This window comes from Budorcas taxicolor, chromosome 15, assembly GCF_023091745.1.
Source record: "Budorcas taxicolor isolate Tak-1 chromosome 15, Takin1.1, whole genome shotgun sequence".
Lineage (NCBI taxonomy): Eukaryota > Metazoa > Chordata > Mammalia > Artiodactyla > Bovidae > Budorcas > Budorcas taxicolor.
The window spans coordinates 80920467-80991899 of record NC_068924.1 but is presented as its reverse complement, the minus strand read 5'-3'; the positions used below and the strand labels follow the sequence as shown (position 1 = coordinate 80991899).

Genomic DNA, 71433 nt, shown 5'->3' with positions numbered 1-71433 from the left:
GACCAGACGTGAAACAACAGACTGGCTCACATTTGAGAAAGGAGCACGGCAAGGCTGTTCACTGTCACCCTGCTAATTTAACTCACATGCAGAGTGCATCATGAGAATGCCAGGCTGGATGAAGCACCAGCTAGAATCAAGATTGCGGGAAGAAATATTAACCACCTTAGATGTGCAAATGATACCACTCTAATGGCAGAAAATGAAGAGGAACTAAAGACCTTCTTTTTTAATTTTTAAAATTTGTTTATTTTTTAATTGAAGGATAATTGCTTTATAGAATTTCGTTGTTTTCTATCAAACATTAATATGAATCAGGTCTTGATGAGGGTGAAAGAAGGGAGTGAAAAAGTTTGCTTAAAGCTCAACATTCAGAAAACTAAGATCACGGCATCTGGTCCCATCACTTCATGGCAAATAGATGGGGAAACAGTGGAAACGGTGGCAGATTTTATTTTCTGGGACTCCAAAACCACTGCAGAAAGTGACCACAGCCATGAAATTAAAAGACACTTGCTCCTTGGAAGGAAAGCTATGAAAAACACAGACAGCACGTTAAAAAGGAAAGACAAAGGTTTTTCACTTGTGCCAACAAAGGTCCATCTAGTGAAAGCTATGGTTTTTCCAATAGTCATGTATGGATGTGAGAGTTGGACTATAAAGAAAGCTGAATGCTGAAGAATTGATGCTTATGAACTGTGGTGCTGGAGAAGAATCTAGAGAGTCTCTTGGACTGCAAGGAGATCCAACCAGTCCATCCTAAAGGAAATCAACCCTGAATATTCATTAGAAGCTGAAGTTCCAATCCTTTGGCCACCTGATGTGAAGACCTGACTCATTTGAAAAGACCCTGATGCTGGGAAAGATTGAGGGCTGGAGGAGAAGGGGATGACAGAGGATGAGATGGTTGGATGGCATCACCGACTCAATGGACATGAGTCTGAGCAAACTCTCAGAGATGGTGAAGGACAGGGAAGCCTGGTGTGCTGTAGTCCATGGGGTTGCAAAGATTCGGACACGACTGAGCAAATGAGCAACAACAGCTCGCCAAGAATAAGTTTAGGATGAAAATTAGCTGTTATGAAATGCTACGAAGAAGGACTTTTAAAAACAGAGAGAAAGATTGCGCTTAGAGATGCCGATGAAACACCGCCACATATGGCTGGTCAAGGTCAAACTGTTGCTTGAAATGAGTATTTTGGGTGTGACCCAAGAGAAGAGCAATAGTGATGCCGAAAGTCTTACTGTAAAGTATTTATTGTGCTTTCCATTTCCAACATGTCTCCATTTCGGTTCACGGACACGCCCACCTGCTCTTTCTTGTGGGATGAACACACGTCCCTCATTAGCTTCGAGGGTGACGCCTGCAGCCTGGTTGCCTCCTGCCCTCCCCAGGACAGTGAGGAGATGGCTAGACACGCTTCCCATGGGCGCCTCCCCTTGCAGAGCCGAGGTGGAGGCTGGCCCACCAGTGCGGTCTTTCTTAGGATTGCGAGATTCCCTCAGCAGTAACCATCCGGAAAGTTTGAAAGATGAGGGTTCTTACTCACAGGTCCTGGAGGGTACTCAGCATGTCTAGTTGAAAGGGAAAGAGAGCCTGGACCTGGGGTTCTGCTTGCACTGGGATCCCTGACGGGGGACCCAGGCTTTTCTTCAGACACACCCTTTAATGATGAATTCATAGCAGAAGAGCAGGAATCGAAGCGGCCACATGGTCAGTTGTTTAAGCCAACCACAGGTGAGGACTGGCCCCATCTGCAATGTGTTTAGTCGAGATCTCCGTCTTTGAAGAGGATGCCTCTGTTATCAAAAGCTTAATGCGCTTGCATCACAATAAAATGAAATAAACCTGCCAGCTGCTCACTGTGCTGTATAAAATATAGAACTAGGCTATGCAGAGAGGAGGACCGTAGCTAAGTGGGTGAAACCAAACCAAGAGAAGAGTATCTCGTGACAGATGAAAACTGTCGTGCTCTGCCACTTCAGTCGTGTCCGACTCTTTGCCACCCCACGGACTGCAGCCCACCAGGCTCCTCTGTCCATGGGATTCTCCAGGCAAGAACACTGGAGTGGGGTGCCATGCCCTCCTCCAGGGGATCTTCCCGACCCAGCGATCAATACAGGTGGATTCTTTACCTCTGAGCCACCAGGGAAGCCCCACAATGAAAATTATATGAAACTCAAATTTCAGTGTCGATTTTAAAAGGTCTTACTGAAACACAGACATTCTCATTCATTTACGTATTATCATGGCGGAAAGAAAAGAGTCTCTCACACTAGCCTGATGCTGGAAAAGATCGAAGGCAAAAGGAGAAGAGGGTGGCAGAGGGTGAGATGGCTGGATGGCATCACTGACTCAATGGACATGAGTTTGAGCAAACTCCAGGAGTTGGTAATGGACAGGGAGGCCTGGCACGCTGCAGTCCATGGGGTCGCAAAGAGTCAGGCACGACTGAGTGACTGAACTGAACTGAACTGATCACTTAGAGTGAAAGGTGTCAAACTCTTGATCTCCAAAGAAGAAGATTTAGCGTCAGGACCAGGGACCAGGCTTGAACACTCAAGAGCTTTTGTATAGCAGAGTTGTACTAAAGTATAAAAGGGACAAAGAAAGCTTCTGACACAGACATCAGAAGGGGGAGAATGCCCCCCTAGCTAGTGTTAGCAAGGGAGTTATATACTTTTTAATTAGTTATTACAATAAATGAAAAGAATGTCTCAAGTTTGTGAAAATTTTACCAGATCCACTCCCACAATTTGCATTTTAGGACAACAGGATTAGAACTTAAGGACAGAAAGATCCTACCAGACCCACCCCCATCATATACATTCTAAAATATCAGGGTTTTCAGGAAGGAGAGGCTGTCCTCAAGCAGGATACACTGTTGTTGTGTGATCCCTAGTCCAGACTTTAAACGGAGCTGTTTGTTGTATAATCATCAGTTTCAGACTTAAAGAAAAAACCATTTTATGTGACTAAGGAACCTAGAAGGAAAAAAGATGTTTGTCCTTTCCTCCTCCTTGAGAATCCCAGACCCCTGTCTCCTTGGGGACCCCCGGGCTACTTATCAACCTGCCTGGGAATTGACAATCTCAGTAGTTCTAGAAGGTCTTGTAGGTCTTCATAGAACTGTTCAACTTCAGCTTCTTCAGCAAAGCTATAGCTTTTCCCGTGGTCATGTATGGATGTGAGAGTTGGACTATAAAGAAAGCTGAGAGCCAAAGAACTGATGCTTTTGAACTGTGGTGTTAGAGAAGACTCTTGAGAGTCCATTGGACTGCATGGAGATCCAACCAGTCCATCCTAAAGGAAATCAGTCCTGAATGTTCATTGGAAGGTCTGATGCTGAAGCTGAAACTGTAATACTCTGTCCACCTGATGCAAAGAACTGACTCATTGGAAAAGACCCTGATGCTGGGAAAGACTGAAGGCAGGAAGAGAAGGGGACGACAGAGGATAAGATGATTGGATGGCATCACCAACTCAATGGACGTGAATTTGGGTAAACTCCGGGAGTTGGTGATGGACAGGGAGGCCTGGTGTACTGCAGTCCATGGGGTCCCAAAGAGTCGGACACGACTGAGCGGCTGAACTGAACCTGGAAGCTCTTAAGATCTTGTGTAGCTCAGCCAATGACCTTGAAGGATCTGGGTTTTACTAGATATCTTGGCTCACTCCTCAGTGTTCACCTCTAGTCAATCAAGCAAATAACCAGAATTACATAAGTCCTATTTATCAACATGTACAGAAGCAGAACAAAAGGAGTTCAGAGGACACATTATCTCAAGTGGATCTGCTTGATGAGATTAACAAATACCAAGTGGTAGATGACTCATAATAATGGGTGACCTTGACTCCAAACCTCAGATGCTTGCAGCCTGAACACTCTCTCAGTCTTGCTGGAAGCCACCTCAATCTTTCAGTTTCTAGTAAACATATAACATGTATTCCAATGCAATTATCAGCCAATACATGTTATTAATTTATTATTTGGCTTAAGCATCTGGGGCAGTTCCTTTCAGCAAATATTTGACAACCTCTCACATGGCAGGCATTTTGCATGGTGCAACAGGAGATACAATGGTGAACAAGAAAGGTTTTGAGCCTATTTGCAGGGAGGAATACAGATGCAGACACGGAGGACAGACTTGTGGGCACGGTGCGGGGAGGAGAGGCCGGGGTGAACTGAGAGAGGAGCACGGAAGCACGCACATGTGTGCACAGCTAGCTAACGTGAAGGTGCTGCATGACAGAGGCTCAAATCTGGCGCCCTGTGAAGACCTAGAGGGGTGGACGGGGCGAGGCGGGAGGGAGTTCCAAGCGGCAGGGGACACACACATCCTGGTGGCCGAGTCACACTGCTGTGTGCCGGGAACCAGCACAACAGTGTAAAGCGGTTATCCCCCAATTAAAAATAAAATTAGAAAAAGAAAGATATAACCTTGCCTTTGAGGAACTCACAGTCTGGCAGAGAGGTACACATTAAATAAACACTGTTAAATAATTCTGCAGATAACTAATGGTAATTCTCATAAGTGCTGCAAAGGGAAGCACCGACCACCCAGACAGTCGATAACAGGGGAACATAACCAAGTCTTGGGAGGCAGAGAGAGCGACCCTGGGGAAGCACAGTCCCCCTTCACCACAGGGGACGTGTCCCAAGCCCCCAGTGGAGGAGCGAGACTGAGAAGAGTCTCAAACTCCGTATCTACTCTTCTCCTCTATATGCACATTGTTAGAAGAAAGTTGGGCTTCCTGGGGGCTCAGATGGTAAAGAATCCGCCTGCAAGGCAGGAGACCTGGGTTCTGTCCCTGGGTCGGGAAGATCCCCTGGAGGAGGGAACGGCTACCCACTCCAGTTTCTTGCCTGGAGAATCCCATGGACAGAGGAGCCTGGGGGACCACAGTCCATGGGGTCGCATAGAGTCGGACACGACTGAGCAACTAAGCACAGCACGTAGAATACAGTTAAATGTATAGGTTGCTGCTGCTGCTGCTGCTAAGTTGCCTCAGTCGTGTCCAACTCTGTGAGACCCCATAGACGGCAGCTCACCAGGCTCCCCCGTCCCTGGGATTCTCCAGGCAAGAGTACTGGAGTGGGGTGCCATTGCCTTCTCCGAATGTATAGGTTAGGCACAATAAAAGATTAAGAACAGAAATAATAAAATAGAACAATTATTACAACATACTAAAGTAAGAAGCATGTGAATGTGGTCTCTCCGTCTCTGTTTCAGAATGTCCTGCACAAACATTATGCCTTTGCCATTTTAGCAAAGCGCTCTGCGTGCCGTGTGACCTTCGTTTTGGCAGGTTGAAATGTGCCAGCCAGACTAGCACGAGTTTCTCTTCCTTCTCCACCACTTCACGGGTAGAAGATCCGTTCTTGCTGTCAGTCTTAGCAACTTCAGCATACGATTTTTTTTTCTTTCCTTATGAAGCCAGGAGCTTTTATCTGTTCACTTAAAGGAAGCACTTACCGCTTCCCTTTGGCATGCGGGAATGGCCAGCATCACTACCCTGGTGCTTTGGGGCCACCATTAAATAAACCAAGCTCCTCGAACAGGAGCATCAGGATACCATACAGTCAGCCTGGGCCCCCTGCCAGCTGCTGACTGATGGGCAAGATACACCTGACGAAGGGGTGGTCCAGGTGCAGGCTGGACAGAGCTATCGTGAGAGCTCATCATGCTACGAAGAAGGGCACACAATTTTAAACTAATGAGTTATTTCTGGAACTTTCCATTTAACATTTTTATACTATGGGATCACAGGTAACTGAAAATACTGGTAGCTCAGACAGCAAAGAATCCACCTGCAATGCAGGAGACCCTAGTTAGATCCCTGGGTTTGGAAGATCCCCTGGAGAAGGGAATGGCTACTCAATCCAGTGTTATTGCCTGGAAAATTCCATGAACAGAGGGGCCTGGCGGGCTACAGTCCGTGGGCTCACAAAGAGTCAGACACCACTGAACCCACAGCGGGGTCAAATACTGCGGTAGTTAAGCTGAAGGCTGGGCTTCCCAGGTGGCTCAGTGGTAAAGAATCTGCCTGCCAAAGCAGAAGAGGCAGGAGACGCCGGTTTGATCCCTGGGTCGGGAAGATCCCCTGGAGCAGGACATGGCCCCCACTCCAGTATTCTTGCCTGGAGAATCTCACAGACAGCGGAGTCTGGCGGGCTGCAGTCCATGCGGTCCCAAAGCGTGGGACGCGGCTGAGCAGCCAGGCACTCACGCAGGAGCAGGCCAGTGGAGAGAACAGGAAGCATCGCCACGCGAAAGCAAGCATTCTAAGGAGCAAACGCACGCGTGCGAATCCGCCCTGAGGCAGGAAGAAACGTGGCCCAACAGAAAACGCGGAGAGAGTGAGGCCGCGACCTGATTACGGAGAGCGAGCGAACGCGGGCGAGTCGGGCCAAGGCCAGAAGGCACAGCTCTTTAGAGGCCACGTGTCAAGCACGGCGCTTTCACAGACGCAGAGAACAGACTGGCGCTGCCGCGGGGGCGGGGAGGGGCAGAGAAGGAGCGGGAGTCTGGTTTAGTAGAAGCCACTATTACGTGTGGAATAGATCAGCAGGTCCTGCGGTGCAGCACAGGGAACTATATTAGATGTCCTGGATAAACCATAATAGAAAAGGACATTAAACATGTTTGCATGCATATAAACTGAGTCACGTTGCTGTTCCCCAGAAATTAATCCAACATGGTAAATAACTGTATTTCAATAAAAACAGATTCAAAATGGGAAAATAAAACATGGAGTTTCATTCAGAGAGCAACAGAAGCCTTCAAGGTTTTAACTAGGACACAAATAATCAGAAATATGGTTTTGAAAAGTTATGGGTTTAGGTGTGAAACTGAATACTCCAAGCCCAAAGAGTCACAGACATATTTTCGATTGTAAGGGGATTTAAAGAACTTTTTCAAACTAGATCAGCACAATGATAAAATATCTCTTCAGCAAGGAAAATTCAAAACTGACATTTTATAGATTAAAAGTCTTTGGGGAGTGTATGTCAAACTATGTTCCTTGAGAATTCCTTTCCTTTAAGTGGTGTCTATATATTAGCCAAGTTTGAGAATTGCTGCTCTAGCAGTTGGATGGAGAATGAATTGGAAGGGTGTACAAGTGGCTGTGAAATGAAAAAACGCTTGCTCCTTGGAAGAAAAGCTATGACCAACCTAGACAGCATATTAAAAAGCAGAGACATTACTTTGCCAACAAAGGTCCATCTAGTCAAAGCTATGGTTGTTCCAGTGGTCATGTATGGATGTGAGTTGGAGTATAAAGAAAACTGAGTGCCAAAGAATTGACGCTTTTGAACTGTGGTGTTAGAGAAGACTCTTGAGAGTCCCTCACACTGCAAGGAAAACAATCCGGTCTACTCTAAAGGAAATCAGTCCTGAATATTGATTGGAAGGACTGATGGTGAAGCTGAAGCTCCAATACTTTGGCCAGCTGATGTGAAGAACTGACTCATTGGAAACGACCCTGATGCTGGGAAAGATTGAAGGCAGGAGGAGAAGGGGACGACAGAGGATGAGATGGTTGGATGGCATCACCAACTCGATGGACATGGGTTTGGGTGGACTCCAGGAGTTGGTGATGGACAGGGAGGCCTGGCGTGCTGCAGTCCATGGGGTCCCAAAGAGTCGGATACGACTGAGCGACTGAACTGAACAAGTGGCGAAGACAAAAATGTGGAAGTTATGGTGAGGGTGCAGAAACTATGGTAATTTAGGACAGAGTCATGGCAGTAAAGGCTGAAAGATGCAGGCTCCTAAAGGCACAGTGTTTGACACTGATAAGATCAGTGATTGAGGAAGCCAGAGGTTGTCAGGCTTGACAACGAGATTTCAGGTATATACAACTGAGTCGATCGTTATTAGTGAGAAAACAAGTTAACAATTATGCACCGTCTTTTATGTACTAGGTACTGTTCTAATCACCCTTATGGTAACCGATCAGGTTTTTACAAATCTTAGGAGACAAGAGCTATCATCATCTACAGTTTACTGACAAGGAAACGGAGACTCAGAGAGGTTAAGGCACGTACCTAAGATCACACAGCTGCTAAATGGCAAAGATGGTGAGATGGAAACGCAAGTCACTCACATGTGTCCACCTCTCTGCGACCCCACGCACCGTGGCCCACCAGGTTCCTCTATTCATGGAGTTCTCCAGGCCAGAACACTGGAGTGGGCTGCCATTCCCTTCTCCAGGGGATCTTCCCAACCAGGGATCTTCCCAGGTCTCCCGCGCTGTGGGCAAATCCTTTACTGTCTGAGCCGCCGGGGCAGCACAGCAGAGACGGCAGTAGAAAGGAGGAGCAAGTCGGCAGGAGCAGAAAAAGACTTCAACTCTGGATATTCTAATTTTGAGATTCCTATGAGTTATGCAAGCAGAAATGTGGAGAAAACATTTGGCTATAAGTTGGGGCTCAGAAGGGAATCTAAGACAGGAATAAAACTTTGGGAAATATTTGAATATTTAAAGGATTCAACCTGGATGTGAGAACACTAGAATTTGTACCATGAGGAAAATGATAGTTTAATACAAAGCCCTGAGAACATAGAGCATTTAAAGTTTAAATATACATAGTGAGTACAGAGAAGGAGCAGTCAAAAAAAAAAAAAAAATAAGGAGGACAATCAGGGTGGAGGTTGGTGCTATTGCTAAAGAAGTATGTGAGAAATGTGTCTCAAATTGGAGCATCAATTATATTCACAGCTTTTAGAGTTCAGGTAGAAAAGATGGCCAACAGAATGGGAGAAGTTATTTGCAAATCACATATCTGATAAGGGACTTGTATCTAGAATATACAAGGAACTCTGCAACAAAATCCTAAAAAGATAAATGATCCCATTTAAATATGGGCACAGGATCTTTTGGGAGTGGTGAAAATGTTCTATAATTGATTGTGGTGATGGCTGTACTATCTGAATACACGGAAGACCTCTGAACCAAAAACAGTTCAAATTACCTTATATGGCTGAACTGTATAGGATGTAAATTATATCTCCCCCCACCCCCCAAAAAAATCTGTTTTTTAAAAACGTGGTCAAGTTAGGAGAAAACTGAAAGCTTTAGGGGATCCTAAATTAGCCACGATTAGATGACAGTACTTAACCATCAAAGACAAGATTGGAGCGATCACTGTAATTAGTAGCAGAACCAGAGTGACGATGAGAGCATTTTGCCTGATAGACATCATTTAATGAATAATGGAGTAGCTAGAAATGAAGTGGATGGTCAGCTCACAAAAGTATTGCTTGAACTATGTAACTGGAAAAAATTCTAAGCATGGTAGCGGTTATATACTGTGGCATAGCTAACTACTCCAAACCCGAGAGGATTAACAATCGTTTTCTTAAAGGCATGGGTCAGCAATCTGCTCTGGGTTTAGCCAAATAGTTATTCATGTTATTCTATTCATTTGGTGGCTCAGCTGATGTGAAATGATCTGAAATCACCTCTCTCCAAGTCAGGAGTTGGCAGACAGACAGCTAGACTGTCTCAGTTCCTCACTATACGGTCCTTCCAGTAGGCCAGCTTTATCCACACATAGTAGGTCTTCAGATTCACACAACAGAACTCAGTGCAAAAGCAATTTTTCACCCTTCCTCTTTCATCACATTTTCTAACTTCCTGTGGACCTAAGTAATTCACATTAGCAAGCTCAAATTCAAGCCTAGAATCAAGCAGATCTCCTGTGTGGAGACATAAACTTTGCAAACATTCATGTCCAGGTATCACTTAAGGCCTTGAGATTTCGGGACTTTCCTGGCAGTTCAGTGGCTAACACTTTGCCTTCCAGCGCAGAGGGTGTGGATTCAATTCCTGCTCTGAGAAGTAAGCTCCCACATGCCTTGAGGCCAGAAGGCCAAACACAAAATAGAAGCACTTTTGTAACAAGTTCAATAAAGACTTTAGAATTGGTTGGTGTTCACTCAGTCATGTCCGGCTCTTTGCAACTCCGTGGACCACAGCACCCCGGGCTCCTCTGTCCTCCACTGTCTCCCGGAGTCTGCCCAAATTCATGCCCATTGAGTTGATGATGCCCTCAAGCCAGCTCATCCTCTCTCATATCCCCATCTCCCCCCGCCCTCAGTCTTCCCCAGCATCAGGGTCTTTTCCAATGAGTCAGCTCTTCGCATCAGTTCAATTCGATTCAGTTCAGGTGCTTAGTCGTGTCTGACTCTTTGCGACCCCATGGACTGCAGCACGCCAGGCTTTCCTGTCCATCACCACCTCCCGGAGCTTGCTCAAACTCATGTCCATCGTGTCGATGATGCCATCCAACCATCTCCTCCTCTGTTGTTCCCTTCTCCTCCTGCCCTCAATCTTTCCTGGCATCAGGGTCTTTTCCAATGAGTCAGTTCTTCATATCAGATGGCCAGAGTATTAGAGTTTCAGCTTCAACATCAGTCCTTCCAAAGAATATTCAGGACTGATTTCCTTTAGGATGGACTGGTTGGATCTCCTTGCAGTCCAAGGGACTCTCAAGACTCTTCTCCAACACCACAGTTCAAAAGCATCGATTTTTCGGCGCTCAGCTTTCTGTTTGTTTTTTGTTTTGTTTTTTAATTTAAATTTATTTATTTTTTTATAGTCCAACTCTTACATCCATACATGACTACTGGAGAAACCATAGCTTTGACTAGATGGACATTTGTCGGCAAAGTAATGTCTCTGCTTTTTAATATGCTGTCTAGGTTGGTCATAGCTTTTCTTCCAAGGAGCAAGTGTCTTTTAATGTCATGGCTGCAGTCACCATCTGCATTAATTTTGGAGCCCAAAATATAAAGTCATCCACTGTTTCCACTGTTTCCCCATCAATTTGCCATAAAGTGATGGGACTGGATGCCACGATCTTCGTTTTCTGAATGTTGAGCTTGAAGCCAACTTTTTCACTCTCCTCTTTCACTTTCATCAAGAGGCTTTTTAGTTCCTCTTCACTTTCTGCCATAAGGGTGGTGTCATCTGCATATCTGAGGTTATTGGTATTTCTCCCGGCAATCTTGATTCCAGCTTGTGCTCCATCCAGCCCAGCGTTTCTCATGACGTACTCTGCATAGAAGTTAAATAAGCAGGGTGACAGTATACAGCCTTGATGTACTCCTTTCCCAATTTGGAACCAGTCTGTTTTCCATGTCCAATTCTAACTGTTGCTTCTCGACCTGCATGCAGATTTCTCAGGAGGTGGGTCATGTGGTCTGGTATTCCCATCTCTTTCAGAATTTTCCAGTTTTTTGTGACCCACACAGTCAAAGGCTCTGGCATAGTCAATAAACCAGAAGTAGATGTTTTTCTGGAACTCTTTTGCTTTCTTGATGATCCCATGGATGTTGGCAATTTGATCTCTGGTTCCTCTGCCTTTTCTAAATCCAGCTTGAACATCAGGAAGTTCACAGTTCACGTACTGTTGAAGCCTGGCTTGGGGAATTTTGAGCTTTACTTTGCAAGCGTGTGAGACGAGTGCAACTGTGCACTCCTCTCATCAGGTGGCCAAAGTATTGGAGTTTCAGCTTCAGCATCAGTCCTTCCAATGAATATTCAGGGTTGATTTCATTTAGCATTGACTGGTTTGATCTCCTTGTTGTACAAGAGACTCTCAAGAGTCTTCTCCAACACCACACTTCAAAAGTATCAATTCTTTGACCTTCAGCCTTCTTTATGGTCCAACTCTTACATCTGTACATGACTACTGGAAAAACTATAGCTTTGACTTCCTGTGGACCCAAGTAATTCATATGACCAAGCTCAAATTCAAGTCTAGAATTAAGCGGGTCTCTGGTATGAAGATATAAATTTTACAAACATTCATATCCAGGTGTTGCTTAAAGCGTTGAGATTTAGGGACTTCCCTTCCAATGCAGAGGGTGTGTAGATTTTATTCCTATTCGGGGAGGTGAGAGCCCCCATACATACCTGTGACCAAAACGCCAAAACATAAAACAGAAGCAATATTGTAACAAGTTCAATAAAGACTTTAAAAATGGTCCACATCAAAAAAAAAAAAAAGCCTTGAGATTTAATGAGATCACTAAAGGAAAAAGAAGAATTCTGGGAACTGAACCCTAGAATATTACAGCTTTTAGAAAATCAGGCACCTTGGGGTACACCAGTGGGAGAAAACCAAAGAGGATCAATCAGAAAATTAGGGGGCAAACTCCTTAAAAGGATGGTGCTCCAGACTGTTAGCATAAGTATCTAAGGAGAAAAAGAGCCGTCAGTTGTCAGGTGAGGTAAAGGAGAATTCTAGAGCCATGCTGAACACAGCAGTGTGGAAGTGACATGTGGCCTTGTGACGTGCGCCCCCCCGCCACACCCCAGGTCCAGAGAAGGGGTAGCGGCGTCAGGTCTGAACAGAGTAGTTTTAAGACAGAAATGAGAAACTAGTTGGCGGGTGCGGGGCATTGTCCCTGATAGAGTAACTGGGAAGGCATGACGCATCTCTTGGAGAACTGCAAGTAATGCAGACAAAATGGAACAGGCGGTGGGATATGACCAGTCAGTGACTCTGTCCATCGAAAATGGACAGCTGAGGCAAACCCAGGGACGAGCAGCACATGAGCATTAGCAGAGGGAGAAAACGGAGGAAAGGATGCCATGGTTAAGTCCGTAGCTGAGCTGATAGACTCTATTCCTCCCAACTTTATTGGCAAAAGTTGCATATATACATTTAGGTGACCAACAAGATGATTTGATTACACATGTATTATTAAATGATCACCATAATCAAGTAATGACAAATCCATCATCTCCTATGATTACCGTTTGTTTGTATGTGAGGGGGAGAACACGTAAGATCTGCTCTTGGCAAAATTTCAAGCTTACAATGTAATAGTAGCTATAGGCACTAATTAGATCCCAGAGTATATTCATCTTACAGCTGAAAGCTTGCACCCTTTGCCCAGCATTTCCCTGTTTCCCCCAAGCCACAGCCCCTGGCAACTCCCATTCTACCATCCGCTTCCGTGAGTGTGACTATTTTTAGATGCCACACATAACTGATACCATACAGTGTCTGTTTTTCTCTAACTTATTTCACTTCATAGTGCCCTCAGGACCCATTCATTTTGTTACAAATGGCAGAATTTCCCTCTCTCATGGCTGAAAAATATCCCTGTGTGCGTGTGTGTGTGCATGCGCATGTGTGCGTATGTGTCTGTGTGCATGTGTGTGTGCGTGTGTGTGTGTGCGTGTGTGCGTGTGTGTGCGTGTGTGCATGTGTGTGTGTGTGTGTGTGCGTGTACCACAGTTTCTTTATTCATTCATCAGTTGACAGACACTTAGGTTGATGCCATGATCCTGGCTATCGTCCACAATGCTGCAAAGAACATGGGGATACAGATATCACTTTGAGGTACTGTGATCATGCTTGTTTCACAAACGAAGAATTGCTAATAGGTAAAGTTCAGGGGTTTGGCGGACCGGTTCCTGTTTCACTTAAGACCTTCTTGCTCTCTTTCTTCCTTTGCTCCTGTTTTTCGGGAAATATATGACCACTGGCCCCTAGAACAGATGTGCTGATCTGGACAGTGTAAAGGCCACACTCGGTCCCAGCATCAGCAAGGCATCTCGTGATGAGAAGAGCAGCGTAGCCCCAGCACGTGGCCTGCAGCCGTTTCCCGCTTCCCTTCTTCCCCAGCACGTGGCCTGCAGCCGTTTCCCGCTTCCCTTCTTCCCCAGCACGTGGCCTGCAGCCGTTTCCCGCTTCCCTTCTTCCCCAGCACGTGGCCTGCAGCCGTTTCCCGCTTCCCTTCTTCTGTAAATCCCGGATGACACCTGGGGGGTTGGGAGTTGGTTCTTTCGGACAGTAGTCCACCATCTCCCCAGGTTGCAAACTTCCTTAAAATAAAGCTACTTTTCCTTTACCGAACACTTGTCTCTCAGTAAGGTTTCTTGAGCAACAAGCAACAGAGCCTGAGTTCTGTCACAATACTGATTTCATTTCCTGTGGCTGTGCACCCCAAACTGAGATTGCTGGACCAGATAATAGTTCTATCTTTGATTTCTTAAGAAAAAGCCTATCATACAGAGTGAAGTAAGCCAGAAAGAAAAACACCAATACAGTACACTAACACATATATATGGAATTTAGAAAGATGGTAACGATAACCCTGTATGCGAGACAGCAAAAGAGACACAGATGCATAGAACAGTCTTTTGGACTCTGTGGGAGAGGGAGAGGGTGAAATGATTTGGGAGAATGGCCTTGAAACATGTATAATGTCATATGAAACGAATCACCAGTCCAGGTTTGATGCAGGATACTGGATGCTTGGGGCTGGTGCACTGGCATGACCCAGAGGGATGGTATGGGGAGGAAGGTGGGAGGGGGGTTCAGGATGGGGAACACGTGTACACCCGTGGCAGATTCATGTTGATGTATGGCAAAACCAATACAATATTGTGAAGTAATTAACCTCCAATTAAAATAAATAAATTTAAATTAAAAACAAAACAAAAAAAATACCATGCTGTTTTTCATAACAAAAAGCTATGACAAACCTAGACAGCGTTTAGGTTTAAAAATCAGAGACATTACATTGCTGACAAAGCTATGGTTTTTCCAGGAGTCATGTACAGATGTGAGAATTGGACCATAAAGAAGGCTAAGTGCCAAAAAACTGATGCTTTCGAACTGTGGTGTTGGAGAAGACTCTTGAGAGTCCCTTGGATGGCAAAGGAGATCAAACTAGCCAATCCTAAAGGAAATCAACACTGAATATTCATTGAAAGGACTATTGCTGAAGTTGAAGCTATAGTACTTTGGCCACCTGATGCAAAGAGCTGACTTATTGGAAAAGACTGATGCTGAGAAAGATTGAAGGCAAAAGGAGACAGTGGCAGCAGAGGATGAGATGATTAGATAGCATCACTGACTCAATGGACATGAATTTGAGCAAATTCCTGGAGACTGTGGAGGACAGAGGAGCCTGGCGTGCTATACTCCATGGGGTCACAGAGTCAGACACAGCACAGCGACTGAACGACAGCAACGGCAGCCTTATCAGATGGAAAGCATCTAGTGAGCACTTTTCTCCCATTCTCTAAGGCTGCCTCCTCATTTTGCCGATGATTTCCTTTGCTGTGCAAAAGCTTTTCAGTTTGACATAGTCCTGCTCGTTTATTTTCCTTTCTACTATTTATGCTCTTGGTGTCACATCCAAACAAATCATTGCCAAGACTGACGTCAAGGCGCTTCTTCCTGCCTGTGTTTCGCATACATCCCGTCAAGGCGCTTCTTCCTGCCTGTGTTTCGCATGCATCCGTCAGGGCTGTTTACCGGTTCGTCTGGTGGTGTCATGTTTGCCTGCTTCTTTGGAAACTCGAGTCCTTTTCCTTTGGTTTGCTTTCTCAATACAGCCCTCCTCGAGGACTCCACTGGGGTTTTACAACATCCTACCTGAAAACTTTAGATTTCAGGTAGGAACTTTTGTCCATGAATGACTGCTAAAATTACCATTTCTGTGGGGGTATATATCAGAGACTTTGTATTCCACCACCTTGCTGACCCTGAGCAAACATTTTAAAGCCAGAGGATTCGTTAATAGTTTTTGGAAGAACTAGGATGGACATTTCTTACACACAGCGTGTAGCATCCTTCCTGGTACATTCAAAATCCACAGCTGATGTATATCTCCATGTGTTCCTCCTGGGCCAGAAAACTCTCAGGGGAAACTCTTGGGGAAAAAGAAAAATCTCAGGTCAAAAACCACTATGCCTAAAATTTTTTAACAACTGAAAAAAAGAACTATGCCAAAGACCTTCCCATATGCCAAGCTCCCCCGTCCTGCCTGTTCCAACTTCAGAATCACAACTTCTGCTTCCATTTTTATATGTTGTAAGCCCTGCCCCCATCACATTTAATCTCTCAGGAGACATAATTTGCTTATACATACAGAGTGAAATGGGAAAGAGGGAACATCACTGAAAACAGTCATTCACATAATTTATTCTCATTGGACTGAAAGGAATTTGAACCCTAATGGTTTAAGATGGGAAACAAAGAAACATTATTTCCTCATTCTCCCTAGCCATACCTTTCAAGTCTTCCTGGTTTATTACGTTATTTGGGCAAATGCACTTGACCACACCTCCTGACATTACTCAATATTTGCTTGAGTGAAAGAGATTGAGCCAAACAGAAGGAGGAGCTCCCAGTGCCCTCCGTCCATCACCCATAAAGAGCCAGCCCAGCCTCACCACTCCTGAGCACGGCTGGAGAGATGAGACCATCACGCCAGCTCGCCCTAATGGGGCTGCTAGTCTTCTCTCTTATTCCCAGTCAGCTATGCCAGATGCACGGTGAGTGTGCTTTGAGCTAAAGTTGCTCTCAACTTTGAGCATTTTGAGCTATGGCAGTCTCCTGGAGGCTACTGTGTAGTTACCTGAGAAAAGGCCCGGTTCCAATGCTGGATGCCGCTGGGCTCTATGAGCGACCTAAAGGGTGACAGGAGGTTGGGGGGCGGGGGGGACAGTTCTACGATGCATGTTATTCTAAGAGGGCTCAGAGATCCAGTCTTAACTTGTTTTGCTCTTCTTCCTAGGCTAGGATCCTTTCTACCACAACAGCCCTGTCAAGGAACTGTCTTTTCTCTTTCATTTTTAAGAACAGAAAATTCATGACCTCAGACAAGTTTTCAGATCATGGAAAGATATCTTGTGACTTTGAGATACAATCTATTTTTAAGAAGTTCAACCCAAAGGTTTGGGGTTAACTCCTTGTAACTACAAAGAAAAAAGTAATGTTAATAATGTCTTTCAAATAATGAAGATTGCTCTCTTGTCCTGACCGAGTTTAGATCTTCTAAGCTGTACATCTTCCTCTTTTCAACTCTTCCCCACGGGACATGGGTAAAAACCCATCATCTCTCCTTTGGGTAGAGGCTCCAGAGACTGCGTGGTTCTATTAAAAAATACTAAGTGACTAAAGGAAAAGCTGGCCTCAGGTCTAGTGTGACCCCTTAGTAACTGAATGAACCAGTGCTTTTTTAACGTTTATTTGTTTGTTTATTTGGCTGTGCTGGGTCTTAGTGGTGGCATGTGGGATCTAGTTCCCTGGCCAGGAATCAAACCTGGATGGCCTGCTTTGGAAGCACAGAATTTTAACCACTGCACTGACAGGGAAGTCCCATGAATCATTTTAGCTTCATTCATAAATGAAGAATAACCAAAGAAGGTTGTTGAAGCAGGTGATTTCTTAAAGTATTATATAGCTCACAAGTTCATAATTTCTCTGTTGGAATTCTTTACCATGGAATTGAGCTTCAGACCAGGCCAGAGGTGATGCTACCGTGTGGCACCAGCTGCAGCTATATCTCCCTGGTCTCTCTAGCCTACAAGAAGAAATCCATCCCACGGCAGAAAGATGAAAGCTCAGAGTCTGCCAGCTCTTAATTCTTTCTCCTGGCCTGTCTTTTCCTCAGTTGTGGCATAAGAAGAGGGTTTCTCCATCAGGCTTTTGAGGTTTCATTCACAGTACAAAATAATTAACTTTGCTTTTAGTAGTTAAGGAAGTTGACCTGAGTTGTTCCTTTACCAGGAACTAAAGAAGTCTATTTCAGTGCCAAAAAATCTGCTGAGCCGAATCTCAGCGGTGACTCACAACTGTCCAAGTATGCCCGTAACAAACCATGACCTTCTTCAACCACTCCGTTCAGATCTTCCTAACTCTCTCTATTAAAGGCAGGTGGGCAAGAAAAATAACATTTCCTGGACTCGCTAAGGACAGTGACAGAAATTCGAGCTGAGCCAGAAGTAACAGCGCATACAGCATCTTCTGGCTTATTTGGTGGTTTCTTGTCCATTCTCTTTGGCTGTTTCTTGACTTCTTGAAGTCAGGAAAGTTACATAACTCACCCCCAGTTACAAGTTAAGGAGTGAAGACCCCAAGAAAGATCTTCCTGAGCCCAAGGTTCGCGTTCGTTTCACTCTTCCCCAAGCCCATGAGATAATCTGGAGATGGGAAGGATTTTCTTAGGTGATGGTCAAAGTACACTGAGAAATATTTTCAGTGATGGTTAACTCTTCTCCTCCAGGTTTCTTGGGAGCTCTGGATTCTCTTTTTAATTCCACAGTATAGAAGGACTCCCTCCATCCTTGCCCCTGGGACTTGGACACATTGTAGGCTAAAACTGGAAGGTTTTTCAAAGGGTCCTCCCTGCTGAATAATGCCTTGATCTTGATGCCTGGCCAGTTGGGCAATCAGGCAATGCAGCTCTGGAGTCAATCACTAATGACAGGGAGAACTTTTGCCTTCTTTCTCTTCTCTCTCCTTCTTGTCAGCATTAACCCAGGTGAATAAGAAGAAGATGGAGGAGAAGACGACTGAATCCAGAAAGCAGACTGGGTTGCAGGCGGGGACTTGGAAGGTGTGCATCGGTAAGGCTGATCCAGTTGTTTAAGCGTTAACATGCTGGTTGGCAAAGAAGCAATACATGGCAGAGTGGGGCTCCAGACCTCCCTGTCTCATTCCAGCAACATCGCCAGTGGCCACCAAGTGGGTCTGTGTCTATGCCATACCTGCTACTAAATATTTTAGCATCATTCCTGCTCTTAGCCCTAATATTCTATGTGTGTGCTTCTTATTTCCTCTCTCCCTTCCACAGGGGTAAATGAAACCAACTTCTGGCGTATAGAACCTCTAATAAACACGATGCTAAATGCAAAGTACACCGAACAGTTCCAAGATGCCAACGTCCTGTTGACCTTCAGACTTGTTGGGATTAAGAGTCAAAGGCTAGAACAGCAGCTGAGTGGACAAATCAAAGAAGACATAAATAGCAGAGGTGAGCGCCTATATTCCCCAGAACATTTAGGGAAAGGCTTACCCATCTATAAAGACGATCTCCAGTGAGTCCTAAAAATTGTGTGTCCAGGTCATCCCTGGTACATCCATCTTAGCTGTAGAAAACTTGAGATGAACAGAAGTAGAAATAAAATATTGTGCACGTGAAGCTTATATAATGTTATAAACCAATGTCACCTAATTTTCAAAAAATATCTAGTCCAAGTATGTAGTGGGGTTTTCTCAAAATACAGTTCACATAAAATTTTTTTAATTGAGGTGACAAAAATTACCTCAAATCCTCAACCCCCTGCCGCTTACTGTAGAGTAAAGCTTTCCTTCTTTGGGCCCTGAAAATAGGAAAAGCAAAAGAAATCATACATGCTCATCCACTAAGATGTATGTCATTAAGTTGAGTGCAGGACCAGACAAGAGCGTGGGCCACAACCAAGGAAGCTGACAGCAGAGAGGTGCCCACGGGGTTGTGGAGATACAGACTGGCATTGAGGCCCGAGTCCACACTGAAGCTCTCATTTCAACACTGAGTATAAGGGGAAGGCACAGCCACCCCTCCCTACCCAACGATACTACTGTGAGGATAGGAGGAGCCTGAGAATTTGGATATTTTAAATACAAGTCGATTATCCCTATCCTGGTGAGATGGCGCCCTCAAGGAGGAAGATCCCAAGGCTTTATTATTTATCTATCTCTATTCTTCGTTCGAGGATTTCTTGATCCCTAAAAGAGCCTGCAACTTCATGGGAAAGACTAAGATCTAGGTTGCATTTATACAGCTCTGCTAGGAAAGGCTCTGGGGGGATAAAGAAGAGGACAATAAAACATTAGTAAAGAGGAGAACAGGACAAAACAGCGACAGCAATATAAATCGCAAGGAAGGCAGGCAGCAAAAAAATCACGCGCGTGCACCTCGTTTAACTTGCATGCTTTCCTTTTCAGAGATGGAGTTAACCTCGGGACAGCTTGCCTTGGATATTCTGGCTTTGAGAGCATGTGAAAATCAGGATAGAGAGTTTATACGTGGTGCTCATCTGGTTAGCAAACTTGGAGTCAAATTCCAAGCAGAAATTCAGAACATGGGTGAGAATCACACGCTCAGAGGCCCTGGATGCCGTTGTCTCTCCTCCACTGGTTGAGAGCTGCATGCAGCTTCCGGCTGCTCGCCCCTTCTCTTCTTCCCTCCACTCATCCCACTGCACCTTTGGAGACCACTGTCCCTTCTTTCTTTCAGATGTGTCTGGAGTTTTCTTTTCCAATATGTTCAATTAAGCATTGACCCTACGTCAAGCTTACCTTGCACTGGATGATAAATACACACTCCCACATGCAAACACACAGGTCACAGGTCTCTGCAGAAGCTTGGCTTTTGAACAAATTACACCAGAAATAGCTGATCAAGATGAGACATCGTGTCATAAGTACCAAAGCGTACGCTTAATGATTCTGGTACAAGAACAAAGATGGCAAAGGCGCCGAAACACAGGCTGAGCGTCGCGGCTGCTAGTGAGACGCACTCCTGGGTTTCAGTTCTCGCTCTGTAACCATGGGAACATCAAGATGGTGTTTCTTTAATTTTTATTGGAGTGTGGTGGATGCATAATATTGGTTTGGCTTTAGGTGTACCGCAAAGTGAATTGGCTCTATATTAACAGCCATCTGCTCACTCTTCTTTTAGACTCTTTTCCTATGCAGGCCATTACAGAGTGCTGAGCGGGCTTTCCTGTGCTATACAGCAGGTCCGTATTCGTCATCTATCCTGCATACAGCAGTGTGGATATGGGCTGGTAGCTCATACGGGAAAGAACCAGCCTGCAGTGCAGGAGACATGGCTTAATCTCGGAGAAGGAAATGGCAACCCACTCCGGTATTCTTGCCTAGAAACTCCCAAGGACAGAGGAGCCTGGAGGGCTCCAGTCCAAGGGGCCGTGAAGACTCAGACAGGACTGAGCAACTGGCCACACACCGTGTGCCAGGCCTGGGTGCAGTCTCGCTGCTGCTGCCCCAGTATGCTTGCCTGGAGAATCCCACAGACAGAGGCCACAGTCCCTGGGGTCGCCAGGAGTGGGGCGTGGCTGTCCGTATGTCGGCCCCAGCCTCCATTTATCCCTCCCCACCTTTTATCCCTCGGCGTAGCCATAAGCTTGTTTTCTACACCTGTGACTCCACTTCTGCTCTGTAACTAAGTTCGTCTGTACCTTTTCCTCGGATCCCACACATAAGTGATCTGATACGCTGCTTGTCTCTCTGTGTTGACTCAACTCAGCGTGAGAATCCCTAGGCCCACGCACGTTGCTGCAAATGGCATTGCTCTGTTCCTTTCGGTGGCTTAGTAATATTCTGTTGTGTATGTGCACCACACCTTCTTTCTGCATGCCTCTGTCAGCTTGCTTCTACGTCCTGGCTATTGTAAATAGGGCTGCAATGGACGCTGGGGTGCACAGATCTTTTTGAATTAGTGTTTTCTCAGGGTACATGCCCAGGAGTGGGATTGCTGGGAGAACAGTACTTTTCTCTCTTTAATGCCAAATTTCCTGAGGCATAAAGTAAAAGGAGAGGAGCTGAATTTGGTGGCCCTTGAAACTGAAAGTATTAGCTGTTCACTCATGTCTGACACTGCAACCCCATGGAGGAGCCCGCCAGGCTCCTCTGTCCATGGGATTCTCCAGGCAAGAAGACTGGAGTGGGAAACTGTTCCCTTCTCCAGGGGACCTTCCTGACCCAGGGATCTCACCCAGGTCTCCCGCATTGCAGGCAGATTCCGTACTGTCTGAGCCACCAGGGAAGCCTTTGGTGGACCTTAAAAGCGTTTAAATGCCTCAAGCTTGCTGTTTCTCTGAGCAATCTCTCGCCTCGCTTATTCGCCTCTCTTTAAATGTAAAGAAGTGGAGACAGAGTAAGTAGAAAGAAGCTTAAAATGTACTGTTCCAGGACCATCTGCGTGAATAAGCTGTTCCTTCCCTCCCTGACAGAGGCGCACGGCGGCATCCCACTGACTAACTATTACCAGCTCAGTCTGGCCCTGTTGGCCTTGTGTCTGTTCAACGGGCGCTACTCAATCACCAGTGTGACTTATTACTTCACTCCTGAAAATAAGAACTATTATTTTGAGGACCAGTTCTCAGTAGGTAAGTCATTAAACCCAGTTCCCTTGGTTTCAAGGACATGGGCACCAGGAAGCCTTGTCTTTTATATTTTTCTACCAATAAGCACTTGAGTTTTTTCTTTCCTCGCTACCTTAGTCTTCTCAGAAGAGGATTTTTTCGAAGAATGGATATTGGATGGTTTCTAAGCCTCTCTGTAGATGTGCAGTACAGTAAAAGGGCCCAGTTCCTTCTCCCCCTTTTCTCTGAGTAGCCAATGGATGTTAGCGCTCAACTTTAATTTTCCCACTTGTAAAATGAGGATAGATCATAAGGATTATCAGATAAGATATCTTAGGAAGCATAAATGTTAGAGAAAGGGAATGCAGTGGAATTCACCTATCTCAACCTGGCATCTTTCTCTAACCCATTGGAATCATTTGGATGCCTGGGCTTACTTGAACAGTACACTCTCCCCAGTGGTAAGAAGCAATATTTTGATCAATAAGGTGTGTAACCATCATGGAAAAGGACCAGAAATTTCCCACGGGATCAGCTTACACATCCAAAAAGGAGTCCCTTTTAGACAGATCCACAAACTCATTTTTCTCCAAGAAGCTCTAAGAAAGTCACCATCCAGTGTCTCAGAGTAATAAGGAGAATGTGAATTTCTTATGTTTCTCTCTATGAGAAGGAAGGCAGCAGACCTCAAGAAAACAGAAGGAACCAAGAAATGAGCCAGAAAAACAGGTCTTATCCTGACTCTTCTCACCTCTTGCCATATCCTCCCCATTAAGGGTGTTTATTGAATAAACAGTTCTCCTAAGTGCTATTTGCAAATCAGTCTAATGAAAAACTTGGAAAGGTAGAGACATTTTTGTTTGGTGTATCATCCTCGGTTTTCTCAATTTCTTTGCCAACGTGGCTGAAAGATGAAAAAGATGAGAACACCCACGACCTAAAAGGAGACTGTGTTTGCACCGACAAACCGACTGTGTTTCTATGACCAAGATGCGAGTTCCTGCGTGCAAGGCTCGCGGCTACCCACATAAGGAAGGAATCTTGACATACTTGAGAGGCCAGGGCGAGAGGCTGGCTACTGCATCTGGCAATTCCTCTCTTGCATCGTTAACTAGCGTGACCAAGCACCCCGTTCTGCCTGGAGGCCTCCTACTGTTCGTTTCGAAAGCCCCACGTACCAGGAAACCACTCAGTCCAGGGTGAACCCAGGAGGGTTAGTCACTCGGTCACCAGTGTTTTGCTTCCTGACAGATACCGGAGCGATGGCTGTTCTTGCTCTGACGTGTGTGCGGAGGGATACACAAAAGAAGATGGACGCGAACACAAAGCGTAAAATCAGTGGTTACATAGCATCACTGGCAAAGAAGATCCAGGCCGAGGGAAAGCAGGGCCTCCTTGGAAACATATTTAGCACGGGAGAGGCTATGCAGGTAAGTCAGAAGGCGAACCAGGAGACAGAGAACGGGGTTGTGGCAGAAGGCAGCATCTTCCTCCTTCCCTCTCGGTCTCCTGAGGACTCACTATCCGCCTGACTTTGTCACTATCCTCCTGACTTTTTGTTTTAATCACGATCCCCCCCCCGCCTGAAGTGCACCCCTCTATCCGCCTTTGTTGTAATCACGATCCCCCCTCCGCCTGAAGTGCACCCCCCTACCCGCCTGACTTTAATCACGATACCCCCCCCAACTGAAGTGCACCCCCCTATCCGCCTGACTTTGTTTTAATCACGATTCCCCCCCCCCGCCTGAAGTGCACCCCCCTACCCGGCTTTGTTTTAATCACGATTCCCCCCCCCCCCCGCCTGAAGTGCACCCCCCTACCCGGCTTTGTTTTAATCACGATTCCCCCCCCCCCCCGCCTGAAGTGCACCCCCCTACCCGCCTGACTTTAATCACGATTCCCCCGCCGCCTGAAGTGCACCCCTCTATCCGCCTTTGTTGTAATCACGATCCCACCCGCCTGAAGTGCACCCCCCTACCCGCCTGACTTTAATCACGATACCCCCCCCAACTGAAGTGCACCCCCCTATCCGCCTGACTTTGTTTTAATCACGATTCCCCCCCCGCCTGAAGTGCACCCCTCTACCCGCCTGACTTTAATCACGATTCCCCCTCCGCCTGAAGTGCACCCCCCTATCCGCCTGACTTTGTTTTAATCACGATTCCCCCCCCCGCCTGAAGTGCACCCCTCTACCCGCCTGACTTTAATCACGATCCCCCCCGCCTGAAGTGCACCCCCCTACCCGCCTGACTTTAATCACGATCCCCCCCACCTGAAGTGCACCCCCCTATCCGCCTGACTTTGTTTTAATCACGATTCCCCCCCCGCCTGAAGTGCACCCCTCTACCCGCCTGACTTTAATCACGATCCCCCCCGCCTGAAGTGCACCCCCCTATCTGCCTGACTTTGTTTTAATCACGATTCCCCCCCCCGCCTGAAGTGCACCCCTCTACCCGCCTGACTTTAATCACGATCCCCCCCGCCTGAAGTGCACCCCCCTATCCGCCTGACTTTGTTTTAATCACGATTCGCCCCCCCTGAAGTGCACCCCCCTACCCGCCTGACTTTAATCACGATCCCCCCCGCCTGAAGTGCACCCCCCTACCCGCCTGACTTTAATCATGATCCCCCCCCGCCTGAAGTGCACCCTCTCCTAACCCCACACCCAGTGTCTCTGCGCGGCTTTCCTGCCTGCGTTCAATGCCAGTGCCTACTGCAGTCGACTTTGTTGCTCTTTAACACGTCATTTCCAGCTTTACCACATACCATTCATTGGTCAGTGTTTTGTCTAACCTCCCAAATCACGTTACTGTTATGGAAATAAGAAGTAGCAGAGGCAGTAACAGCAGCTGATAAGTATTGACATAAAGTCACTAATGCACAACCACCCAAGGGAGAAAGAATTATTACCTCCATTTCCTAGACTAAGAGCCTGAATCACAGAGTACCAGTCAATCGCCTCACAGAGCAAAGCCCAAGGGTGATGGAGAGGCGGTGGGACCAAAATAGTTGGTGTCAGAACTCACCCTCAATGCTTGCACTGTCCTGTGTGTGTTCTTTGAAGACCAAGAATGTATTCCTGAGTTTAGCCACTGATCAGCTCAACGCTAAGGGGTAGATACAAGAAGAGATGAGGAAAAGCACACAGGGCAAAAAGGGATTTCACCAAGTCTTTGGTATGAATTGGGGTCTGCCAGGCTGACCCGGGACAAGAGGATTTTCATAGGGAGAGAAGAAGCAAGGACGAAAGCACAGAGGTGCATCCCGTCATTCAGGAAGATCAGAGTGTTCAGCCCAGCGGCACCGGGCTCCTGCAGAAAACGACAAGGTGATGATGATGTAAATAAGGGTCCAGTCTTAAAGGCTGTCCGTGTTGTTGCTCTTCTTTATTATACTTGCTATGCTAGAGATTAACATAAAGCAGTGGCTTCCTGTTCTGGGTGCACATCTGAGTTACCTAGAGGAGAGGAGCTTTTAGAAAGCACTAATGCTCACATCCCACACCAGTCAGTAGTACACAAGTTCAGGTGTGGAGCGTGCTCACATCCCGCACCAGTCAGTAGTACACAAGTTCAGGTGTGGCGCGAGGGCTCGGTCTTGGTCAGCCTACAGGTGGTGTTCATCCATGGCAGGATCGAGAGCTGCTTACCCCCCACACTGTTTATAAAAGAAGATAGAATGTGATGAGATTTTTTAGGATGACCTGTTTAATTTTTATTTATTTTTTGGCCATGCCCCAAAGTATGTGGGATCTTAATTCCCAGACCAGGGATTAAACCTGTGCCCCGTGCATTCAGAGCATGGGGTTTCAACCACTCCACCCCACGGAGTGTTAGCCCCTGGACCACCAGAGAAGTCCCTAACGAGTTTTCTTTTTGTGCCGTTTTTAATAACTCACCAAAAAAAAAAAAAAACCCTGACTGACCACTTGGTTACCTTTAAGAGTCTTCAAGAAAAGATGGAAAGGGGAACTGTCCTTCCTCGAGAAACTACAGACCAGTATCTTCAAGCTCAGTCCACCTTAGTCCATGTCTTATTCTTGTCGTTGTTTAGCCATTGAATCCTGTCCAACTCTTTCCACCCCATGGACTGTAGCCCCCAGGCTCCTCCGTCCATGGGATTTCCCAGGAAATTAATTAATACCCTCTTAAATTTCCCTACCCTGTCATGCTGCCCCTTGGGTCCAGTTTACACCTGCTGCCGGGAGAGTTTCTGTTCAAGAACCTCTTAGGCTTCCCACTGTCCAGCAACCACCCCAGGACCTTCAGGGTCTGCCGGCCCGGCTCCGACGCTCTTCTCCAGGCTGGCTGCCGCGTGTCCTCTCTACACCCGTCCTCCGAAGCCAAGAGGCATCCTCTGGGGGTCTTACTGAAACTCAGACACTCTCACCACAACAGGCCGGCCCTGGCCGTGCCTACGTTGCCCCCTTCGGCCGCACGCTCACCTCCGCCTTCCCTGCCGAGCCGCCGTCGCGGCTCCGGGCCCTGCTCGCCTGCCGCCTTCCCTGCCGAGCCTTCCGCCGCCTCGCTGATGCCTAAGAGCTCTTCCCTTCAGGAAGACCGCGCTGCCGGACGCCTCTCTGGCTTGCGCTGCGCTAGCCGCTCAGTCGCGTCTGACTCTGCAACCCCACGGGCTGTAGCCCGCCAGGCTCCTCTGTCCACGGGATTCTCCAGGCCAGAACACCGGAGTGGGCCGCCGTGCCCTCCTCCAGGGGCTCTTCCCAACCCAGCGATCAAACCCAGGTCTCCCGCACTGCGGGCAGCTTCTTTCCCAGCTGAGCCCCCAGGGAGACCCTTCTCTTAGGGCAGAGGTCCCCGACCTTTTTGGCACCAGGGGCCAGTTTCATGGAAGACAATGCCATTTTTCTGCGGAAGTGGGGGCGGGACGGTTCAGACAGTCACGCAGGCGGAGGTTCAGGAGGTAAGGTGGGCGCTGGGGAGGGGTAAGGGAAGCTTCCCCGATCTGCTTGCTGCTCACCCCTTGCGGTGCGGCCCCCAGGGTGGGGCTGGGGGTTGGAGACACCGGTCTTAGGGCCTTCATCTTAGGGATTCCTTTCCAAGAATCTGTTAAGCGCTATTTGGGACTATCTCGTACGGTTTCAGTGTCAGCAATAAAGAGTGAATACGGTAGAGAAAGACTGTGCTCATTGATGCTATGAAAGCTTGAGTGATTAGACAATCCCCACCTCCCCACCCAAACTAGCTTATAAGCTTCTTGAAAGGTACCTTAGCAGTCTAAGGTGGTTCCCATGTAGTCAATGTACAAACGAGATTTGCCAAATTAGATTCAAGCTTTCCCACAATGTGAAGTCTCTCCCATTCATTCTCATTCTCTCCCCATCTTTCTCTCTCTCTCTCTCTCACACACACACACACTAGGCTCTGTTTGTCTCATCGAACTATTACAAAAATGAAAGAAATTGCCGAGAAACTCTGCGCGCAGTATTTGACAACATTTCTCAGGGAGTACTTTACCTGCCGATTGCTGCAGCCCAGATCTTACCTGCCTTGATGGGAAAGACCTATCTGGATGTCATCAGCCCTTCTTGTGGCCACAATCCAGGTATAGCACTAATGAACAGGTTTGCCTTTCAGCATAACACCCAAAGTGTGTAAGGCTGAGATGTCCCTGGGAACCAGAAGGAACCAGTTAAACCTGTCTGGGAACAGTATAACAGTTCCCAGACAAAGCGCAGCCCTCCATGCCATCAGGGACCAGACCTGCCAGAGGACTTGTCCTTATTAGGGTGGTAGACGCTGTTCCTGGGTCAAACACTGACAACAAGGCAGCGCTGATGAACGGGTGAACGTGCTTGCTGAGGCGTATCCCGCAGAAACGTGCTTGCTGAGGCGTATCCCGCTCTTTGGGACCCCCTGGACTGTAGCCCACCAGGCTCCTCTGTTCATGTAATTTCCCAGGCAAGAATGCTGGAGTGAGTTGCCATTTCCTGCTCCAGGGGATCTTCCCCGCCCAGGGATTAAACTAGCATCTCTTGTGTCTCCTGCATTGGCAGGCAGATTCTTTGCCATGAAGCCAGCTGGAAAGTGACTAAAGGGTGTCAGTCTCTCAAGGGGTGCTTTCTGACTGCTGGATACAGAGAGATTTTCTGAGCATCATTCCCAACCTAAAAAGTGTAACGTCCCCGGCTTTTCACTGGGCTCGATGCATGAGCACCCAGAGACGTGACGTCAATGGGAAAGAATGTGGCAGTGTTATAAGGAAATCACAGCTTGAACCATTAATCAAACCACTGATTTTGCAACAAGGTATAAAGAAGGGAGACTTTTCCTTCAGTCTTGGTCATTTCTGATTCAGCCACGTATGGGTTTAGGGAACTTGGACAAAACCCTAAGCTTAAAAGTTTTCTACTGTAAGAGATGCCAATGACAACGTATGTAACAGGCACTAGTAAGGACTGAAGAAGATAATTCATGCCAAATAGTTAGCACACAGCGCCTGGCACGTAATGCTCTCTATAAATGTTAACAAATAAAGAGGCAGGGGTTGGAAAAACTAGGGGAAGGATGCTAGGAGACAGACTTACTGTCATAAAATAAATGCTTCATGGCAATATAGTGTGCAGCATCCAAAATACAGTCAGCGCTATTGTAGCAACTTTGTATGGTGACAGATGGTTACTAGAGTCCCAGTGCTGATCGATTCCTCATGTATATAAATGTCGAGGCATGTTTTACCTGTGAAACTAACACAACGTTGTGTGTCAGTACTTCAGTAAAAAATTAAAAGGCCCGGGGGTTCCCCTGGTGGCTCAGTTGTACGGGATCCGCCTGCCAGTGCAGGAGACGCGGGTTCAGTCCCCGGCCCGGGACGACCCCACGTGCTGAGCGCCCACGCACCGCGACTTCGGAGCCTGTGCTCTGGAGCCTGGGAGCCGCGACCCCTGGGGCCCACGTGCCCTGAAGCCTGTGCTCTGGAGCCTGGGAGCCGAGACCCCCGGGGCCCACATGCCCTGGAGCGTGTGCCAGAACCAGAGAAGCCACAGCAAGGAGCAGGGAGCGTTGCCACCTCGCAGCTAGAGGCAGCCACCCCGCTCACCGTGTCTAGAGGAAGGCCCACAGTAGCAAAGACCCAGCACAGCCAAAAACAAACACATTAATAAATGACTTATTTTTTAAAATCACAAAAAGGGAAAAAATCAGCAAGTACTCAAAAAAAGAAAAGAAAAGGAGTGGGGCATTATTGTATGCTGCACCAATGCAAAAAAAAAAAAAGATCAGGAGCCTCTGTGAGAAACGGGAAACGGGGCAACTGATTTGCCGCAACAGCTGGAAGCTGAGGCAAACACAAGCCTTCACAAGCCGGTGAGTATCTGGTTTTAATTTGTGCTTTAGTTGTCTGACAGATACCCACTCACTCCCCACCCCCCGATTGCTGATCCGGGCTCCTGGTATAAACCCTCTTCCGCATTAACGGGGAAAGAGTCGTTGCATAGGGTTGGAGAGGTGTGCAGACTCTGACATCGTTTTTATTCTTCTGAATAATAATTCTCCTCTACTTTCCTGTCTCTGCCAGTCAAATTCAACGTCTCCACAGAAAAGCCTGATACGGCGACGCCCACAACTGCACCCTTGAACATCTTAGTCAAATATTCTGTGCGAATCAACAAGACAAGTCACACCGAAGTCACCGTGAGAAAGGGTTCTGTCTTCCTCGATGTGATGAAGGCTGCTCAGGAGAAAAATGAGACTCTATTTCGGTACGTCTACACAGTCCATGGAATTCTGCAGGCCAGAACACTGGAGTGAGGAGCCTTTCCCTTCTCTGGGGGATCTTCCCAACCCAGGGATCGAACCCAGGTCTCCTGCATTGCAGGCATGTTCTTTACCACCTGAGCTATGAGGGAAGCCCAATAGATAGCCTAAGGTTAAGGAAGTTAATGTGATTATGACTCAGCAGGAATACATCCGCACCAGTGTACAGTGTAAAAACACTTCTCAGTTAGTAGCTTCGCTGCTCATCCTCATAGCACAGCACATGGATTTTTAAAAGGAAAGGGAAATATTTCCTCTTCCAGCACATAGCAGATATTAATAGACAGACAAATAAGTACCAGGGATCTCTCTTCTGTCAGCAGAACTCCTCCAATTAACAGAATCTGAGTCACACATTTTGTGTCTAGAATAGTGCGTTTTAATTGGTTTTTAATCACTGACCCCTTTGAAAGTCAGTTGAGTGGAATTCTCATCCCAGAAAATGAACAAATGCATAAAATGTGTCATTTGTTGTTTTTTAATTTTATATTGGAGTATAGTTGATTAATAATCATGTGTTAGTTACAGGTATACAGCAAAGTGATTCAGATACCCATAAAAGTATCTATTTTTTTGCAAATTCTTTTCCCATCTAGGCTACTACAGACTGCTGAGCAGAGCTCCCTATGCTGTGAGCAGGTCCCTGCTGGCTGTCTGTTTCACACACAGCAGCATGTACATGTCGATCCCAAACTCTCAGTCTACGCCGCCCCACCTCCCCCAGCCACCCTTTCCCTGGTAACCATGAGTTCATTCTCTAAATCTGTGAGTGCAAGACTTGCCGTTTAAATCTGAGGTTTCACAGAGACTGGGGAGCTTCTCCAGGCTGCCTCCACCTTATAGGCGATTCAGGGACTCCTCAGGTAAGGCTCCCTGGCCTGGAGAGGTTAAACATTAAAAAGCAGATATTGGCTTCACCTCTGAAAAATACGGCTTAAATGGATCCTTAAGCCTGACTGGCATTTATTGTGTCTAATAACATGCTCTAAGATGCAACAGAGAAAATCATATAGAAGAAAATATGTATCTGTGTGTATATGTCCTTATAAAGCCTGTTTTCAAGTGTTCCCAGGAAGATAGAAAAATCTGACTAAAGACTATGAAACAAATGTCAATTATGTCACTTCTTAATAAGTAAACATGAGCTGTTAAGTTATCCTTTCCTTTTCCTGAGTACCTCTGGGACAACTGGTTAACACTTTCTTGCACTGTTTAGCATCTTCAAACCGTTACTGTCGTGGGTAGAAGATCAGGAACCGTTGATGGCAAAGTGTCTACTATGGCAGGAGAGAGGGGCAGAAACCATGGGCAGCGTTTCTATAATCTGCATGGACTGTAGACTGCCTGCCTCAGAATGACCTAGAATGTTGATAAAACATGCAGATTCCTGGTTCTGGCCCAGATCTCCAGAATCAAGTATCTGGGAAGAAGGCCAGGAGGTCTGTGTAATATCTCCCAGTGATTCTTAGGTGCATAAAAGAAGTGCCCATGGGAGAGTTGCCTTGGAACATCCTGAATCCATGTACCAACTCGCTATTCCCCACAGCTTCACAGTGGAGGAGACCTCGTGGGGCCCCTTCGTCACCTCTGTTCAGGGCATAAGCGCCAGTAGTAAAGACAGAACCTACTGGAAACTTCTGAGCAATGGCCAGCCACTGACCCAAGGTAAGGCGGAGGACGAGAAACAGCCCTGCAGAGTGAGGCGCCTAGAGCGGTCGCGTGTGAGTGTGTGCGCTTCGGGGACACGCCAAGGGTATGAGAGTGTGCTGTCTCGCAGTCGGGCCTGACTCTCTGGGACCCCATGGACTGCAGTCCGCCAGGCTCCTCTGTCCGTGGGATCTCCCAGGCAAGAACACGTGGTGGAGGGGGGTGCCGTTTCCTTTTCCAAGGGTCTGGGAGAGCCAGATCCATTATTTGATGATTTGGTGATCAAATCATTGGACCCACGTCTCCTTCTTCTTTTTCAGGAGCTGGGAGTCATGTTGTCCAAAATGGAGACAATTTGGAGGTTCGTTGGAGCAAATACTAATAAATTCAAACCCTCCTCGGCTGGGTCTGAGCCTTTTGTGGGACAATTCTATGTGGACATTGAGCTTACATGTTCCTTTTCATTTCTATCTCAATCCTCACAGCACATCAATAACCTCTACTTCTCTCTTTGAGTGTCCAATAAAAGACCAACAGCTACACAGAAAGAGCACGCTCTAATCATTTAATACCAAAGGGAATTACTACTAGAGGGAAGACTACCTCAGGAAGAACCGAAGTGAGAAAGATTAGACCCACCTGTCTAAGAAGTTGAGTTCTGCTCACAGTTGCCCTGCTAACTCTCTGGGTGACCTTGGGCAACTGGGGGAGAGGGAGAGAAGGTTCTAACTCAAATGGTACAGCAGCAACCAGTGAGATTGAGGAGGCGTCTCATAGGGAGACTGAGGTCTCTGAGACCCGGGGGCAAGGGAGGAAATGAAGAGACACGTTGGCCTCATACAGGCAGCGGGTGGGTAGAGAGAAAAATACTGCCCTAGGCGAAGTAAAATGGGAGGCCTATCCATGAAAGTCAGCGCACAAGGTTTGAGGAACCGTTTCATCCCTATCGCCAGCTGCCTCCCCTAGGTCCCACTTCTCTAATTTCACCATGAAAATCTTATTTCTTCTCCTATTTCACCATGAAAATCACTCTCATAGGCACATCACCAAATCCACATGCAGAAAAAGAAATGACTCCAATGCTCAGTTCAGCAGAACTCACATAAAAAAAAAAAAAGTTGAATCATGTCTAAGCCTGAACTGGGTTACACCGTATACTGAGTACCTGAGCTGTGGGCACATCCAGGTACGAACCAGAGACGCCTTTAAGATGCCAAAAATGCTTCAGATGAAGCACAGAGCAACCCACTTAAAGTCGCCTGCACAGGACGCCCCTGGCGGTCCGAGGCTGAGACGTCACCTCCCAGCGCAGCGGTGCAGACTCGATCTCTGGGTGGGGACCTAAACAGAAGCAGCATTATAACAGATTTAATAAAGACCTCACAAATGGTCCACACACACACACACACACACACACACACACACACACACACACACACACACACAAATCTTTAAAAAATGTGATAATAGCGTCCAAAAGGAAGAGGCCTCCAGGCCGGATCAGTGAAGTTAGTTCAGCAACGTCTCCCTCATTTTCTCCTGCTGTTTTCAAGACTCTCTTCTTCCCTCCCCGCAGCAGCCACCCTGCTTTATGGTCAGGGGCTGAACGCTCCTCCTGCTCACTGCTGCGGGCACTGATCGTCGACTCTCAGGTTCAACTCTGCCCTGGTCTTCAGGAACCGGGAGTGAAACAGTTCTCAGCTGGACAACAATGGATTCCATCCTCTGGGGTCTGCGTGACATCCTGAAAACTCAGTTAGAGGCAGGGGGACTTCCACGGTTCTGTGATGGGGTGCCCACTGTCAGATATCTTTATAGATTCTACAGTCGATGTGAAGTTGGGGAATAATGGCTTAAGACTGTTGTTAACGGGCTCAGTCATGTCTGACTCTCTCCGACCCCACGGGATGCAGCATGCCAGGCTTCCCTGTCCTTCAATCCCTCCCTGAGCTTACTCAAACTCATCTCTGTTGAACCATCTCATCCTCTGTGGTGCCCTTCTCCTCCTGCCTTCAATCTTTCCCCAGGATCACAGTCTTTTCTGATGAGTCAGTTCTTCCCATCAGGTGGCCAAAGTACTGGAGCTTCAGCTTCAGCATCAGTCCTTCCAATGAATATTCAGGACTGATCTCCCAGGACTGATTGGTTTAATCTCCTTGCAGTCCAAGGGACTTTCAAGAGTCTTCTCCAACATCATAGTTCAAAAGCATCAATTCTTTGGTGCTCAGCTTTCTTCACAGTCCAACTCTCACATCCATACATGACTACTGGAAAAATCATAGCTTTGACTAGATGGACCTTTGTTGGCAAAGTAATGTCTCTGCTGTTAATATGCTGTCTAGGTTGGTCATAGCTTCTCTTCCAAGAAGCATCTTTTAATTTCATGGCTGCAATCACCATCTGCAGTGATTTTGGAGCCCCCCAAAATAAAGTCTGACACTGTTTCCACTGTTTCCCCATCTATTTCCCATGAAGTGATGGGACCAGATACCATGATGTTAGTTTTCTAGATGTTCAGTTTTAAGCCAACTTTTTCACTCTCCTCTTTCACTTTCATCAAGAGGCTTTTTACTTCCTCTTTACTTTCTGCCATAAGGGTGGTGACATCTGCATATCTGGGTTATTGACATTTCTCCCAGCAATCTTGATTCCAGCCTGTACTTCTTCCAGCCCAGGGTTTCTATGATGTACTCTGCATAGAAGTTAAATAAGCAGGGTGACAATATACAGCCTTGACGTACTCCTTTTCCTATTTGGAACCAGTCTGTTGTTCCATGTCCAGTTCTAACTGTTGCTTCCTGACCTGCATACAGGTTTCTCGAAAGGCAGGTCAGGTGGTCTAGTATTCCCATCTCTTGAATAATTCTCCAGTTTGTTGTAATCCACACAGTCAAATGCTTTGGTATAGTCAATAAAGCAAAAATAGATGTTTTTCTGGAACTCTTTTGCTTTTTCGATGATCCAAGAGATGTTGGCAATTTGAACTCTGGTTCCTCTGCCTTTTCTAAAACCAGCTTGAACATCAGGAAGTTCACGGTTCACGTACTGCTGAAGCCTGGCTTAGAGAATTTTGAGCATTACTTTGCTAGCTTGTGAGATGAGTGCAATTGTTTGGTAGTTTGAGCATTCTTTGGCATTGCCTTTCTTTGGGATTGGAATGAAAACTGACCTTTTCCAGTCCTGTGGCCACTGCTGAGTTTTCCAAATTTGCTAGCATATTGAATGCAGCATTTTCATAGCATCATCTTTCAGGATTTGAAATAGTTCAACTGGAATTCCATCACCTCCTCTAGCTTTGTTCGCAGTGATGCTTTAAGGCCCACTTGACTTCCCATTCCAGGATGTCTGGCTCTAGGTGAGTGATCACACCATCGTGATTATCTGGGTCATGAAGCTCTTTTTTGTACAGTTCTTCCATGTATTCTTGCCCCCTCTTCTTAATATCTTCTGCTTCTGTTAGGTCCCTACCATTTCTGTCCTTTAACGAGCCCATCTTTGCATGAAATGTTCCCTTGGTATCTCTAATTTTCTTGAAGAGATCTCTAGTCTTTCCCATTCTGTTGTTTTTTATTTCTTTGCATTGATCACTGAGGTAGGCTTTCTTATCTCTCCTTGCTGTTCTTTGGAACTCTGCATTCAAATGCTTATATCTTTCCTTTTCTCGTTTGCCTTTCAGTTCTCTTCCTTCCTCAGCTATTTGTAAGGCCTCCTCAGACATTCATTTTGCTTTTTTGCATTTCTTTTTCTTGGGGATGGTCTTGATCTCTGCCTCCTGTACAATGTCACGAACCTCCATCCATAGTTCATCAGGCACTCTGTCTATCAGATCTAGTCCGTTAAATCTATTTCTCACTTCCACTGTATAATCATAAGGGATTTGATTTAGGTCATACCTGAATGGTCTAGTGGTCTTCCCTACGTTCTTCAATTTAAGTCTGAATTTGGCAATAAGGAGTTCATGATCTGAGCCACAGTCAGCTCCTGGCCTTGTTTGTGCTGACTGTGTAGAGTTTCTCCATGTTTGGCTGCAAAGGATATAATCAATCTGATTTCAGTGTTGACCATCTTGTGATGTCCATGTGTAGAGTCTTCTCTTGTGTTGTTGGAAGAGGGGGGTTGCTATGACCAGTGTATTCTCTTGGCAAAACTCTCTTAGCCTTTGCCCTGCTTCATTTTGTACTCCATGGCCAAGTTTGCCTGTTACCCAATTTCTTTAGACTGATTTTCCCAAAAGTGGTATAAGAAATTAATCTCCTCAGTGTATCAACATGAAATCAAATACTATGCCATCACAGCATGAAAGTCATTTTCTTTGCAATTCTCCTTTAATTCTGAGTCGGCAAAATATCAAATCTCACTTTATGCACCAGGCTTTCCAACACTTCCCTTTAGCACAGCTAGTGTCAATTTCTGGCAGAGAAAAATGAGTTTCTCCCAGTCAGCGGTCTCTAAGTAGAAGGTAGTAACACTGCTGTCTGGTAGAAATGGCCTCAATCTCAGAAACAGACAAGAAGGTCAACGGAATAATATTCCTTTAGCATTTCACTAATATTGGTGATAGAAACAAGGTCCGATGCTATAAAGAGCAATATTGCATAGGAACCTGGAATGTCAGGTCCGTGAATCAAGGCAAATTGGAAGTGGTCAAACAGGAGATGGCAAGAGAGAACATCAACATTCTAAGAATCAGTGAACTAAGATGGACTGGAATGGGTGAATTTAACTCAGATGACCATTATATCTACTACTGCAGGCAGGAATCCCTCAGAAGAAATGGAGTAGCCATCATGGTCAACAAAAGAGTCCGAAATGCAGTACTTGGATGCAATCTCAGAATTGACAGAATGATCTCTGTTCATTTCCAAGGCAAACCGTTCAATATCACAGTAATCCAAGCCTATGCCCCAACCAGTAATGCTGAAGAAAATGAAGTTGAACGGTTCTGTGAAGACCTACAAGACCTTTTAGAACTAACACCCCCCCCCCCAAAAAAAATGTCCTTTTCATTATAGGGGACTGGAATGCAAAAGTAGGAAGTCAAGAAACACCTGGAGTAACAGGCAAATTTGGCCTTGGAATGCGGAATGAAGCAGGGTAAAGACTGACAGAGTTTTGCCAAGAACATGCACTGGTCATAGCAAACACCCTCTTCCAACAACACAAGAGAAGACTCTACACATGGACATCACCAGATGGTCAACACCGAAATCAGATTGATTATATTCTTTGCAGCCAAAGATGGAGAAGCTCTATACAGTCAGAAAAAACAAGACCAGGAGCTGACTGTGGCTCAGACCATGAACTCCTTATTGCCAAATTCAGACTCAAATTGAAGAAAGTAGGGAAAACCACTAGACCATTCAGGTATGACCTAAATCAAATCCCTTATGATTATACAGTGGAAGTGAGAAATAGATTTCAGGGCCTAGATCTGATTGACAGAGTGCCCGATGAACTATGGAATGAGGTTCATGACATTGTACAGGAGACAGGGATCAAGACCATCCCCATGGAAAAGAAATACAAGAAAGCAAAATGGCTGTCTGAGGAGGCCTTACAAATAGCTGTGAAAAGAAGAGAAGCGAAAAGCAAAAGAGAAAAGGAAAGATACAAGCATCTGAATGCAGAGTTCCAAAGAATAGCAAGAAGAGACAAGAAAGCCTTCCTCAGTGATCAATGCAAAGAAATAGAGGAAAAGAACAGAATGGGAAAGACCAGAGATCTCTTCAAGAAAATTAGAGATACCAAGGGAACATTTCATGCAAAGATGGGCTCGTTAAAGGACAGAAATGGTATGGACCTAACAGAAGCAGAAGATATTAAGAAAAGGGGGCAAGAATACACGGAAGAACTGTACAAAAAAGATCTTCACGACCCAGATAATCATGATGATGTGATCACTCATCTAGAGCCAGACATCTTGGAATGTGAAGTCAAGTGGGCCTTAGGAAGCATCACTACGAACAAAGCTAGAGGAGGTGACGGAATTCCAGTTGAACTGTTTCAAATCCTGAAAGATGATGGTGTGAAAGTGCTGCACTCAATATGCTAGCAAATTTGGAAAACTCAGCAGTGGCCACAGGACTGGAAAAGGTCAGTTTTCGTTCCAATCCCAAAGAAAGGCAATGCCAAAGAATGCTCAAACTACCACACAATTGCACTCATCTCCCATGCTAGTAAAGTAATGCTCAAAATTCTCTCAGCCAGGCTTCAGCAGTACGTGAACCGTGAACCCTCTGATGTTCAAGCTGGTTTTAGAAAAGGCAGAGGAACCAGAAATCAAATTGCCAACATCCACTGGATCATCGAAAAAGCAAGAGAGTTCCAGAAAAACATCTATTTCTGCTTTATTGACTATGCCAAAGCCTTTGACTGTTGGATCGCAATAAACTATGGAAAATTCTGAGAGAGATGGGAATACCAGACCACCTGACCTACCTCTTGAGAAACCTGTATGCAGGTCAGGAAGCAACAGTTAGAACTGGACATGGAACAACAGACTGGTTCCAAATAGGAAAAGGAGTACATCAAGGCTGTATATTGTCACCCTGCTTATTTAACTTCTATGCAGAGTACATCATGAGAAACGCTGGACTGGAAGAAACACAAGCTGGAATCAAGATTGCCGGGAGAAATACCAATCACCTCAGATATGCAGATGACACCACCCTTATGGCAGAAAGTAGAGAGGAACTAAAAAGCCTCTTGATGAAAGTAAAAGAGGAGAGTGAAAAAGTTGGCTTAAAGCTCAACATTCAGAAAACGAAGATCATGGCATCTGGTCCCATCACTTCATGGGAAATAGATGGGGGAAACAGTGGAAACAGTGTCAGACTCTTTTTTGGGGGGCTCCAAAGTCACTGCAGATGGTGATTGCAGCCATGAAATTAAAAGACGCTTACTCCTTGGAAGAAAAGTTATGACCAACCTAGATAGCATATTGAAAAGCAGAGACATTACTTTGCTGACTAAGGTCCATCTAGTCAAGGCTATGGTTTTTCCAGTGGTCATGTAAGGATGTGAGAGTTGGACTGTGAAGAAGGCTGAGCGCCAAAGAACTGATGCTTTTGAACTGTGGTGTTGGAGAAGACTCTTGAGGGTCCCTTGGACTGCAAGGCAATCCAACCAGTCCATTGTGAAGGAGATCAGCCCTGGGATTTCTTTGGAAGGAATGATGCTAAAGCTGAAGCTCCAGTACTTTGGCCACATCATGCAAAGAGTTGAGTCATTGGAAAAGACTCTGATGCTGGGAGGGATTGGGGGCTGGAGGAGAAAGGGGACGACCAAGGATGAGATGGCTGGATGGCATCACGGACTCGACGGACGTGAGTCTGAGTGAACTCCAAGAGTTGGTGATGGACAGGGAGGCCTGGCGTGCTGCAATTCATGGGGTCGCAAAGAGTCGGACATGACTGAGCGACTGAACTGAACTGAACTGAATATTGGTACGTTAAACCTAGTTCTGACCACACTTGCATTCTGAGAAGCTCTTATAGTTTGGGATTATATCAGAACCTAGATTGAGTCTGAAGGCAGAAACTTATGCCTGCAAATAAGTAATTAACACAAATAAACCTTTCAGATATCCAGAGAGATACCAAAAACTGAGGCACAGGAAAAAACAAACAAATAAAGAAGTCCAGTCAAGAGTTAGCCAAAGACTGTCAAAACATGCTCCTTAAGAAACTATAGACTCTTTGGTTCCTGTTCCCGAAGTATTTGCAAATGGAAACAATTGTGTCAACATGAAGCAACCCTGGCTGTAGGAGGTAATGTACAAGAAAGTGGATGTTTAAAGAGAAGATACATCAAGGGTGCATGGGTTGTCTCAGGCTGCTTACTGCCTGAGATAACCCATGCTCTGGAACCCACCTTGGGTTCCACAGGCTCTGGAACCCAAGGTCAGCATCTTGCTGGTTCCCAACCCTGTATGAGATTCTCACTGCTGCTGTAACAAATTACCACAACTGTACTGACTTAAGACAGTCTTATTCTCACAATTCTGGAGGTCAGAAGTTTGAACTGGGTCAGAAGCTGAAATCTACGTGTCAAAAAAGGGCTATGTTCTTCCAGAGCTTCTAGGGGGCATCACTTCCCCTGCATGTTCCAGCTTCCACAGGAACCCTGCATTCCTAGGCTCTCAGCCCCACCATCTTCAAAGCCAACAGTCGTGTCATGCTGGCCTCTGCACCCTCCATCAGTCTCCTCCGATTCTAGCTCTCTTGCCTCCCTCTTCCACTTACAAGGGCCCCTGTGATGACACTGAGCCCGTCAAGATGGCCCACAAAAAAAATCAGGAAGCTCAAGCAAAAAATACAAAGAAAATATAAATGATTACTAACCAGGGTTCTTGCTCTCTTTAATCAAAAGAAGTTGATCAGAGGCCAGAAAAGAAATTCAGACAAGGCTTTATTGGACTCCTGCAACAGCAGGGGCAGCAGGAGCAAATAACAGAGTCCCCGCGAGCTGGCTCCCCCAGCAGAGGCGAGCTGGTTCCTTACGGGGGGTGAAGGTAGTGGTGCGTGCCCACGGGTCAGGCAGGATTGGCAGCGCAGGTGTTTAGCCCACCTCTTTGTGGAGGGCACAGACGGGCCTACACAGCACCCTGCGTTTGCTCCCAGCTCTTTAGAAGTGCGAGCTGAGCTTTTTGATCTTTATGTACCTTTTGTCCAGAATTTGTCCCCGTTGCGCATGCACACAGCTATTTTCAGCCCTTTATTGCTTCTTTGTATTTTGTGGCTTGAGGAGACTTTGTCCAGCTTCAAACATTGCAGCAAAGGGTCCCAGGTCCCAGCCTGTCTCACCTTTACCACCTAACCTAATCCATTCAGATTCCAGGGATTAGGATGAGCACATCTTAAAGGTGTGAGGATTATTCTACTCCTTCACAAGGCTCTCCACCACGCAGCCCAAAACTGCTTCACCGCCCACCAAATACTGTGTATTAGTTACTTATTGCTGTATAACACCCTAAAACTTAATGGCTTAAAACAACAACAGTTATCTCACAGTTTCTCTGGGTGAGGAGTGGCGGGACAGGTTGCCTGAGTCCTCTGCTTCCAGTCTTTCATAAGCCTGCAATCAAGATGTCAGCTGGAGAGACTTCCCTCGAGTCCCAGTGGCTGGATCTCCGAGCTTCCACTGCAGGAGCCACGGTTTTGGTCCTTGATTAGGGAACTGGGATTTCACATGCTGTGCAGCCAAAAAAAACACAAAAATTTTGAACTGAATAGAAATGAAAATACAACAAATCAACTTAAGAAAAAGACCTTGGCTGGGTCTGCCTTCATCTCAGAGCCCAATCGGGGAAGAGTCTGCTTTCAAGCTCCTTCACGTGACTGTTGCCCTGCCTGGCTGTGGGTTGAAAGATGCTCTCAGCTCTTCCCTACACAGGCTCTTCCATAAGGAAGCTCACAACACAGCAGCCGCTTCATCAGAGCAAGAAGCAGGAAGAGCCAGGGACTGCAAGCCAGACGGAGCTGGTCTTCCGCAACCTCATCCCATCACTTCTGCTGTATCATGATTATCAGAAGCAAGGTCAACTCATTCGCTAGAGAAGCTCAGGTCAGTCCAGGCGCTCAGTCATGTCCGACTCTCTGCGACCCCATGGACTGCAGCACGCCAGGCCTCCCTGTCCATCACCGACTCCCGGAGTTTACTCAAACTCATGTCCATTGGGTTGGTGATGCCATCCAGCCATCTCAAGAGGACTGATTATATAAGGGCATGAATGCCAGGAGGTGGAAACGTAAGATGATGTTAGACGTGCATCACACCCTAATACGTGTCCTGTGTTCTCACCCCACACCACCACCGACATTCTCCAAGAAAGAAAAAAAATGCTTTATCACCTATGCTATGTATTTGTTCATTAATTCACTCATTCAAAAAGTGTGCGTTTGATAATGCTGTTTGTAGCAACATGGAGAGACCTAGAGATGATCACACTAAGTCAAAGACAAACAGCTCATGAGATCACTTATACGTGGAATCTAACATGTGATACAAATAGGCTTATTTGCAAAACATGACCAGATTCAGGGACTTAGGAAACAGCGTACTGTTACCACAGGGGGCTGAGCGGTGGGGAGGGACAGCTCAGGAGTCTGGGGTTAGCAGATGCGCGTGCTACAGATAAAGCAGATGAAGGCCCTGTTGCACAGCCCAGGGGACTGTGTCCAATGTCCTGTAACAAAGCGCAACGGGAAAGAATATGAACAAGAGCGCACACATGTATAACTGGATCGCTCCGCTGTGCGCCAGGAACTGACACGATGTCGTAAATCAGCTATATTTCAATAGAAAGACAAAATTTAAAACTTGTAAAGGATCCCTTTGATTCTGACTAGGTAGCATCTCACGTACCTGGGACAAGCAGTGGACAGAATGGAGGAAGCCCCTGGCGCTACGGAGCCGGCACTCCCGTGGGGAAGGAGGCAGACAGTGACCGAATTGCACAGTGTGACCAGGGGCGGGGCCTGTGGCAGACGGGGCAGCGGGTGGCGGGGGAGGCCGTCTCTCACGCAGGGGCCTGGGTCTGAGAGCAGACCTTTGGCAGGGAACTCCACTCAAAGCTCCGTGGTGACCTGTGGAAGGAGACCCCAGGGTGGGAGGTACACACACACGTGGCTGATTCGCTTTGCAGTACAGCAGAAACGAGCGCCTTGTACAGCAACTCTACTCCAATTGAAAGTTTACCATTGAAAGGATGAAACATGGAACGGAAAACAAATAAAAGCTGGCCTTCGGGCTTCCCTGGTGGCCAGTGGTGTAGAATTCACCTGCCAACGCAGGGGACAGGGGTTCAATTCCTGATCCGGGAAGATCCCACGTGTCACAGAGCAACTGAGCCCGCATGCCCTGGGCCCGCCCTCCACAGCAAGAGAGGCCGCCACACGGAGAGGCCCGCACACCACCAGCAGCGAGTACCCCCACTCAACGCAGCAGGAGAAAAGCCCGCACGGCAACCAAGATCCAGCACCACAAAAGTGAAAAAAACAAATAAAATTCAAACCAAAAACAACTGACCTCGGAGCAGAGCGATGAAAGAAGCGAGGGCCCGTCGTGCCAGTATTTGGAGTGAAGATGTCCCAGGCAGACGGGACAGCAAGAGCTAAGGGGGCCGACGGACGCGAGGAACAAGAGGTGCTGCAGAAGCTGCAAGGGCAAGGGGGGCAGTGGATGGAGGTGAGGTCCAGAAGGAAGCCAGAGGGCAGATCTCACAGGGCCAGAGGTTGTTTGAAGGCCTTTGAATCTTGTTTTAGGTTGGGAGTCACTGGAGAATGGCCTCCTAAAAGAAGCTACTTAAAAATAGGTCGTTAGAAAAGAAAAAACGTAGCTCCCTCCTTCATAATCTCATTATTTTCAGTTCTCCATGATGGGGAGGCTTACTTTGCTTTATTATACAGCCACAATCCTAAAAAAATTAATATATACATATTGCTTAATATAGTTCATTGATTCCACGTTTTCCAATTACTTACTTTAAAAAACAACATCTGAAATCCTTGGGTGTTTGAAACTGCTTTCTTCCCTAGGTAGGAAAAAGAAATTAAAAAGTAAAAAATTCTGGGGAACTGCGGTCCATTGTTTGCCCATGGCCTGGAACCCAAGTCGTGATGGTTTAGTTCACTGCATAAAGCCAGCCCTCACGTGGCCCATGCCACCTGAGAGCCTCAGAGCACTTCTCGTAAAACAAGTGCCTCCGACTGTAAGTGAGGCGTTGCTGTTCATCACCAAGTCGTGTCCAACTCTTTGCAACCCCACGGACTGCAGCACGCCAGGCCTCCTGGTTCCTCACCACGTCCCAGAGTTTGCCCAAGTTTCCCCGTCGTGGATTACTGCCTCCTTGTGACGAAGGGGCTTGCATAATTCAATGAAGCCACGCTGTGCAGGGCCACTCAAGACGGATGGGTGACAGAGGAGAGTTCTGACTAAATGTGGTGCGCTGGAAGAGGCGATGTCTGACCACTCCAGTATTCTTGCCGTGAATCCCACGAACTGTAGGTGAGGTAGGGCCTTAGGGATCACCCCAGCTTCAATGAAATGGTTGCTGAAAAATAGCCAAGAGGTTTCTGGGTATGAAAGGCTTAGGAGAAAGTCCCCTTAAGACTCGCACACTAGCCAGCCTCCCGGGACTTTAGTAAAGGACACTTGGCCTTCATCGCAGACGAAGTCACAAGCGTCTCCTCTGACTGTGCTGCCGAGACATGACCTTCAGACGCCTTGGAGGCTCTGGAGTAGGCAAGCTTGCGTGAGCAAACAGAAATCAGGATAAGCGCTTAGGAGTGACTGGGCTGGGGAGCAGGCAGGCTGCTTTACAAAGAGCCGCATATATAAGGGGAAGCAGGGAAACATGACACCTGCACACAGCAGAACTCGGGAACAGGAGACGGGACGCGCCAGGAGGCAGAAGCATGGCCCGGGTTGCCCTCCAGCTCCTGACCCTTCTCTGGGCTGCGACGAGGACCAGCACCCGGACCCGAAGCTCATGCTGTGAGTAGGGCATGGTTTCCAAGGAGGTCAGGAAGCGGTTACCCTGGCAGAAAGCTCAGACCCTGGCATCTAGTGATGAGAGAGCCTGAAAGTAGGAGTCGTGCCAGGGGTTCCCTGCAGGGTGTGAGTCTGTACGCTTCATCTCTCCCGACTTAGTAGCATGAGTTCTTTAGAGGCAAGTCTCTGCATTTCACACTAAGAGAGACTGAAACGCTGTTGCAGGAATGATGGCTGATGATTTGGGGGGAGACCCTCGGTGACTGTCCTGCCCATGAGCCATTGGTGGTGAGAAGGCTGGGTGCCCGCTGAGGCTAGGTCGTAGCCCAGGTCCTTCTTATATCTCATGGCAAAGTGAGAAAAGGATGGATGCAAGGGAATCGGTGATTTCTGGGAACATGTTGGAAACAGCGTGAAATGTCTGTGAGCCACAGCGTTTGATGCTGGAAGTAAAAAATCACTTTCTTAAAGACCTGAGTTCCTTGGAAAGATGTAGGGACTAACTGGGGTTCCCCGGGGGCTCAGATGGTAAAGAATCCACCTGCAGTGCAAGAAACCCAGGTTCGATCCCTGGGTGGGGAAGATCCCCTGGAGGAGGGCATGGCAGCCCACTCTAGTCTTCTCGCCTGGAGAATCCCATGGACAGGGGAGCCTGGCGGGCTACAGGCCATGGGGTCACAGGAGTCGGACACGACTGCGTGACTGAGCATGCGTGCAGGGACTAACTGACCTCAAAAGGAAACCTCGGCGTTTTCTCCATTTCTCTTTAATAATCACCCCCAATGGGGGCATCCCCAAGGATACCAAAGCTAAAAGACGCTTTCTCCTAAGAGAGCAGAAAACATTTCTGAGAAGAGAGAGTGAGGATGAGGGGTTTAGTAAATGGCTTTGCCCTTCGCAGCTGTTCCCTCAGCAGAGCAGCCCTGGGTCGATGGCATCCAAGCTCTCATGGAGAACTCGGTGATCAACTCCACCTTCCCAAATCCCAGCATCCTGATCGCCATGAACCTGGCAGGAGCCTGCAACGTGGAGGCCCAGAGGCTCCTGACTTTTGACCTCATGGCCAGTGACACAGCCGGTGAGAAACCAGAGCCCCTTGGCGGGCTCCCTGAACCTCCACTCCCAGACCCCCTCCCCAAGCCCCTCCACCCAACGCTACTTGTGACGGTGCCTAAGTCACCCAAACACCTTTCCCTGCATCCCCGGGAGGACAGAAGCTCGGGTGGGCGCATTCACACAAGAGGGCAGCAAAGCAGAAAGAGCTCAGATTAAACGTAAATGAGCAGGCTTGCAGGTCTGACTCCGCCACCTACTAACTCTGTGACCCTGAAGGGCTCACAGATTCCCACCAACCTCACCTCCGTCGTTCACAAAATGCAGGTCATTCGAGCAACAGTCACACTAATGGCAGGGTTTCCTTGACGGTCCAGTGGTTAAGACTCCACACTTCCAATGCAAGATGACGCAAGTTCAATCCCTGGCTGGGGAAGAACCGAAGACTGCATACTCCATATGGCATGACCAAAAAGAATAAATACTTTAAACACGAACAGCAATAATAACAAAAGCAATAAAATCTCTGTTCTGCCTGCGTCACAGGAGTTGCCTTGAGGTCCAAGTTAGAGAAACTTGAGTAGGGTTAAAAGCGTCTTGTAACTAGACATGTTTCCACACGAACTTGCAGGGGTATTCTTGCTGCTTCTCTAAACAGATACCAGGAAATCCGAATGAGGTGGTCAAACCACACAGAGGTCACCAGGTTAAACATTCCTACAGTGTCTTCCCACACTTCTTTCCTTAAGAAAGGTCAAAAAACTATCTGATCACATCATTTTTAAAAAAAAATCAAAATGATATGGAAAGAAGCAGAGAGCTCAGCCTGACCACTGGAGCTCTCCCCTCTGAGAATGCCTTTGTTTAACAGTACTATTCTCTCCTCCACAGACCTGACCGCTGGTCAGCTCGCCCTCACCATCATGGCCCTCACCTCCTCCTGCCGAGACCCTGGGGACAAAGTATCAACTCTGCGGACCCAGATGGAGAACTGGACACCTTCCAGTAAGACCTCATCAGAAGGGAGTGGGGAAGTGAGGCAAATGGCCCTTCCTGAGAATTTTAAATCTGTAAAGAGAAGGAGGGGAGGGTGGACATGGAGGCAAGAGACCAGTGTTCCTCCACTCAGGTCACTCTGATAATCCCCATGTGAGATCTCCACTTCGGTCCAACGAACTGGAAAAGACGCCCTCCCAGGAGGACCTGATTGCACGCCTTCCCCTGAGGACAGCAGCCTCCCTTCGGTTCTGCTCCCCTGCCAGATGCCGTTCTTGTTCTGAGACACAGGAAGTTATCTCTTTCCAATATAGTATCTTTCTTTTTGGACAGGATTTCTAGCCATGTCCTTTTCAAAGGTCTGGCTTTTCCTTTTTCACAAATGCCTTCCTTACGGTGAACTTTAGTCTTACGCAGGCTCCTGTCCTCTCTCAAGGCCTTGATTCCTACGCTTCCACCTTCTATGGGCCCAGTCTGGCCATCCTGGCACTGTGCCAGAACAACCCAGAGACGACCTTACCCATAGCAGCCCGCTTCGCCAAGACCCTGCTGGCCAACTCCGCTCCCTTTGACGTGGGTAAGTCACTGGTTTCAGACACTTCCCTGAGCTTGGAACACCAAGGTCACTGAGGGGTAGAGCTGGGGGAACTGTGGTGGGGGCTGCTTTCCATGGAGGAGGAGGGGAGGGCTGGGAAGATGCCAGCAGGTGAGAGATCCTGGGCAGACACTTGGTGGGCGTGCAAGGGATAAATAAAACATAAGGTACACACGAAAGAGAGAAGGAAAACAGAAAACCAGGACAAACCTTGACGTGTCTGGCAGTTCCAGAATCTCCACTGGAACCAATAAGCATGTCATCCAAGTCAAGAGTCGTCCCAACAGCAATTAAATTATTAAACCAACGTCTAGACTCAGCCCCACCCTGAGCCTCCTCTTTAATCCCTACTGAACTCTGGGAGTTGGTGATGGACAGGGAGGCCTGGCGTGCTGTGGTGCAAAGAGTCGGACACGACTGAGCGACTGAACTGAACTGATGCGTCCACACTCTATTCTTCTCAGGGCTTCTCCTTACAACATCCAAACATTCTCTTGACATTAAACAGCTCCTCTCTGAATCTTAAAGCCTTGATGCTCTCCTCAAGGATGCACTGGAACCTTCTTCCTGCATCCTGCGAGGCTGCCTGTGAATGGACACTCTCTCCTCCACCCCATCACACATAATGACCCCTTCTCAGCACAATGCCCTCTGTGAGGTCCCTCATTTGTGGTCACCTTTTCTCCTCTGCCACTGTCTAAGCAACAGCATCAGCTCACGTTTTCACCCCTTACATATGCAGCTTCGACGACCTCTCTCATTTCAGTCCCTACTAGACCAACACTCAGGTCGATATTTGCTCAGGTATCTTCCCTGTGGGTCAAACACAGACTGGCCTCTGTTTCTCATCAGGGACCTTCTCGTGGCTGGGGCGTCTCTGCCAGTTCAGGAACCTGGGACTTCTCGGCCAACACTGTCGTCCTCGGCTAGATGATACAACTTTGGGGTGGAGACTAGGGTGGGGAGGAAAAGATTAGTGAGGGAAAAATGCCATCTGGCGAGTCTCTGGTCTGTTCTGGTCTCACTGTGCCAGAGTTTGTCCATTTAGTTCACACACAATAAGAAGGAAAGGGCCGAGGACCCCTGTACCAGGTACCCCGGAGGAGGCAGTCCCCACCCGCCCCCTCATCTGAGAGCTCCCGGCAGGGTAAGGAGAGAGGGCAGAGAGGACACGGCAGGTACAAACAGCGGATGCTGGAGGAGTCCAGAAAAGAGGCGGCGCCTGCTGGGTGCGATGACAGAGGAGGCTTCGCTGAGAAGCGACGATGGCTGGAACTTCACCAAGCACTGACTTTCTGACAGATAAACGCTGGGACATGCGAAGTGGGGTTGAGAGTGCTGCCACTTGGCTTTCATCTGAGGCGTGAGCCGTGGCGTCCTGCGGCGCCGCTCAGGCCCTTGCTCCTTACCAGCTAGGCCGCCCTGGGCGGTTCCCCGACCCCTCTGAGTCTCCGTACCCTCATCCCTGAAATGGACACAATCAGAGGGCCTGTCTCACAGGCTGTCCTGAAGGGTCAGGGAGGTTACTGAATGCAGCGAAGTGAAAAACCGAAGTCAGCCCCGCCGTCGTGTCCAACTCTTTGCGATTGCATGGACTGCTGCCTGTCCCTCTCCTCTGTCCATGGAATTCTCCAGCAAGAGTGCCAGAGGTTGCCATTTCCTTCTCCAGGGGATCTTCCTGACCAGGGACTCAAGCCCGGGTCTCCTGCACTGCAGGCAGATTCTTTACCAACTGAGCCCCTAGGAAAGCCCCCACTGAACGCAGCAATCCAACAGTAAAATGTTGGTTGTTCCAACTGTGGAGGGGGTGGCTTACCCTCTGCTGTGATTCACAGACGCAGGAGCGGTGGCGACCTTGGCTCTGACCTGTATGTACAACAGGATCCCCATAGGTGCAGAGGATGGGTACCGTGCCTTGTTCGCTCAGTTGCTAAAGAAGATCGTGGAGGATATCAGCATGAGGATCCGAGACAATGGCATCATCGGAGACATCTACAGCACTGGCCTCGCCATGCAGGTAAACACGTCCTGCAGGAGAGGCGGGTTCAGTCCCTGGTCAGGAAAATAGGCCCCGCATGCCGCACAGCCTGCTCCCCGCGCCCCCCGCCACCAAAAAAATGCAGGTAAGCCTTAACTCCCCTCTGCTTCACCGGTAAAGTAGAAAAACAAATATACATGAACGCTCTTTGTTTCCCTGGGGAAAAATGGTAACTCCAAGAAATGTATTCATTTACTATTAATAATGATCAGTTTGTTCATAAAAATTCCCAGGTGGCCCTAGTGGTAAAGAACCCACCTGCCAATGCGGGAAACATAGGAGACGCAGGTTCGATCCCTGGCTCGGGAAGGTCCCCTGGAGAAGGACATGGCCCCCACTCCAGTGTTCTTGCCTGGAGAGTCCCATGGGCAGAGGAGCCTGGAGGGCTGCAGTCCATGGGGTTGCTAGAGTCAGACACACAACTGAGCGACTTCACTTTCACTTTCACTTTCATGCGTTGGAGAAGGACATGGCTGCCCACTCCAGTGTTCTTGCCTGGAGAATCCCAGGGTCGGGGGAGCCTGGCAGGCTCCAGTCCATGGGGTCGAAAAGTGTCTCAGACCCAGTTGAAGTGACTTCGAATGAGAGTTTGGTATATTTTTTAAAATAAGGTTATTCGAGCAAGTCCTCAAGTAACATTGACTTTTCTGATTCCATCTTGCCTTGTATCGTGATCCCAAAAAAATGTGGGATCATATTCAAAAGGATTAATGAAAATAAGCCAAAGCTGCCTAGACATCTAATTTTTGTCAAGCTGTTTTACTCTCTTGATGTCAATTCAGCCTCACAAAGATCCCTACTACATGGCAACGGCAGATACGTCTGGCCATCCAGTTCACAGTCAGTGCAGTGTTCCCCTGTACAGTGTTCCCCTGTATTTGTATAGCTCCAAATACAACCACACACACACACACACACACACACACACACACACACATGGACTGCAGCCTGCCAGGCTCCTCTGTCCATGGGATTCTCCAGGCAAGAATACCGGAGTGGGTAGCCATTTCCTTCTCCAGGGGATCTTCCCAGCCCAGGGATCAAACCTGGTTCTCCTGCATCGCAGGCGGATTCTTTACCTTCTGAGCCCTATAGGAGTAAGAGAAAAACTGCACCATGACCTTGCCAACATGGACGCCCAAGAACCAGAGAATCATAATATTATACTTAGTGAAGTTAAACAGGCAGAAAAAAGACAAACGCTGTATGACATCACTTACCTGTAGAATCTAAAAGATAACACAGTGAATGTATACGCAGAACAGAAACACTCTCGCAGATACAGAGAGCAACCTTGTGGTCACCAAAAGCGAGAGAGAAGCGGGAGGACGAACTAGGGGCATGGGGTTAGCAGATGCAAACTACTAGGTATAAAACAGACAAACAACAAGGCTATGCTGTGTTCACAGGGCTTTATAGCCATTATCTGGTAATAACCTATCACGGAGTATAATCTGCAAAAATACTGAAGCACTATCCTATATGCCTGAAACTAAAATAATACTCTACAACCCACGGGATTCTCCAGGTCAGAATGCTAGAGTGGGTAGCCTTTCCCTTCCCCAGGGGATCTTCCCAACCCAGGGATTGAACCCAGGTCTCCCACATTGCAGGCAGATTCTTTACCAGCTGAGCCATCTGGAAAGCCCATAAAGCAACTATACATCACTAAAAAATAAAGAAACAGAATCACGGTGTTATGATGCCAGCCCTAAATCTAATTTAGCTCTGGATTAGTGCAGGAGGATGGACAGAATGGCTTGGTGCTCTGCATGTTAAGTTAGCAATGCAATGCACAGCATGGTGGCTATAGCTAACAGTACTATATTATATATTTAAAAGTTACTACCAGAGTAGCTCTTAAGTTTTCATCACAGCATAAAAACTGTGAAACCACGTGTGGCAATGGATGGCTAGACTATACTGCAACCATCCGACAGAATATACAAACATAAGATGAACCATACACCTGAAACGAACACAATGTTCCATGTCAATGACATCTCAGTTTTTTAATATTTTAAAAATTAAGATAAAAACCAGCAAAGGGCATAAATAGACTAGAAGTTGTTTCATGTTACACAGAAGAGTGGATAAAAATCCCCCGTGTGCCACGGAACCAACTAATGAAAATAAAATCAGTTTCTACAGCATGTTGCAGTCAGTGGAATTTTGCCAGAGAACAAAACACTGTTTTACTGGCTGAATCACACAAGAGTATTCCCAGGGCTCTGGTCTAGAAAGCTTTGTAGTGAAACAAAGGAAGTTTGGAAGAAATCTATGGTGTTTTGTTCATGACTCACTAAAGATAACCTTGCTCTCCTTAGTGCCAGAGAGACAGGTGTTTGCTTTTGCTAATTTGGTTTGTCAATTCTGCAAGGTACACTGTGATAAGTTGTACCTGAGAATTAAAGTTGTCCTTGGAAAAAGGCAGGGCCTCATTCATATCCAAATATCAAAGGTCAGGTGGATTTCTTGCCTCTGCCTAACCCCATCATGCCAGTTTCTTACCCAGGCAATCTGAAGTCTGAAACCACCAGGTGTCAACTATATAAACTTGTTCTAATCTGAAATATTCTGGCGTCTAAAGCCAAGTGTTTCTGCTGCCGTTCAGTCTCTCAGTCGTGTCGAACCCCATGGACTGCTGCACGCAGTCTTCCTTGTCCTTCACCATCTCACGGAGCTTGCTCAAACTCATGTCCATTGAGTTGGTGATGCCATCCAACCATCTCATCCTCTGTTGCCCTCTGCTCCTCCTGCGTTCAGTCCTTCCCAGCATCAGGGTCTTTTTCAAAGAGTCAGTTCTGCACATCAGGTGGCCAAAGTATTGGAGCTTCAGCATCAAGGTTTCTAAAGCTCTGACAACTTGAGCTTGAATCCCGGTTAACCACAATCTTGGGAAAATGACTCTCTTGGGATTTCATTTTTCCCATCATAGCAAAGGCATAAAAGAATCACAGATATGATGTGGATTTTAATAACTGTGGTCTCTCCCAAGGGAATAAGGTGAATTAAGCTTCCTCTGCAGCCTTCAGTCACCTCTGCCTGCTATCATTGCCCTTCAAGTGACCTAGATCACTCACGTTGCTTCCCAGGGGCACTCATGGGGCCTTCCCTCTGTTCCTGAATCCTTGATCTTTCTTCCATCAACATGCCAATGCTTTCATGGTTCCTCTGGCAAGAACTTAACTTGGAGAGGTAAACCTCTCCTGCCAAGCTGTAAACTTCTCCTGCCGAGCTATTATTGACTTCTAACAATTAAGGCATCGATGTTGCTGTCCCGTCACTGAGTCGTGTCGGCCTCCGCAACCCCTCGGACTGCAGCACCAGGCATTGCAGCAGGCTCCTCTGTCCTCCACTGTCTTCCCGGGATCGTTCAGATTCGTGCCCACTGAGTCAGTGCTGTTATCTCGCCATCTCATCCTCGGCTGCCCCCTTCTCTTTTTGCTCAATGCATTACTCCTTCCTAAAGAGTGGGTGTTCGTGATGTTTTATCCCAAAGGGATACAGATCACTTAGCGGGGTCTGGGAGGGGAACGTGGCTAGCAGACAAGATGTGGTGTCTGGGAAAACCTAACTGACGGCCTTTAACCACAGAGCCCAGTAAAGTGGACTCTGGGAAGAGCCACTGTCACGGTTGTGGACGTCAACAGTGCTTGTCAGAACTGCCTGTGTGCTCACACTGTGCTCTCCAGCTCACATCCATGTCTGGCTCCCCTCTCCCATTTTTCATTCAAAGCTTCAAGTGAATCAGTTGTCAGCAACCCCAGCGCATTAACATGCTCTGGTGGCTCCCGTCAGTACAACCCTAAAGAGAGGGAGATGGAAGGACAGATTCCACATCATACATTACAAAATGCTGTTGCAGGGATTTCCTCGACAGGCCTGTGGTTAAAACTCTGGGCTTCCACTGCAGGGGGCACCGATCCCATCCCTGGTTGGAGAACTAAGATCCCAGGAGACTTGTTAAAAAAAAAATGTTCTTATTTAAAAAAAAAAAAATGCTTTTGCATAGCATCCCAACTGAACCTCCAATGACCGCTCCAAAGGTAGGGCAGGAGCTCTGATTTCCATTTTACCAATGAGACAGAAAGCTCAGTAGAGTGACTTGCGCCGTGTATTCATCAAGAATCATTGTGCGAAAAACAGAAACTCCAACAGTTTCTGCTTAAGGAAAAAAAACAACTGAGATTTACTATTTCACATAAACTAGAGGATCCAGGTGATTTCAGAATTAATCAGAATAAAGGTCTCAAATAAGATATTAGGGATCACTCTATCATCTCTCAGTCCTGATTTTTCTGCTTCTCTCCTGCTTCTTCAAAGTGTGTGAGAAAGATGGTCACCAGCGCCTTCAGTTCAGTTCAGTTCAGGTGCTCGGTTTTGCCCAACTCTTTGTGACCCCATGGACTGCAGCACGCCAAGCCTCCCTGTCCATCACCAATTCCCAGAGCTTACTCAAACTCATGTCCATTGAGTCTGTGATGCCATCCAACCATCTCATCCTCTGTCGTCCCCTTCTCCTGCCTTCAATCTTTCCCAGCATCAGGGTCTTTTCCAATGAGTCAGGTCTTCGCATCAGGTGGCCAAAGTATTGGAGTCTCAGCTTCAGCATTAGTCCTTCCAATGAATATTCAGGACTGATTTCCTTTAGGATGGACTGGTTGGATCTCCTTGCAGTCCAAGGGACTCTCAAGAGTCTTCTCCAACACCACCCCTGCGTCCTCCGCCGTGGCCCGGGCTAAGGAACCTCTGGCTGGCGGTCCTGTGTGATCAAATGAGGGGCCAGTACCCGGAAGGGTGTGCAGAGCAGAGAGCAGAAGAGGTCTCCCATGGTGAGACGGCCAGGTTGTCCTAGACAAGAGCTCCCCAGAGGCTTGCTTTGCCAGCGTTCCTCGCCCTTCTACATCTAAGTACCGTGAGCAAGTACCACAGCCCTGATAGCACTCCCTGGATGCAAGTGTTGCCGTTCAGTCCCCAAGTAATGTCCAGCTCAATGCGACCCCATGGACTACAGCCCACAAGGCTCCTCTGTCCTTGGGGTTCTCCAGGCAAGGATACTGGAATGGGTTGCCATGTCCTCCTCCAGGGGATCTTCCTGACCCAGGAACTGAACCTGGGTCTCCTACCTCTCATGCATAGGCAGGCAGATTTTTTACCGCTGAGCCACCTGGGAAGCCTCAGTCTAAATGTAGCTCAGATGTTTACTGAGGGACTGCTGTGTGACGGACACTGCACTAAGCAGCGGGGACATGGCTATGAACGAGAGAGACGTCGTCTGGAACCTCTGGCTGATCACAAAGATCAGTGATCGAGTCTAACCCTTACAGGACTTATAAAGGCCAGCTCTCAGCTATACCTAACCTGTGTGTGTGTGTGTGTGTCTCTTCCCCCTGGCCCCAGGCTCTCTCCGTGACACCTGAGAGGCCTAACCAGCAGTGGGATTGCCAGCAGACCGTGGATACTGTACTGGACGAGATCAAGGAGGGGAAATTCCAAAACCCCATGTCCATTGCCCAAATCCTCCCTTCACTGAAAGGCAAGACCTACCTAGATGTGCCCCAAGTGTCCTGCAGCCCTGGTAAGGACTCTGAACATCTGTCTCTCCCTATAAAGTGGCGTCTTAGGCCAGGAATGACAGGTGGACCTAACTGGGCCAATTGTAAGTGGCATAAGGGCTTGTTATACCTGTGACGTCCAGGCAGGCAGAGCCACATCTGACGTCCAGTCCCCCAGAGCTGTAGGTTAGCAGGCAGCCATGCTGTCCTGCCCTTGAAATTCAGTCCCATGTCCACGTCATTCAGCACACGCTTACTGAGCACCTACTATAGGTAAGGCATTTTGTGGGATGCTGGTGGAGAGAGATGGTCCGTGGTCCTAACAAATTAGCATGACTTCCTGCATCCATTTGACAAGCACACCAAACATGATGCTGTCTTATCATGTCTGCTCTTTACAAAGCCAGGAGGTAAAATGTAGGCAAAACCTACAGCATTTGGAAGAGTGAAGTAAATATTAACTAGGGACTTCCTGGCACTCCAGTGGTTGTGATTCCATCTTCCAATGAAGGGGGTGAAGCGTCGGTCCCCGATTAAGGGACTAAGACCCCATATGTGTTCAGCCGCTCAGTCATGTCCGACTCTTTGCAACCCTATGGGCTGCAGCATGCCAGGCTTCCCTGCCCTTCACACCTAGCAGCCAAAAACATAAAATGAAAGCAGAATTGTAACAAATTCAGCAAAGACTTTAAACAACGGTCCACATCAAAAAAGTCTTTGACAAGAAAGAAGTATTGAGTAGAAATAGAAGCGTCACACGGTGCAAAACCAAAGGAAGTCTGACCAGCCATTGAGTTTGCCTGGGAAGCTCAGGAGAAGAGCAAAGTTGACTTTACAGTCAAGACTTAGAGATATACAAATATGCTCACAGCGCACCACAGGGGTGGGGTGAAAACCTGGCACAGAGATATTATATATTTCTTTCTAATCACATACTAACATAAAATATGATTCTTCTTACCTTGCTTGAACTTCCTGGTAGAAGCGGTGATTAGCAAGCTCTTCGTCAGTCTCAGGACAGAGTCTACAGAGACCACAGTTAAGCAATCCAGTTCCAACTGTACCAAACGCAGCCACACTCACCTAACTCCTTAGGCTGCTTACCAAAGATTTCCCAGCTTGAACAAGGTGGCCATACAGTCCTTCCTAGGATTCCACACTAGTTACCCAGGGATTTTGTTAAATGGTCTGAAACATCTTACCTTTGCTTCCAGATTCTTCAGGTAAACAAAAAGCCCCAGGTGAACAGGAAGTGCCATGTACAATATGTGACTTAGGGCTCACAACCCTCCCTTCAGCTTAACAACTCTTTCAAGAAAAGAAATGTTCATTATTAAGGGAGCTGTCGGTTCTTCAGCTGTGACCATTTCTCTAGGATGGGAGACAGCTTCATAGATCACACAAGTTTCTCAGAACATTCCACAAGAGACACAGAACCATTGTTATTTCTTGAGATGCTTTCTGCGATGCTCTGCCAATAACAGAGATTTTGCACCTAGACTGCAAACTCCATAATCTTTACTGAGCTTGGCCTCTGTGCTCTTCACAGATCAAGAGGTACAACCAACCCAGTCCGACTTTCCCAGCCCTGTGCCCACCTCAGCCTCCAACATCACTGTCGGCTACACCATAAGCAACCAGCTGAGGGGCGTGGAGCTGCTCTTCAACGTGACCATCAGCGTCAGCGTGAGGCAAGGGTCTGTGCTGCTTGTCGTCCTGCAGGAAGCGCAGCGCCGAAACCCCAGGTTCAAGTGAGTGCTCCGGCGGCGCTCTCCGCTCCTTCCAGGTTCAGTCTGAACTCCCATTCTCTCTCTCTCCCCGTGCTCGCATTCCTGCTTTGTCCCCTTCTTACAAAGCAGCCGATCTTTATCGAATCGCCCCTCCAGGTGCCTGTGATCTCGTAAGGAGGAAAGGCCCTCATAAAAATGAAATAGCTGATGATGGAGCTTTCAAAACAGGAATTCAAAGGAGAGAGAGCACAGAGCGGAGTAGAAGGGTCAAGGAAGTCTCGAAGAAGAGGCCTTATACAGCAAGATATGAAAGGATGGTATTCCAAGAAGAGGGGATTTGGTCAGCCCCGAGTTAACAAGCGTTGGGTATAAGTTCCTCTAACTCTTAGAGGAGGATGAAGCATTTGAGACAGAACTGAGCAAGGGATTTAGGGTCCATGAATAAACCAGCTTGACTAGGGACAGAATACAGGACTGAACTAAATGAACGGTGCCTGAAGGGATAAACTGAGTGATACCACAGACAGCCGGAAATCCCAGGCTGAGGAAATGGGACTCCACCTTGTGGTGAAGCATTGCAAGTTTTTGAGAAAGAAGAGTGTTGCGAAATGTTAATTGGGTTGGAGAATGAATGACTAGGAGGAAAGCTAGGGCGTGACCACAGAAAGGGAGCTGTTCTACAAAGTGAGGAGGACTGTATCTAGGAGAAAGGCACTCCTGCCAAGGAAGACGCCCCAGGGCTTGTGAGGGGCTGGACGTGGAGAGGCAAGAGAAAGAAGCTTCAGAACCATCGATGGGACTGTCAGGGAGAAAGAATGTCCTTCAGAGAAAAACAATCACTTCAGACAAGTCCAGTTGTCTGAGTTTGAAACGGAATCATTGGGAAGCTTTTGGAGGTAAAAAGAAGTCCTAGAAAAAGAAGGCAGGGTAAGCAAAGGAGACTGGGTTCTCATCCGACAGAGGCGATGGCGGAAGTTAAGGACAGTGTCATAGGTGGCAGATACAATGCTTCCTCTAAAACCTGAGACAGAATTATTCCCATTTTACACATGGAACCACTTAGATCCAACATCGTTAAGTAATGCTCTAAAGATCACAAAACATGGCACTAGCTGAGTTGAGATCTGAAGCCACATTTGACTGATTCCGAAGCCCATGTTCTTTCCACTGCCCAACTGCAGAAAAAAAATGAAATTAAAAGGAGAACATTAAGCTTTGGGGAATGTTTATAGTTTGCAAAAAAGGAAACAGTAGGGAAATATGGAGAAGCTAAGTTGTAAGAGAAGGAAGGGGAAGATGCTAAGTCGTGGGAGGAAAAGATGAGTTACTTTCAAAGGAAAGATGACATAATCCAAATTCTGCAGAGAGACGTCCAGGAGAAAGACTGACAAAGGCCAAGGAATTGACGAATGAGTGACACAGGAGCGGCTGCGCAGGGTTAAGTACATGTGTCTGCAGCTCGCAGACCAGCTCCAGAACTTCTCCAACTTCTGTAGAACAGGTCAGGATAAAGATCTCATTTCTAGAATACCTAATTTGCCAACAATCTTCTGAATATATTTTACTTCCTCTCCAATCTTAGCTTTAATTTTGCCTGAATTTTATTTTTCTAACTGTAATGTAGTAAATATACATAGGAGAAATTTTGTGGGGGGAAAAGCATAAAGAAGAAAACAAAGCATCCGTAGTCAACCCAGAACATAATCACTGTTGGTATTTTTTATAATTTTACAGGTATTTTCTCCATGTGTATTACAAATACTTGTGATCCATACATACATGAGATAGATAGATATCTCTCATCCAATGTGTACCCCACATTTTCACTTACTATTATTGCATAAGCATTTTTCCATGTCACTGAAAGTATTGAAAAATATGAATTTTATAACTGCCAAAGAGTCGATCTTGGATATTTATTCCATCACTCACCTAATTTTTTTGCCCATTGTTGGACATTAACATTTTTTAATTTGCTTATTGATGTTTTTGAAAACCCATTTGTATTGTTATTTAATTCCAAGTGAAGTGAATGGTCTGCTCATAAGTCATCTGCACTTTCTCTTTCAGGCATCTTTTTCTGATCTTTGAAGCATTTAGAATGCCTCTGGCCCTTCATCTTTGCTTATTACCTGACTTGGAGCGAGGCATTAATCACGTATGATATTATTCTCACAGGTTTGAAACCACAATGACATCCTGGGGACTTGAGGTCTCTTCAATTAACAATATCGCTGGAAATGTTAATGACAAGACATATTGGCAATTCCTGAGTGGCAGAGCACCTTTAACAGAAGGTGAGTGAAGAAAAGGAATGTAGGCACTTTTCCCGCTGTTTGAAGTCTAAATTCTTTCATTTCCATATTTAATTCATTCATTTATTTAGTCAATAAATACTTGTGAGAGTATGTGTATATACAATAGTTGTATATATAACAGCTTTGTATGTACGTATGCACATATATCATGAATATACAGTAATGTTAGATAGACAAGTGGATAACAAATGAGTAGTTATTTTAAATAGTTTTTTTTTTAAAAATCAAGAATCCTGGGACGTCTCTGGCGGTCCAGCAGTTAAGACTCCACACTTCCACTACAGGGGGTGAGAGTTTTATCCCTGATCGGTGAACTAAAAGCCCATATGCTATGTGGCTCAGAAAAAAACAACAAATAAAAAAGTCAAGAATTCTAACACCACTCTGAGCCAGTGGAAAAAGTATTCAGTGAAGAAAAGTGGATTGACCTACAGTAGTAAGAGCTAAAGAAAAAAAAGCAGATGAGAAAGACATAAACAAAAAAACACAAGTGCGTGGTCTAAGAAGATGGCCACTTTGGGGTTAAAAGACACGTATGCGTGAAACGAAAGAACAGCACACTCACAGCCAGAGGAGATCGGTGAGAGGGATAAAAATAACAGCTATCGATGCCGTGCTGTTATTTCAGTTCCTGTTCACATCAACCCTGTAGGTATTAGTGACTCTCCTTTTAAGCAGAAAAAAACTGTCTCAGAAAGAAAAAGAGACTCCCCCCAGGCACACACGTAGTATGTGATGGAGCAGGAATCACGTCCACAGCTTCCGTCAGGGTCCATTGTTCACCTTCTTTCACACTAGTGTTTTTAAAAATTGCCAAAATGAAGAATGCTTGCTTGGAGAAATTGCAAAGAAGGAAACACAGACTCAGCAAAAACCCTAACTATCTCCAAAGTGTTTGCACAAATGCTAAAATATTCTCTGCCTTAAAGAGCACTAGTCTACTTTGTCTAAGGATGATGTGAAGTCAACCCGATGTTCACAGAGATGTGACCATCCCTTCACACAGTTGTCAAGTCAGTAGAGTCACAGCAGAGTCAGACTGAAGCTTTGTCGAGATGCTTCATTGTCCAAGGCAACAGCAAGAGAGATGTCTTCCCTAGCACCTGTCACGACTTTAACAAAATCTGGCCTGTCAGAATTTGTGGAATTGCAGGCAAGCATATAAGAAAGATCTTAGAGTCACGTAACCTTGTAAGCGTCTTTTAATTTCATGGCTGCAGTCACCATCTGCAGTGATTTTGGAGCCCAAAAAAATAAAGTCTAACACTGTTTCCACTATTTCCCCATCTACTTCCCATGAAGTGATGGGACTGGATGCCATGATCTTCGTTTTCTGAATGTTGAGCTTTAAGCCAATTTTTTCACTCTCCTCTTTCACTTTCATCAAGAGGCTTTTTAGCTCCTCTTCACTTTCTGCCATAAGGGTGGTGTCATCTGCATATCTGAGGTTATTGATATTTCTCCTGGCAATCTTGATTCCAGCTTGTGTTTCTTCCAGTCCAGCGTTTCTCATGATGTACTCTGCATAGAAATTAAATAAGCAGGGTGACAATATACAGCCTTGATGCACTCCTTTTCCTATTTGAAACCAGTCTGTTGTTCCATGTCCAATTCTAACTGTTGCTTCCTGACCTGCATACAGATTTCTCAAAAGGCAGGTCAGGTGGTCTGGTATTCCCATCTCTCTCAGAATTTTCCACAGTTTATTGTGATCCACACAGTCAAAGGCTTTGGCATAGTTAATAAAGCAGAAATAGATGTTTTTTCTGGAACTCTCTTGCTTTTTCCATGATCCAGTGGATGTTGGCAATTTGATCTCTGGTTCCTCTGCCTTTTCTAAAACCAGCGTGAACATCAGGAAGTTCACAGTTCACATATTGCTGATGCCTGGCTTGGAGAATTTTGAGCACTACTTTACTAGCATGGGAGATGAGTGCAATTGTGTGGTAGTTTGAGCATTCTTTGTCATTGCCTTTCTTTGGGATTGGAACGAAAACTGACCTTTTCCAGTCCTGTGGCCACTGCTGAGCTTTCCAAATTTGCTGGCATATTGAGTGCAGCACTTTCACAGCATCATCTTTCAGGATTTGAAACAGCTCAAATGGAATTCCATCACGTCCACTAGCTTTGTTTTTAGTGATGCTTTCTAAGGCCCACTTGACTTCACATTCCAGGATGTCTGGCTCTAGATTAGTGATCACACCATCATGATTATCTGGGTCATGAAGATCTTTTTTGTACAGTTCTTCTGTGTATTCTTGCCACCTCTTCTTAATATCTTCTGCTTCTGTTAGGTCCGTACCATTTCTGTCCTTTATTGAGCCCATCTCTGCATGAAATGTTCCCTTGGTATCTCTAATTTTCACTCCTTGGAAGAAAAGTTATGACTAACCTAGATAGTATATTCAAAAGCAGACACATTACTTTGCCGACTAAGGTCCATCTAGTCAAGGCTATGGTTTTTCCTGTGGTCATGTATGGATGTGAGAGCTGGAATGTGACGAAGGCTGAGCGCCAAAGAATTGATGCTTCTGAACTGTGGTGTTGGAGAAGAGTCTTGAGAGTCCCTTGGACTGCAAGGAGATCCAACCAGTCCATTCTGAAGGAGATCAACCCTGGGATTTCTTTGGAAGGAATGATGCTAAGGCTGAAACTCCAGTACTTTGGCCACCTCATGCAAAGAGTTGAGTCATTGGAAAAGACTCTGATGCTGGGAGGGATTGGGGGCAGGAGGAGAAGGGGACGACAGAGGATGAGATGGCTAGATGGCATCACGGACTCGATGGACGTGAGTCTGAGTGAACTCCGGGAGTTAGTGATGGACAGGGAGGCCTGGCATGCTGCGATTCATGGGGTCACAAAGAGTCAGACATGACTGAGTTACTGAACTGAACTGAACTGAAGCCTTGGTTTGGAACCCCTTCTCTCTCTCTTTTTTAGCCGTGTAGCCCAGCTTGTGGGATTTTAGTTTCCCGACCAGGGATCAATCCTGGGCCCTGGCAGAGCACTGAGTCCTAACCACAGGGCCACCAGGCAATTCCTAAAGCCCCTTTTCTTATTTTCCAGCTGCACTAGGCAGATAATGACTCTTCTCTGAGCCACAGTGCCCACAGCTATCAACTGGAAATAGCACTGCCCTGTAGGTTATTGTGAGGATTAGAGAGGAGCAAGGTTACTGCGTTCTGCGTCCTATTTGCTCAAAAACGCGTATCACTATTGCCATTATTTCTCTCACAGTTTCCATCTCTTTAATTGCCCTGGAAACTTAAGTCAGGCTTATTCTCCTGTCTGCTAGTTACTTTTCTTCTCTGGGGGTAAAAATGTCCTGTGAGATCCGAAACGATTTGGGCCTGGAATTGTCAAGCTTTCTGACACCTGGTTACTTCAAACTTAATCATCAGTTATGTCATAATCTGTGTTCCCTGCCCAGAAGACAAAATTCTCAACCAGCTGCCCTTCTTTAAGTCCTCCAAAATGTATGCGTTCCCAACGTGAATGCTCTAAATTTGGCTTACCTACACCGTTTTAATAGTAACAACTTTCCTGCACATTTATTATGTTAAATATTGTATTAGACACTTGGCAGTCATTATTTCTAATCCTGGAAATCATTCTTCAGCATAAATACTAATAGTCCAATTGTATATAGGAGGGAAGGAGGCTGGCACAATCTAAGGGGCTTGGGCAAAGATTTGCTCCACACGACAGCTGAGAGCCTGAGAAAAAAGGCCTCAAAATCCCAACTCCATGCTTCCTTCATACAAGTCACCTCGATGGTGATCTTGCGGCCCTGCCGCTGCTGCTGCTAAGTCGCTCAGTCGCGTCCGACTCTGCAGCCGAGCAGGCTCCTCCGTCCCTGGGGTTTTCCAGGCGGGAGTACGGAGCGGGGTCTTGTTCCCCTACCCCTGGCCAATGTAACGGGCTGCCCAGGGGGCGCTGGCGGTAAGGAACCCGCCTGCCAGTGCGGGAGGCCCCGAGACGCCGCTTCCGCCGCGGGGGGACGGCCCCCTGGAGAAGGGAAAGGCAACCGACTCCAGAGCCCCCGCCTGGAGAGCCCACGGGCAGAGGCGCCTGGCGGGCTGCCGCCCGTGGCGTCGCCAAGAGTCGGACGCGGCTGAGCGGCTCCGCAGCCCACCCGCACCCAGTGCGGCGGGCGCGCCCGCGGGCGCCGCGGCCACGTCCGGCTGTTCTCTTCCCAGGAGTCGCTGACTACGTGCCCTTCAACCACGAGCACATCACAGCCAACTTCACGCAGTACTAAGAGCAGGCGGACTGAGCTTCTTCCAAACGTCCCCTGAAGGATGGCTGGATCTGTCTTTTCACATGGTTTGAAATCTCTGCCCCCCCAAAGTGGGTATTTTCGACGCCACCATATTACGGGTTAAAATGTGGAAACCGCAATGTAAAATAAATGAAGCAAATCGCTGGAGTCTCAACGTCTGTGACCCATGAAAGGAGTCTGGTTTTCCACGACCATGACGGTGACACAGCATTGAGATGCAGGGTGAGGGAAAAGGGGCCCCGGCTGATACATCGGAAGGTCATTCTGATCTTTTTTTGATTGTCTAACTGACACAGTCTTTTCTTCTATAAAGGAAATCTTTAAGAAAAATTTTTATATCTATACCAAGTACTCCTTTTCAAATCACCTATTATAAACATACATACACACACACACACACACAAATACATTCATCCATACATGTGACAAAAATTATTCCATATGAAACTCCCAGAAGGTTCACAACTAGATCAATGATGTTACATCACAACTCTCCCCTTCCATTTCCAATATTTATTCTGGGTAAATCACGTTTCAAATATATTTTATATAATTTATGCATAGTTATATTTAATATTAATATAAACTTAGCATATGATATGTTTCATATATTAAAGGTAGCTATATATCTGTAACTGTGCTCCATAAATAAAACATAATATTTTGTTTGTAAAATATAGGTATCGATAACCTCACCCTATTCTACATATGTATACATATGTACACCACACACATGAAAAGTGAAAGTGAAATTCGCTCAGTCATGTCTGACTCTTTGCAAGCCCGTGGGCTACACAGTCCATGGAATTCTCCAGGCCAGGACACTGGAGTAGTTACAGGTCTTTGGGAGGAAAATTTAAGACAAAGGAACTCTAAACTCTGCTTGTTGGAGTCAATATTGGTACAAACTTTCTAGAGAAGAATATGAAAACATGTATCAGAAGACCTAACATATACTCAACTTTGACCCCAAAAATTCCCAATTCTGAAATTTATAGGAAGGGGGAAACCATGAAAGGACACAGATATGTAAGAATCAAAACATCAGCTGGGTGTGACTCAGGGAACTCAAACCCGGTTCTGTAACAACCTAGGGGGTGGAATGTGGAGAGAGTCGGGACATTCACGAGGAAGGGGACAGGTGTATACCTATGGCTGATTCATCTTGATGTTTGGCAGAAACCAACACAATTCTGGAAAGCAATTATCCTTCCATTTAAAAATAAACTTTTACAAAAGGCAGCTGGGACGATGAGAGAAGAAGCCTTAGCAGTGCACCCTCAAGACTCCCTAAGACTGGACCCAGACGCGGACAGACTTCACAGCCGCTGCGCCACAGGCCACCGCTCCCGGCGTGGCATCTCGGAGCCAGCACCTGCCCTCTGGCAACAGCCTGGCCCCCAGGAGAGAAGCGCGGCCCGCAGGCCCAGGTCCCCACCCCCTCACAGCTGTCAGGAAGTCACAGGATCCCAGACAACGGCCAGGACCCTCACGTCCTGGAAGAGGCCCTCAGGGAGTGGCGAGAAAATGCGCTTCCCAGGTGGCGCTGGCGGTAAAGCGCCCGCCTGCCGACACCGGAGACGGAAGAGACGTGGAGTCGATCTCCGGGTCAGGAGGGTCCCCTGGAGTAGGAAACAGCAACTCTTGCCTGGAGAACCCCATGACAGAGAAGCCTGTTGCGCTACAGTCCACGGGGTTGCAGAGAGTCAGACAACTGGCACGACCTAACGCCCATGCACGTTTCTTCTACACTTAATTTGTTGCGAGTTTTTACAAGTTCGATCCTTAGGTCGGGAAGATCCCCTGGAGTGGGAAACGGCAACCCACCCCGGTGTTCTTGCTTAGAAAGTTCCATGGACAGAGAAGCCTGGCAGACTACGGGGTCTCAAAGAGTCGGATACGACTGAGTGTGCGCACACACGACATACGACATCTGTAGCCTGGGGAAGATGGAAGCCCTCTGTATGTCCAACAATAGAGCAAAACAGGCGAACCCCGGGGGAGCTATACGATGGGGTTCTAAAAGCCCCTACAGTTCATGTTGAAGATGAATGCTTGGTAACATGAAAAGACATCCATGCATAGCCCAGTGAAGAAATTAGACTACACAACATCCCAATATCATCCATCCCAGGGTGTGGTGGTGGTTACCTCTGCATGATAGAATGACTAGTGATCGATTTTTGTCTATTTGTTTCTCTGTTAGTTCTAAGTATTCTCCATTCAACGCATAATAGTTGAGCAGTGAAACGTGGGGGAAAATTTTAAACAAAGATGACTTTGGGACTTCCCTGGTGGTTCAGCAGTTAAGACTGCATACTGCCAATGGAGGGAACACAGGTTCAATCCCTGGTCAAAGAACTATTAGCAAGATACCACATGTTGCATGGCACAGCCAAAAGATAAAAATCAGACCAAGACGACCTTTTCTCAACAATTGCATGCACACACAAAGGAAAGTGTGTGTGTGTGTGTGTGTGTGTGTGTGTGTGTGTGTGAGTCCCGCACCCAACATTTGTTCTAATGATTGACATGGAAGGAAAAAGAGGGGCATGGAAGGCAAAGAGCAAGGATCCTAGGCTGGTTTCATGTATGAAAACCTCATTTTTACTTCCTGCCTAGTGATCGAGTGGGTTTCCCAGGTGGCACTAGGGGTAAAGAACCCGCCTGCCAGTGCAGGAGACATAAAAGACGTGGGCTCGATCCCTGGGTCGGGAAGACCCCCTGGAGGAGGGCATGGCAACCCACTCCAGTATTCTTGCCTGGAGAATCCCAGGGACAGAGGAGCCTGGTGGGCTACAGTCCATAGGGTCACAGAGGGTTGACACGACTGATGTCACTCAGCACACTAGTGATTAACTGTGTTCATCTGTACTGGCAGGGGTAGGGGACAGGGGAGTGAGGCTGACGACGGGTCTGCTATGAGGAATCACAATTCCACTTTGACAAGGAACCTTAATTAAATGCAATCTGTGTGGATTTATTTTTGCATAACCGCTAATGCTCCAGACTGCATTCCGGTGTTTCAGTGACTATATTAAGTGCTTTTGCGACCTCTAGTGGTCCTGGCTGGTAAAGGCTGAGCTTGCTTCCCGCAGGAAGTGGTCAGTTCAGTTCAGTCGCTCAGTCGTGTCCAACTCTTTGGGAGCCCATGGACTGCAGCACGCTAGGCTTCCGTGTCCATCACCAACTCCCGGAGTTTACTCAGACTCATGTCCATCAAGTTGGTGATGCCATCCAACCATCTCATCCTCTGTCGTCCCCTTCTCCTCCTGCCTTCAATCTTTCCCAGCATCAGGGTCTTTTCAAATGAGCCAGTTCTTCGCATCAGGTGGCCAAAGTATTGGAGCTTCAGCTTCAGCTTCAGCATCATTCCTTCCAATGAATATTCAGAGTTGATTTATTTTAGGATTAACTGGTTTAATCTCCTTGCTGTCCAAGGGACTCTCAAGGGTCTTCTCCAACACCACAGTTCAAAAGTAGTCAAGAAGGGGTCAGTTGTGCCTAACTACTTTTGTGAAGATGCAAGGGAAAGAAGAAGGAAGATTACCGCCAAATACTATCCCCCATTTAAAAATAATATGGAATCAACAAAGTGGAAATAGAGGGAATATACCTCAATATGATGAAGGCTATATACGATAGTCCTACAAGCCAACATTTTATTCAACCATGAAAAACTGAAAACATTTCCTCCAAGCTCAGAAAGACAAAGATGCCCATTCTCATCCCTTTCATTCAACGTAGTATTGGAATCTCTAGCCAGAGCAACATTGTAAAGCAATTACCCTCCAATTAAAAATAAATAAACTTTTTTAAAAAGAAAAATAAATGAAATAAAAAAGCTACCCTCTCATGTTTTCAAAGGACCTAACAATATACCTGGAGGAATAAAATAAACGTGAAATGAAAAAAAAAAAGAAAAGAACAGTTTTAAATTTTATCTTGAAGACCAAGCATGCAAAATGTGCCATAATATTTTTTCACAGAGTATAGTGCAAAAGTGAAGAACTTGACCAGATGTATGTAAAAATGTGTAATAAAGTAATGATAATTAAAACAGTGAGGCACTGGTTTCAGAACAGAGAGACTATGGGAGTGGAGTGAAATGTCAGAAGGAACTCAAAAAAATTAAAATGTGGGAATTTAGTACATTATAAAGTCACATACCAAATGAGGATTTTCAACTTGGAAAAGAATTATGTTAGAGCTTTACCTCTGTCCCTTATAATCATATGATCAGTCTAAAAAACTCTTAAAATTACTGGTAGATTTTACTGCTTAAAAAATTATAATCATCATGCCTCAAAAAAGTTAAAGGACATACTGAAAGATGAAAAAAAATCAAAACACATACACCTGAACAGGAATTAATATACACAACAAGCAGCCTTGAATCTGGAAGAAAAACAATGAACACTGTGATTGAAACTCAAAACACACAAAAAAGCGAATCACACATCCAGAAAAACAGACAAAAAGATATGAAACCAAAAAGATGAGAAAAGTTCATCATCTCTAGTAATTTTTTTAAATTGCAAACTAGGGACTTCCCTGGTGGTTGAGTGTTTAAAACTCTGTGCTCCCAAGGCAGGGGGCCAGGTTCAGTCCCTGGTCAGGGAACCCCCGACTGCAGCAGGGTGCAGCCAAAAATAATGTGCAGAGTGTGCAACCAGGAGGCAAGCAGTGCCACTACGCAGAGCCCAGAGGATGCTGCCGGGAACCAGCTACAGCCTAGCCTGCTACTGCTTGTCCAGACTCGCTCTGGAAGGCTGTTTGGTTGCGTTTTCTCCTCACTCCTTGATTAAAAAAAAAAAAAAAAGAGTTGTATTGTCACTCCCAGTCACAGAAGACATATTGACTTCAGTAACTAAAATGTCCACAATTGTGTAATAACTGAAACTTGGAATTGCATTTAAAAGTAAAGCTGCTCCCCTCTTTCAGTTTCAGCCAGAGAGAGAGCAGTGAAAACAAAATGGAGGCAAGGGGAGGGGCCTTTAGTTCTCATTTCTGCACATGTACCAACACTTAAGACCTTTCCTGCCCCTGACCCCTCACCTCTGACCCCTGTGGGATGGCTTACAGTCATGGCACCTGCTAGGAGCTGACCTGTACCTTCCTCTCCCCCTAGTAAAGGTAAGCTGGAGTCCTAACCAGCAATACCTAAAAACGCCTTATTTGGAGCGAGGATCTTCACAGAGGAAATCAAGTTAAAGTGAGGTAACCAAGGTTATGCCCTAATCCAATACGATTAGTGTCCTTATAAAAGGTGGGGCTTTGGACGCATGACAGACCAACACAGAGGGAAAGCGGTATGAAAAGCCACAGGGAGAGGACGGCCATCTGCCAGCCCAGCAGAGATGCTTAGAGCAGGCCCTTTGCCACAACTCAGGAGAAACGCTGACACCTTGACTGCACACTTGGGCCCCCAGAACAGCCGGGCTGCTGCTGCTGCTGCTGAGTCGCTTCAGTCGTGTCCAACTCTGTGCGACCCCAGAGACGGCAGCCCACCAGGCTCCCCCGCCCCTGGGATTCTCCAGGCAAGAACACTGGAGTGGGGTGCCATTTCCTTCTCCGATGCAGGAAAGTGAAAAGTGAAAGTCAAGTCGCTCAGTGGTGTCCGACTGTTAGTGACCCAATGGACTGCAGCCCACCAAGCTCCTCCGCCCATGGGATTTTCCGGGCAGTAACCTTCTACTATTTCTGCCACCCAGTCTGGGATACTTTCTTACAGAATTCCACTGGGTCGGAGATAGCTGTTTCAGGATTTTTTTTTTTAATGTGGATCATTTCCAGTCTTTATTGAATTTGTTACAATATTACTTCCATTTTGTGTTTTGGGGTTTTGGCCCCGGTTGCATGTGGGATCTTTGCCCCCCGACCAGGAATCAAACCCACACCCCTGGCACTGGAAGGCAAAGTCTTACCCACGGGGCCACCAGGGAAGTCACCCAGGGTTCACTATAAAGTGGACTCTTTTCTCCTCGAGGTGCTTCACGGGGTTTTCAGAGGACACGCACACTGACTGCGGAGGGCACCTCAGGTGCCTTGCGGCACACCCACCGCTGCTGAACAGCCAACTGTTGCCTGTAACTCTCTCGCTGGCCCTGGCCATCTGTCGGTCCCACTCCTCTGGCTTCTTTCGCCTCGCCTCTCCAGGGGGTCCTGCTGGCCAGGACGTGAGAAAGCTGCGAACTGCACCCTGCACAGGGGTCCACTTCCGGCCAATAGCACGGCCACACCTTTGACTTGACATCAGTGCAGACGTGGCCACTTCCTTCTCTGAAGCCGCAGGCTGCTTTGGTCAGCCTCCAGACACAGACTTTCCCAGTCCTGTGTCAACGAGATGATCTTGAACTGGCTCTCACTGAGCCTCACGGAACACTTCATCCCTGACCAGCCGGGAGGGAAGTGAAACTCACAGAATATCAGCTCTGTCCAGAGAAACCCTTATTGTAATCACCAGTTTCCCCTGCCTTTTTTTATTTTTCCGGTGCTTCTTACAGACTGCGGCTTCCCTAGTGGCTCAGATAGTGAAGATTCTGCCTAAATCCACTGCCTTCGAAAGAAACGATTGAACAAGAGAAGCAAGCAGGCGAGTCCTAATAAAGCGTGCGCCGCCAGTACGCACTGTACATTCCACAAGCATTGCCTTCCTATGCTACTTCTTTCAGTTGTTTAACTTTGTAAGATGCAAAGAGGCTGGATCGAGTTTAAATGACTGTGCTACCCCTTTCCACATCAAAGAATGGAGAACCACTGACAACGTAGGCCGCACCTGCCTCTCCCATCTGCCTGTGTGGCCGGCAGGGAAGGACAAGAACTTGCATGCTGGTGAAGGAGGAAGCTGGGTGGGACGACGGTGAAATCTAGAGTAAAAAGCTGGTCCAAGGTGTTCTGCGGGCTGTAAATGGCAGTTTAATCAGAGTGCCTTTTTGTTGTTGTTGTTGTTCTTGTTCAAATGATTTTAATTATTGGAATGCACAGTTTTTTAATATGCAAATAAAAAGTTTTAAAACTGAAAAAAAAAAGAAACACCACGGATCTCGTCTATAAATTCCAAGACAAAAGTAAGAACAGCAGTTGTCATGGTTCCCTCTTGTTGGTCAAACAATTAGAAGTTGATTCATTCTTCGTGCCTGTCGACTCACTCCATGAGAAATGCTGGAAATAACTCCCTTGTGAAACTCTAGTAACCCCCCAAGAGTCTGACTGACTAATTTAGCTGGAGAGCTCTGGGACGTGGGTAGACACGCATGCCTCTCGGGGCAGTAAGCTAGACCCTCGGTGGATACACGTGCAATGATGGGAGACTTCTCTGAGCCTTGTTTCCACCATCATCTACAGAAAAAGGACTCCAATACGGTACCCTGCGTGTGCATGAGCGCGCTCGGTAAACAGCAGGTCTCCAGTATGTTCACTACCAACACTGCGTTAGAGCGCAGCGTGTCTTTAATTCACCTGCGTGGTTTTGGCTGCGCTGGGTCTTCCTTGCCGCACACGGGCTTTCTCTGCTTGGGGGAGTGGGGGCTGCTGCTGCTTGTGTGCACAGGCTTCTCACTGCGGTGGTTCTCGGGTTGCAGAGCGCGGGCTCTAGAAGTTCAGGCTGCAGCCGGGGCGGGATGCGCAGTAGCTGCCGCTCACGGGCTCTAGAGCACAGACCGGATAGTTGTGGCGAACGGGCTCAGCTGCTCCGCAGCGCGTGGGATTCTCCCAGGCCAGGGCTCACACCTGTGTCCCCCGCAACGGCAGGCGGCCTCTGAACTACCGCATCACCAGGGAAGTCGCCAGCACGTTGTTTTTGTGGTGGAAAACTATGGTACCATTGCCCTTTTAGAAATGCTCTACACCATATGGAAGCTAAATGGGTTTATTAAAAAAAAAAAAAGCTAATATTAACTAGCCCCTCGAGAAGGTTCTGTGGGCTTCCTGAAGTGAAGAGCCTGCATGGTTATTTATTACATTATGATATTCTGATTAGAATCTGATAAGCAAAAATCCAATATTTTTATTAAAGTGAGAGCATACACACACACACATGCACACACGAGTGTGTGTATGCATGTTATGTGTGCCACACGTTATGTTCAGTCAAGACCTGGACCTGGGACTGGGCTACAGATTTTTTATCTTCACCTCTGGAATTTAGAATAAGAAATTAAAAACTGAGGTGTTAGATATTTTTAATACAGATAGGAGAATTATAAATGTCAGTGGATATTGGCCTCGATAATCCAGAAACAATGCCTTGTGCCTATACTCTACTTTTTAAAACTTTCAAAGTGCTCACAGAGCACAGATTCCCAAACTTGATTAGGTATTAGAATCACTGAGAGGGCTACTTCATGACAGAAATTCCTGAACCTCATCTTTAGAGTTTCTTAATAAGTAGTAGTATTACCCTCATTCTAGGTAAGGAGCAGTGGCTGTGCTTTGCTGGAGCAGCCGTGAAGAGATACCCCATGCCCAAGGTAAGAGAAATCCAAGTAAGATGGTAGGTGTTGCAAGAGGGCATCAGAGGGCAGACACACTGAAACCATACTCACAGAAAACTAGTCAATCTAATCACACCAGGACCACAGCCTTGTCTAACCCAATTAAACCAAGCCATGCCTGCGGGGCAACCCAAGACAGCCAGGTCATGGTGGATAGGTCTGACAGAATGTGGTCCACTGGATAAGGGAATGGCAAACCACTTCATTATTCTTGCCTTGAGAACCCCATGAACAGTATGAAAAGGCAAAATGCTAGGATGCCAAAAGAGAATCTCCCCAGGTCATTAGGTGCCCAATATGCTACTGGAGATCAGTGGAGAAATAACTCCAGAAAGAATGAAGGGATGGAGCCAAAGCAAAAACAATACCCAGCTGTGGATGTGACTGGTGATAGAAGCAAGGTCCGATGCTGTAAAGAGCAATATTGCATAGGAACCTGGAATGTCAGGTCCGTGAATCAAGGCAAATTGGAAGTGGTCAAACAAGAGATGGCAAGGGTGAACGTCGACATTCTAGGAATCAGCGAACTAAGATGGACTGG

At 46.8% G+C, this 71433-nt stretch overlaps 2 protein-coding genes across 2 annotated transcripts; both read left to right on the top strand.

Moving 5' to 3' along the window:
* The first annotated feature begins 16236 nt into the window (after nucleotides 1-16236).
* TCN1 (transcobalamin 1) lies at nucleotides 16237-31717 on the top strand. Its single transcript, XM_052653235.1, has 10 exons — nucleotides 16237-16315; nucleotides 18296-18391; nucleotides 18619-18798; nucleotides 19755-19895; nucleotides 21785-21940; nucleotides 23168-23346; nucleotides 27295-27478; nucleotides 29450-29633; nucleotides 31235-31353; nucleotides 31656-31717. Exons 1-10 carry the CDS (start codon nucleotides 16237-16239, stop codon nucleotides 31715-31717), a joined length of 1380 nt encoding a protein of 459 aa, XP_052509195.1.
* A 12034-nt stretch (nucleotides 31718-43751) lies between these two features.
* Nucleotides 43752-62376, top strand: CBLIF (cobalamin binding intrinsic factor). Its single transcript, XM_052653304.1, has 9 exons — nucleotides 43752-43830; nucleotides 44729-44905; nucleotides 45772-45885; nucleotides 46313-46453; nucleotides 48307-48488; nucleotides 53913-54090; nucleotides 55617-55818; nucleotides 57976-58094; nucleotides 62315-62376. Exons 1-9 carry the CDS (start codon nucleotides 43752-43754, stop codon nucleotides 62374-62376), a joined length of 1254 nt encoding a protein of 417 aa, XP_052509264.1.
* Nucleotides 62377-71433: the final 9057 nt, after the last annotated feature.

Excerpts from the sequence above, each read along its gene's own strand:
- TCN1 (XM_052653235.1), top strand. The coding sequence starts at position 16,237 with ATGAGACCATCACGCCAGCTCGCCCTAATGGGGCTGCTAGTCTTCTCT. Across the intron at positions 18,392-18,618 it reads GACTTGGAAGGTGTGCATCG|GGGTAAATGAAACCAACTTC; the intron begins GTAAGGCTGATC and ends TCCCTTCCACAG. Across the intron at positions 18,799-19,754 it reads AGAAGACATAAATAGCAGAG|AGATGGAGTTAACCTCGGGA; the intron begins GTGAGCGCCTAT and ends TTTCCTTTTCAG.
- CBLIF (XM_052653304.1), top strand. The coding sequence starts at position 43,752 with ATGGCCCGGGTTGCCCTCCAGCTCCTGACCCTTCTCTGGGCTGCGACG. Across the intron at positions 46,454-48,306 it reads CTCCGCTCCCTTTGACGTGG|ACGCAGGAGCGGTGGCGACC; the intron begins GTAAGTCACTGG and ends TGTGATTCACAG. Across the intron at positions 58,095-62,314 it reads CAGAGCACCTTTAACAGAAG|GAGTCGCTGACTACGTGCCC; the intron begins GTGAGTGAAGAA and ends TTCTCTTCCCAG.